Source organism: Zeus faber, assembly GCF_960531495.2.
Source record: "Zeus faber genome assembly, chromosome: 11".
Classification (NCBI taxonomy): domain Eukaryota; kingdom Metazoa; phylum Chordata; class Actinopteri; order Zeiformes; family Zeidae; genus Zeus; species Zeus faber.
In genome coordinates this window covers 3,094,828-3,166,916 of record NC_137205.1, presented here as the reverse complement: position 1 = coordinate 3,166,916, position 72,089 = coordinate 3,094,828, and the positions used below count along the sequence as shown (strand labels likewise).

At 43.9% G+C, this 72,089-nt stretch overlaps 1 protein-coding gene across 1 annotated transcript; it reads right to left on the bottom strand.

The window, feature by feature from the left end:
* Positions 1-31,633: 31,633 nt before the first annotated feature.
* Positions 31,634-61,094, bottom strand: timm29 (translocase of inner mitochondrial membrane 29). The gene is made up of 2 exons (XM_080010239.1): positions 60,962-61,094; positions 31,634-34,700 (listed from the first exon to the last, which is right to left on the bottom strand). Exons 1-2 carry the CDS (start codon positions 61,053-61,055, stop codon positions 34,105-34,107), a joined length of 690 nt encoding a protein of 229 aa, XP_079866365.1. The 5' UTR covers positions 61,056-61,094; the 3' UTR covers positions 31,634-34,104.
* Positions 61,095-72,089: the final 10,995 nt, after the last annotated feature.

The following is a 72,089-nucleotide window of genomic DNA, read 5'->3' as shown; positions in this document are numbered from 1 at the left end:
AGACATCAGGTGGCACATCCACCAGACAGCCGTCCGGTGTACACCGTATTGTACAATTTAGTTTGCACATAGCATCTCTTCCCAAGAGTGCAATGGGTTCTGATACCAATATGGGTAATGTGATTTTTTCGATTTTTATAGGAGCTCAATTGGTTTTGTGAGAGGAATCTGCTGTCTTACACCCTCAAACCCGATTGTCAGTACCAATTGGTCAGACATGGGGAGATGTATAGCATCTTCAGGCCGACCAAGGGTGAAATCTGCTCCACAGTCTGCCATTACTTCCAATGGTTTATCATTTATTTTCACCTTTATTTTTGGATCTTTTTCTGGCCCTGATACTACCAGCTGACACCTCCCTTTCGAGTCTTCCTGGCACCCCTAGTATCCAGGTTCCTGACCCCTGTAAGGCTTCCCCGGTCCCTTGGGTGGCTGTGGTTGTCCTCTGAAGCCTCCTCTGAAGCCCCTCTGAAGCCTCCTCTGAAGCCTCCTCTGGACCTGTAACAGTCACGCGCAAAGTGGCCTAGTTGTCCACAGTTATAACATGTTCCTGGAGACTGTTGGAAATTTCCTCCTCTACCTCTTCCTAAATTTCCTTGACCTCTTCCTCTCCATATTTGTGGTTGATAAAAAAGCTGGCTGTGGAAGGGAGACAGTGGGGACCACAGGTGGTTGAACCTGACTCTGTCCCTGCTGTGGTTGTGATGGTAATTGATTTGGTTGTGACTGGCTCTGCATCACCACAGCTTGTTTCTTTTCCTTCTTATTATCCACCAACTGTATTTGGTTGAGTTTTCTGAGAGTCTCCTGGCCCTGTTCCTTCTGGTCATGCTCCTTTTTCCAATATAGCTCCACTTGATGTGCTATGTGATCCGTATAAACACCTTTGGTCATGCTTCCAAGACCAACCACTTCTGCCAATTTGCTCCTCACTTGAAGAGGCAGCCCCTTCTGTATTTTGGCTCGGAGGATTGATTTCTCCATTTGATTCAAATCTGGATCATTTCCTGCGATATTTCTCCACACTTGATGAACCCTTGACATATAAGCTCTTGGGTTTTCATGTGGGCGCAATGACTCAACAAGGATGTTGTCCGGGTGTACGTTTGTTGGAAATGCATCGCTCAGTGCTCTCCACATCCGACCTCTGCTTTCAGCAAACACTTCTGGGTCATATACTGCAGTTGCCACATATCTGTTAAGGCCTGCCACCTGCAGGATCTCCTCCATCGCTGGGACTCCAATAAGGCTAGCCAGAAGTCTCTTAATATCTCCCATGGCAGGCTGTGTTCCCACCAAAACCTCTTCCAGCTTTGAGATCTAAGGATGTGCTCCATCTTGAAGAGTGGGTAACTTTTCAGGTATGTTAGACATGTCTGTATTTTGGCAAGGCTTGTACTCTAAATTTGGTCCTCGAATTATCACTGGACATATTTTGTTGGGTCTCTTTCCTTTTCTTAGCCGTAGTCCATACCGCAAAGTGTCCGGCTTTTGAGACTTTTTCTTCTGTAATTTCTTCTCCGTTATTTGCAATTTGTGTAATTTGTTTTTACAATTGTTTTTCCAATTTTTTGTTGATCTTCTGGACAGGTGGTGTCACTTATGTCCTTGAGGCATCTGTCTATACTCCTCTCAATCTCTCTTAAAACCATGCGTCTGTCATCTCCTACCCCTGTTCTGGCTGCTAACGGTTGAAATCAGGAAGGACCTTCTCTCTCCGATTCTTCATCACTTTCAGCCTGTTCACTCTCATCCGTGTCGTCTATTCCCGGAGCCATTTTCCTCACTGGTCGATCTCCTTTTTTCTCCGCTTTAGCCAACATCCGTCTGACTGCGGGGTCGTATCCTCCAATAGCTTCGTCCGAATTACTCACACTCTCTTCTCCTATCTCCAGGCTTCTGACTTGTTGTCTGCTTCCCAAACGGTTCCTTCTCTTAGTATTGTTGGAGCTTGGATACATCTTTATGGCTTTTGTAGCCTTGTCCGTTTCTATTATTTGCTCATCCTCATCTTTGAAATGATAGTTGCCCTCCGTTGTCATCACTGGGAGCTGGGGATAAACATCAGTGAACTTCACCTCCTTCTCATAAGGCAGGGGCTTCTTTACAGATGCTGTATGTGAGAAGGGTGCGGTATTCTTCTCCATCAATTTTTCTGCTTCCTTTTAATTTTTCTTTATTTCTTGTCTACTTTGTTCTCTTTTTTCTTTTACAGCTTCGAACCATGTCTGTCCCTCCTTTACGAAAAGCTGCAGAATACCAAGCCATGGTTGTTCAATGTCAGGCCACCGCTTGCACCATTTTCCTGATATTTCTGCAATATATAATAAGAGGATTATTCTTTCGCAGTACATCAATATTACTTATGTAATTACTTTTGTAATTTTTGTATCCATTTATTTTATTGTAAATCAAATTAATTTATTTAAAAAATATTTATAAAGCACCGTGTAATCACACAACTGAATTTACCAACCCCAAAGGAGACCAATTGCTTTCCACTTATGAAATCAACTTCACTTGTTCATGATCTGATACATCTGATCATACTCATTTATCTTCAATTATCAAAATGTCCATCAATATTCACTCTCAAAACAGCCTCAATCAAGGTAAACCATACTCAGATAATGAAACCAATATTCACAGCACTCACCCTTATTTAAATCAAATCAGTTTTTCCGCATGTGATCAATCAAATCAATAATGCTCCATTAATTAGGTGAATGCCTTGATTAGTCAGTCCATTGCCAAGTCTCTTACTAACTAATTGCAAAAGTAATGTAAGAAAAATAACTACAGTAATCCTATATGTGAGAACAAGCTATCATGTAGGTTATAACTAGATGTACTCACATATAGGTAAATACAGCTGTCTATTGAAAAGAGTTTGTGGATAATCCGAAATGGCCTGATTAAACTGGATTCAGACTTCTTATGCGCTGCCATCCGCAAGCTCCTGGTGTCTGTGAAGAACTGCCAGATGTCTTGTCATCTGCCCCTTGGATGATTCAATTCAGACTCATTCCATCTTCTCTGTCTTTCCCCCAGCTTTCACTCAGCAAAGTAAAAGAGAGGAAGAAAGAAAAACGAAAAAGAACAACAGAAGAGTTCAGTGTCTTAGGCTCACTCTAAATTCTTATACACACTGTAATACAATTCAATGAGACATACATAATCAGCTTTTTTATTTCTTGCGCATTTGAAATAAAGCAATGTTTACTTTTATTCATACAACACATTTAAATCTAAAGAGTATATAATATAATATCACCTCTAATTCATTATTTTTATTCTATATTCCTATTTAATTGTATTTCTATTTATATTTATTTATTTCCTTCTATCATACTAAGAGAGGAGAGAAAGAGAAGGGAGCTTCTTTTTAACCCCCTCTTGTCAGGGGGAGTCGACTAAGTTCCACTCTGTATGAAGCACCACCCCTTGCTCCACCTCTTAAATTTAGTCACACCTTCCAGTTGGCACTGGTCGTCAGCGAACGAACATCCTGTTTCAGCTCCCCGTCGGAACAGCCCAGCCTAATGCAGTTACGCACAGTCATAAATCAAAGCTGATTCCTTGCACTCAGCTGCCGAAACAGAAAACCTCTTCTCTTGCTTCAAAAACCCAACTGTTCCTTCTATTTCACCAAGACTATCTGTTCCTTTAACCAACAGAACTCACAGCAAGCACTGTCACACACTCCAACCACAAAGAGAAAAAACTCACACATCAACCAAACAATCCACAAATCCTTCCCATAATTCAGATCAGGAGATTCTCTTTTCTTTTCTGAATGTGTATATGCATGTGTAGGCACACTGTTTCTGGTGATCCTAGTCCTTCTCTCAAGAAGGCTCATTTTGTATCAAATATATAAAGTCCTGTGAAGGTTCATATCCTTTATCTTAAACTGTATAAAACGCTCTTGAAAGAAAAAGGCTCATATATATTTATCAAACGTCCTTTAAGAAAGGCTCATAATCTTAATTATCAGCTTTACAAAGTCCATAAACAGGCTCATATATATTTATCACTAAGGGGGCAAGAAATGTTTCTTTTTGTGTTTATTGTTTGTATTTAACTGCTCACCACATATGTATACCTATTTAATAACCCATGTATTCTATATATCATTTACACATATACACATATACACGAACAATACACAAATCTCTTCACACCTCTTTAGCCGCGGCACACTCACACACACACACAGACACACCAAAAGGAAAAAGATATGTCTGACCGGCAGCACATCAGATTCTTCAAAAACTTCAACAGCGCTTGACTTTATACTTTAACATCGACTCATGTATACTTTTTAATTTCATTAAGATTTTCACTTTGGCCAGACTTTACATTTTCACTTTGGCCAAACTTTTAACAAATTATCCTTTTAATCAGATTCTTTCAGCATGCACTCATTCTGCTTTTCCCCATTTTTTCTCAAACTTAATTTTTCATCTTTTAAGCCTTTAACTTGTAACTCTTTTTACTTAATTTTTCATCTTTTCATCTTACTTTATGCTTTTAACTTTTATCTCTTTTTCACTTTTCATCCTTTTTCATCTTCATTCATATAATTTTATTTTGAGTCAATTCCCCTGGCCAGGGTTATTTCCTCTTTGTTTTTCCTACCTAGATTTGACTATGTTATATTTTCATTCAGCCAACTTTCACGCAGCATTTAATGTACACGTCTTACTTTTTAAGAAGATACGGGCCCCGTCTCCATCACTCTTGCATGGTTATTTAAATAACTTTTGACTACTAGTTCTGCCATTCTACAATTACTTTTTACTTCTACTTTTTCCACATCTTTTAAGCCTTTATCTTTTACTTTTAACTTCATCTTTTATTTCTCTCGTCTCTATTCTCTATTTCAACTTAATTCTCTTTTTCTTTGTTTATTATTCTCTTTTTCCCCTTATTTACGTCTTTTACAACTTAATAAACCCCAATTTAGACGGAAACTCACTTCACACATCAACACATCATCTCCATCTCCGCATAATCTTGTCCGTGCAGCCTCAAAACACTACCGCTTCAAGAACCACACACAGCTCAATTAGTGAGAAAACACTCACCCTGAGAGTGGTTATTCGCTGGAGCAGGCAGCATCGGCAGATGAGTCCCAGCAGATCCTAGTTTGTGACGCCACTTTGTAGTTTCTTGACGAATTTGATGTGTTTATGAAGAAGGAGAGACGGCTGACGCTGACTTGATTAAAATAATAGATTTATTACAAAAGAACAGCATCAGACCAGACTTGCCGAGAATGTCCAGGAGAGAACTGAGCCAGGTGGATTCTCTGTCGAATGTCACTTGGGCATGTTCTCTTATGCCTGACCGGACCCCTGGTGATGTGCTCTCTCTCTCGGGACCCCTGGCACCGTCTCTTAGTAATTATCTTATACGATGGGACTGTCTTGGGACGCCACACATTCCAAGACACCTCAGACATCATCATCCAATATACTTTAAATGTTAAGGTTATGATTCTGAATGTCCATTCACATAGTGTGTGGTGAAGACTCCCATCGCTCTATAGTGGTTAAAGATTACAAACTACACATGTGCGTGTGTGTTTATGTACCTTCTTACCTGGTTGATATCTGCAGGGATGTTCGATTAATATTTAATCCCTTTGGTCTTTTTTAAAATTAAGACATTGTATTCCGACACAACCAGTGTTCCCCAAACGCTGTGTTCCACCATCTTTGTTCACGTGCAGAACCGTACACCAATATTTTATGACGCGTTGCTTTACGTTATTTGCGCATGCATGGGAGCAAGTGTAAACAAACAAGGAGCAACATGGCGCTTCGGGAAATTACTCATTGAATGGATTATTATCACATTTGCCCAATTCGCCAATATTAGGTGAGGTGAATAAAAGTTTACATCTTACATTGGATTTGGGATATATATGTCGCCTATTTTGCCTCCCCTGTGAATTTGAGAGCTGCCACAAGTGCCTTCCCATGCTGTGGCGCAGAGGCTTCACCATGTATTTTTCTTTTTTAATATAAAATATTTACTAATTGGATATACAGAAAACAAAGGGGGGAAACATTAATACTATTATTATTGTTAATGCATTGATATTGAAGTGCATTTTTCAAGTATCTGTACTTAAGTATTCACTTTCTGACTGTGACCTTGAGTCCTGTTGCTTTGGTGAAAAAAATTATATAAGCGAAATGTATGTTTTTTAATATGAATTTTATGTATTCTATTATTTATTACATTTATACCTATATAATTTCATAAAATTATTACACCACGTTCCAAATGATTATGCAAATTGTATTTTCTCTGATTTTCGTATATAGTCGATGCAAATGACAGTCAGTATAATTTTCAAGTCATCAATCGTTAGGCAAAAACTTTTATGTTATTGAACAAACCTCCCAATGATAACAGTATTTCTTTCAAAAATAAAAACTCAAAATGCACTGTTCCAAATTATTATGCACAACAGAGTTTCAAAACATTTTATAGGTTGTAAAGAACTGAAAATGGTCATTTGTTGGATTAGCAGCATTTGGAGGTCATATTTACTGAAATCAAAAGATATTTCAATCAAAAACATCTTAACAGGCCAAGTTACATGTTAACATAGGACCCCTTCTTTGATATCACCTTCACAATTCTTGCATCCATTGAACGTGTGAGTTTTTGGAGAGTTTCTGCTTGAATTTCTTTGCAGGATGTCAGAATAGCCTCCCAGAGCTGCTGTTTTGATGCAAACTGCCTCCCACCCTCATAGATATTTTGCTTGAGGATGCTCCAAAGTTCTCAAAAGGGTTGAGGACAGGGGAGGATTGGGGCCACACCATGAGTTTCTCTCCAATTATGCCCATAGCAGCCGACACAGAGGTATTCTTTGCAGCATGAGATGGTGCATTGTCATGCATGAAGATGATTTTGCTACGGAAGGCACGGTTCTTCGTTTTGTACCATGGAAGAAAGTGGTCAGTCAGAAACTCTATATACTTTGCCGAGGTCATTTTCACACCTTCAGGGACCCTAAAGTGGCCTACCAGCTTTCTCATGATGATTCCGGCCCAAAACATGACTCCGCCACCTCCTCATTGACGTCGCAGCCTTGTTGGGACATGATGGCCATCAACCAACCATCCACTACTCCGTCCATCTGGACCATCCAGGGTTGCACGGCACTCATCAGTAAACAAGACTGTTTGAAAATTAGTCTTCATGTATTTCTGGGCCCACTGCAACCATTTCTGCTTGTGAGCATTGGTTAGGGGTGGCCGAATAGTAGGTTTATGCACAACTGCAAGCCTCTGGAGGATCCTACACCTTGAGGTTCGCGGGACTCCAGAGGCACCAGCAGTTTCAAATACCTTTTTGCTGCTTTGTAATGACATTTTAGCAGCTGCTCTCTTAATCCGATGAATTTGTCTGGCAGAAACCTTCCTCATTATGCCTTTATCTGCACAAACCCGTCTGTGCTCTGAATCAGCCAAAAATCTCTTCACAGTACCATGATCACGCTTAAGTTTTCGTGAAATATCTAATATTTTCATACCTTGTCCAAGGCATTGCAACATTTGATGCTTTTTCGGCAGCAGAGAGATCCTTTTTCTTTCCCATATTGTTTGAAACCTGTGGCCTGCTTAATAATGTGGAACGTCCTTCTTAAGTAGTTAATTGGGCTCACCTGGTAAACTAATTATCACAGGTGTCTGAGATTGATTTCAGTGATCCAAAGAGCCCTGAGACAGAATACCATCCATAGTATGGCATCCAGAGTATAATTGAAAAACAAAAAATTAAATGTTTACGAAACTTAAATCCTATTTGCATAATAATTTGGAATGCAGTGTATATTAACAATATTCAACCAGCCGAATCCGAGCACAGTATTCACCAAACCAGGCCACCCAAGTGTGGCTTAATTCTGCTCCTTTACAGCCTTCAATATGCATTAGGGGCCTGACCTGGGGGTGAAGACTTGATTTATTCCTTCACCCTGGTCATAGGGGCAGGGCCTAATTCTGTTCCTTTACAACCTTCAATATTCTATTGGTGGCGTGGCCTGGTTTTCTTCCTCACTATGATAATTGGAGGCATGGCTTAATTATCCTTCTTATTCTGGGTGTGGCCATGATTTATTCTTTGTTTTGAACGCAGGCGTGGCTTAATTCTGCTTCTTTACGACCTTCAATATTCTATTGGGGGCGTGGCCTGGTATTCCTCACGATGGTAGTGAGGTGTGGCCTAATTGTGTTCCTTTACAACATCCAAAATCCTATTGGAGGTGTGGCCATGTTTTATTCTTTCCTTTTAATGGAGGTGTGGCCTAATTCTGCTCCTTTATCCCATTCGGTATTCTAATGGCCTTGTTTAATTCCTCCCTATGGTAAAGGGGGTGTGGCTTGAATACAGACATTTTCTTTTATTTTAATTTTTCTCACCTGAGCTGCCAGCAGGCCTGGATCCAAGACAAGAGTTAATCTGCAAATGGAGTTCAAATTCTCAACCTGAAATGCCGCTCTTTATTAATTATCAAGAACTGCTTGCAATAACTCTGTCCTGTGGACAACTTGTGCGATGACAAGATCACAGCTTTTTTTATTTTACAAGACTGCCAATCCCCCTCTTTGGAGATCGATCATACAGTGGGAAGGAGAAGGGGGAAGGAGAATCACCATGGGTGAAACAGATAAACACTAGAGACAACTTGTGCTTGACAAAACATGAACATAGAAACATCAGACGACAACATGTATTTGACAAAACATGATTAAGTCGACGAACATTGTAACAGCAATTACGGCATGTGGCCTCTTCCTTTGATAGGTATGGCAGTAAAGGAAGGGGCGTGTTCTAGGGAGAAGCTAGTGGTGTGTGTGTGCCTGTGATGAGTCCACCTGTGTGTGTGTGTGTGGGGGGGGTTTGTTGATTCCAGGCTTGGTATTTTCAGACATGCAGCACGGCTAAAGTCCAAGGTCAACCGATCTTGTTTCCTGTAGAAGAGCCTGTGTGTGTGTGTGTGTGTGTGTGTGTGTGATATGTCCACTGGTGAAGGCATGGGACTTGTCCTACCATATCATAGCGCCTCCAAACAGCGATAATGGTCTCTTAGACACCCCACGACTTCAAGAAAGCTACAAGCACAATGCACTGCAGCCACAGAAAACCCCCCAACCTACATAGAAGCCGGGAGCCCACGGTGCAACACCCACACATGACCCTGAGGTGTACAAACCAGTCGCAGAGATCTGTATTGGTAAGACATTTCAATGCTGTTAGAAATGTAAGAGTCTTTAATGAATAAAATTTAAGAATTCTAATGCCACAGTTCAACAAATGTCAATGATTCAGTCCTGTGCCACAATGGAAGATGAAACTGCTGTTTAAAGTCATACACAGGGGAAAGACACTCTTTGTGACTCAGTCGCAGAGCCATGAAGTCGCGAAAATTTGTATCGACTTGCAACCGACTGCTCCAAGATACCACCGTGGAAATTTTCAGTTGGCGCGTCGGCAGCCGGTCAGCAGTCAGTCAGCGGGCGACCTACATCGTGTGTGCACGTAATTCGTGGCTTATCCATATTTTTTTCATATTTACTAGGTTTGTGCTGTGTATTTTGTTTATTTTCACCCTTTTCTGACCTGATATCATAATTCATATGGGAAAAATTGCTTCAACTGTTTTAACATACGACCGTTCTTATAGAGTGAATTACAGTCGTAAGTCGAAGAACCACTGTACTATACAAATTTAATTTTAGATGAGACTATAGGAGGAAAGTATAAGGCGTAGATACAGCCAAACTGGTAGTGGTTTTACATCGATTTAAGGGAGTTAATCAGGTCTGCACTTCAGCAGGCAGAGTTGAGTCTGCATTTGGTTGAAAGAATTATGTGGGGAGAGCTGTGGCTTTAGGTCTGTGGCAGAAAAGGTAGATGCAGCGCTATGACTGCTAACAATTTCCACCCTTACAACAGGTGATGTTTGTCTGCAAGCTTTAATCATACGCACAGTTCACTTGTCAGGATCTTTGGTGTTAGCTCCTGTTGCTAGCTGGCCATGGAGTTTGAGTGGGCGGAGAAGTTGTGGAATCCTGACATGGCTGGAATGAACCATTCCTTACTTTCGTACTACTGTATTTGAGGAATATTGCTGTTCTGTCATCATTTACTACCAATGGCTGCCAGATTGTGGTTCAAAGTACCATGTAGCAAATAAAGGCTAAATGCTCATCCACCACATCTAAGCTGGTCAAAGAGAAGATGTGAAATCAAGGCAGGTTTCATAAATGCAGCAGTAAAGATGACATTTGATGAAGCAGCAGTATAACACTAGCAAGCAGTAACAGTGTACTTTGTATTTATGTGTTTAGTCACTTTAATTTCATTTCTAATCTGTGTAAAGTAGATAGAAAGTCAGTAGATATAATTAGTTGGAAATTATAAAGTTATTTTAAGCCTGTGCTGTCAGCAGGATGGGCATGCAACATAGTGTTTAAATGTATTCATTTATTAGACACTTTTGTCCAAAGTGACTTGCATGAGAGGCTAGAAACAGTGCAAGAGTGTAAGATAGCTGTAAGGAATCATTGCATCCAAGAGTTAAAATTCTCAACCTGCAAAACCAATATTTAATAATCAAGAACCCTTGGATGGCTTGTGGAAGGACAAGAGCACAGCATTTCTGTTATACATTTATGGTTGTCACCAATCCCCCTCTTCAGAGGACAGTCTTACCATATTTTGATCAACTAAACAACTAACCATCATTGCTTCTCCAAGTGGGGATAATCACCACAAGTAAAACATACAACATGTATTTACAAAACATAATGAACTAGACAAAAAGGAGAAGGATAGAGAAAAGATGTAATGAGAAGGATGTTCAAGGGATTGTGTGAGGCAAATGTTGGCATTGATTGTGTGTGCGTGTGTGATGAGTCCAATTAGTGCTGGTGTATGAGGTCATAGAGATATCCTAGTGCCTCCATGCAGAAGAAAGTCCCACGAGCCCCGCAGCCATTAAAGTTGTGATTCACTTTAATTTACAGGTGTAATCTGTGTTTTAGTTTGCAGGCCGGATTGTTCAAAATGCAACTTCATGGATTGCTTTGCATTAAACTGTGATTGAATTCTGTGTGTGTGGCTGTCTGAAGACGCCCTGGAGCCACCAGTGGGTAAACGGGCGGCAGCACCAACACTCTCCCGATTGGCAGCAGCAGCGCCCAGGGTGCCCCGCAGAGGACTGGGGGAGAAGCCGCTGCAGCAATCACCACAGGTAACCTCTTGCAGCTAGCTGCTCTGCCCAGTAGCCACCGCCAGGACCATCCAGCAACCCAGCAGCCAGGCCATTCCTCGAAGCAGCCCCCGCAGCAGTCAAGGCCAGCTACCAGGAACCAGTTCTGTTTTGTTGGTCATTTTTGTTTGTTGGAGGTATGGGAACCCTGTTTCAGAGTCCAGTGTTTTTTTTTTAAATTATTTTAAGGTATAGGAACCCTGCATCAGAGTGAAGTGTCTGGAATGTGTGGCATCCTAAGAAAGTCACGATTGTATAATATAATTACTAACAGACGGTGCCAGGGGTCTTAAGAGAGAGAGCCCATTGCCAGGGGCCCCGGTGATAAGGGAAGGGTGGAATGTGAACTATGACCCATAGATTGGAACCAGATGGGTGACGTTGTCTCTGGACAAGCATAAAGAGACACTCTGAGTTCCATTCGGCAGAGAATATTTCCGGCTTTGTTCTCTCACAGACGAATCATGGCACGTCTGGTCTGATTCTGTTATTTTGTAATAAACCTATTATTTTAATCAAGTCAGCGTCAGTGGTCTCTCCTTCTTCATCAACACATCAAAATCATCATGAAACTTCAAGAGTCTGTTATTTTTAGGTATGGGAACCTTGTGTCAGAGTTTGTAGTTTCAGGTATGGGAACCCTGTTTCAGAGTCCATGCATTATTATTATTTTTTCTCGGCTTGTTGGGGGGGGGGGGGGGGGGGCTGCTCAGTTAGGTGCCGGGGCTATGTGGTGTGGGGGTGGTGTGGTTTCAGCAGCCTTACCTGTCTTATGTCTAGGTAATTGGGTCCAGGATCAGTGTGGCTGTTAGAGTCATCAACGAGCAACAGGTAGAACCTTCATCCCCCCACACATACAGAAAAGGAACGCTTGTAATGACATTTATTCCATCTGCTCTGGGCTTGTGCCAGCTTGCCGACCCTCTATAATAGAACCAGTGTGATTTCAACCCCATTGACTTTGTCTCTGTGTCGGAGGGCCCTGAAAATGAGTGTGGCAGGAGGATCTCCCACAGTTCTTCATATTAGCCACATAGTTGCATCAAGTGGAAAAAGGAGCCGATGTCAATATTCCGTAAAAGTCATTCCATAAATTTACCCAATCTTGACCGAATATAATTTATGAGAAAATGCTAGTACAGCTGTGAATGGAAGCATGGTGGAATGGAAGCATCAGATTTCCGTAAATTAGGGGCGGAGCTGAATCCAAATGAAGCACAAATAGTGTTTTGATATGATAGATTGTTATAGCTTTTATGTGTTGTGATTATGTTATGATTGTTGCACCAGGAGTAAGAGTGTGTGTGCCGTTAGTGACCTGCCTACTGTGATAACAGTGTGGTGGTTAGATGCTGAGCACTCCGATGAATAAAAATCACGTTTGGGTGAGACATCAAATTGCCGCCTGGCTATGTTGACACGGTCAGTTGCAAGATGCAGATGCTAATGCTAATAATACATTTTGGTGTCCACGGACACATTCCACACACGCGCACTACAATTCAAAATAGCGACCTCCTCACAGCAACACGAAGATGTACTTACCTTAGGAAAGAAAGTCCTGAAGTTTGATCTATCTTGCGTCAATTTTTTCTGTCACTTATTTTCTCTTCTTTTCCCACTATCATGAGTAATAATACATTTATTCAAAAAGACAAAAAGGTTTTTTTTTAATTGTTACCTGCATGACAAACCTGCCAAAGAACATCACTCTAAGTGTAGGGGGGATGGTAGCTCAGGAGGTAGAGCTGGTAGAGGTAGAGGGAGAGCTGGTCGTCTAGTAATCTAAGGGTTGCTGGTTGATCCCAGGCTCCTCCTGCTAGCATGCTGTAGTGTCCTTGAGCAAGACACTTAACCCCTAATTGCTCATGATGGCTGCGTCTGTCAGTGTTTGAATAATTGTAAGTCGCTTTGGATAAAAGTGTCAAAATGTAAAAATATAACTCTTTTAGAGACAAGTTGTAAAGGTGTGGTTGAGAGCATCTATTTGAGTTTTCTAGTACATGCGCAACGGTGTGGTTGTAGGTGCTGACAGCCCGCAAAACGTGGTCACAATTTTGTGGTCATGTGCGCGGTGTGCGGAGAGGAGTAGATGACTGTCATGTGGACCACTGCAGATGCGGAAAGTATATTTTGGCCTTAAGATGGCACACCCATACAGAACTCAAGATGACTTGGCTTGAGCAGGTTAATCTAGTCTGTACTATAAAGTATATTATAAGAAATGGTTCTTGTATAAGGACTAAAGAGAGACGTACCTTATTCTCACTTTCGGCATATACTTTAGATTACAGCCTTTATTGCACATTGTATATGAGTACATTTCATTAGTTCAAGCACGCAAATTGAATCTAATCTATGTGCAGATCTAAATCGAATGCAGCAATTATTTTCTGGCAGATGAGATGCATTGGTTGGCCAAGTAAATTGCATTTCAACATGCACGTTGAGAACTAGTGATGCAAGCCTCACAAACGATTAGTTCATAGCAAAATATTTTAAACAATTCAGGCGTCAGGAGTCACTCTGCCAAAAGAGTGAACCTTCAACTCATCTGATCTATCTATAATTCAAGGAATCTCTGTCTGCAGTCTGTCCCTCTGTCTGTATGTATGTATGTATGTATGTATGTATGTCCTTTGATTGACTCGACAACCGTTTATCTGATGTACTTCACATTTGGCTGGTGTACTGCGGGACCCAAGGACATGCAGTGTTGAATTTGGTGCAATCTGGACATGGGACGCGTAATAGTTTCATGGCTAGAGGAAGCACAAAATAGGGTGACATAGCAGAGAACTCATCAAATGGCTAATGTTCTGACTCCACACGAAATAGATCCACATCTGGATCACCCGCCACCTTATTTACAACCACAGCCCCTAAATGCTATTACAGCCCCAACTTTACAACATGCCCAAGAAGTAGGTCCTCGAAATTCAGTGGCCCCCAAGTATTTTGAAGGAAAGGAATGTCTCTATCCAGCGCACCAACATCTTGTATCGCTGACGCCTGTACATCCAGTTCATCTAAACCTTCTCCCAGTGCTTGCTCAGTTTCTCCAGATACCCCAAAGAAAAGAACAAATAAAAACTGGAGAAAGCTCACCTGTCTCCCACAACTCCAGAAGCTAATTAGGACCAGTATTCCAGCACCCGATGCCTTCCTCCAACCTGATGGACAAGACAGAGAATGTTTTCCCTATGTTAGAATGCCCTTATCCCCAGCCTGGGGGCGTTCCAGTCCTTGTCTACTGACCGTGGAAGGTACAAGAAATGAACCTGGTAATTGGAGATCTTCCTCCAATTGCTGGAAATAGTATACACAATGGATACACCACCGCCATTTGATGGTTTGTACAACAACATCGTCCCACATTATATGAATTACAACAAATATTTCTTAGAGGGTTAGGATTATTATAGCAAGATGTAAATGGTGGGTGGGAAGACACTATAGCTTATGATCCAGCTGTTGGGTCTCCATACATGCTTCAACTTTAGCTAGTATTAGGACAAATTATTACAGCACACCCAACTTTCATGATGTGGGAAAAGATTAGAACTTGTAAACAAAAAAACAATGAAGGCCTAGATGATTACCTTGAGTGCCCTGTGGGTCTCTTCAACCATATGAACAACAGCTAAAAAATGCTCTTATTGAAGGTTTACAGCCAGAAATAAGAAAGATGGCCTGTACCACCTGTATAGAATATGAAGGCATATATAAGACATGCCATACATTAACGAGATAAACAAAATGCAATAGAAAATGCGCGTTGTACCATGGCAATTGACAACTTGCAAATGGCTCAACTGTTCTTTTATGAGAGGGATCAATGGGATTGTGGAAGAAGACGAGAAGAACCAAGAAAAAGAGAACATGTGCCAGACCAAAGAGGACCAGGAAACGGCAACAACCGTACGTTTTTATGCTATTATTGCAACAAACATGGACATTATGTTCGCTTCTGTCCTAACAAACCTGACAGAAAGAAGGAGGAAGGGAACGATGTCTGGAATAAAGATCAGGTAACTGTTCACTCCCCACAAGGAAAAGGAAGAGGCGGCCGTGACAGATACCAAGATCGCCATCAGCAGTGACGGTGTCCAGAGGCAGAAATTGGGAAAAACAGCAGCCAGACTAACACCATTAATGATGGTTCACAAAACCATAACTTAGATGACACATTCATCCTCCATGTTCTGTCTCAACTTCTGTCTCCAGCCAACAAACTCCCAACCATCATCCTCCAGATTAATGGTGAATAGTCTCATTTCTCGTTGACTCCGGTGCAAGATAATCTGTGCTGAACATTAATAAACTCAAATCAAGGCCACCATTATAGGGATCCTCAACCATCGTTGTGGGAGCAGCAGGACGAAGAATGATTGAAAACTTCACGGTGCCCTTAGAAGTAGTGGACAATGAAGATGAAGCTAACACTATGATAGTATGCCACAGTTTTATCCTCTCCAACTGTTGCCCCATTCACCTGTGTGATCGAGAACTGATGTGTTTATTAGGTATTGTCATTGAGTGTACAGAGGAAGGACTTAAAATCTTGCGTGTTAGGAAAGATGAAGAATATTCCATGGTCCAGTGCAGCCTAAATACACCAGGTTATCAGTATGCATGGGATTTACAACAAAGTGGTTCACGTTTTATCAGTAATGAATTAGCAACAAAAGCTAGAGAGCTGTGGATGCAGAGCAGAGATTTCATGGATCCCTCACAATTGCAGTGTACTGTAAAAAAAATGTAATGAAGGACAGAACAAAAGATTTGAAGAAAAATGGTTGAGAGAAAGTCATAAATGCGAATTAATATCAGGAGAAGGAATTCTCTGTTCACCACAGACGGTCCGGTTGACCCTGACACAGGAGGCCTGCCATGATGTTTATGATTCCCTCCCACATGTGCCATTAGCAAAATTATCACATTTACCACGGCAAATGATTGGCCATTGTGTTGCCAAATGTGCTAGCATAACAAATTAGCAGGTACATTCTGATGGGAGTCAATTTAGCCCAAAAGAGAATGTTTGGTGGTTTCCATATCAACCCATTTTTACTAGCTTGCGAACTATCCACCTCCTCCCTGTTACAACAAAAAAAAAACGCAAGAGGGATTTCTGTTAACTCCAAGCTTGAAGAACACCCCATGTTAAAGGGGTGCCGGAAACGCTCTGGGCCACAGATAAATATGATGCACACAAAACTCCTCTTATCAACCAAATAAATGGCTCATGGGACGAGCTTATCATTGTCAGACAGGGTTGATTGGACCCCTGAAGCGGAGGAAGGTTTTGTTGCTCTCAAACAAGCTCTTGCTTCTGCTCCGTGTTTGGGTTTGCCGGATATGATGCAACCTTTTACTTTAACTGTGGATGAGAAAGATGGGTTCATGTCAGCTGTGTTGTTACAGTCTCATGGAGATAAATTGCGCCCTGTTGCATATTATTCTCAGAAACTTGATGGCAAGGCCAGTTTGCTTGTATGCGTGCGGTGAGGGCTGCATCATGGCTGTGGCTGCATCTGCCTCTCTTGTGGCTTATCATCCACTCACTGTTTTAGTACCACATGCTGTGGCCACCATATTGTTATAAAGTAAATGGCTCATTTCTCTCCAGCAACAACTCATTACCATCAACACATGCTACTTTCACTTCGTCATGTCACCTTGAAGAGAGGCACTGTTCTTAATCCAGCAACTCTTCTCCCAGCCGCTGACAATGGAGATCCACATGACTGTTTGGTAGTGATAGCAGTTGTAGCTTCGCCCTGCCCACATCTTGCTTCTGAAGCTCCTGTAAATAATGATATGGAACTTTTTGTGGATGGGTCAGCAGCTGGTGAGCCGTTTGTAGCATACTCAGTTGTGACTTCTTTTGAGACTCTGAATCTGCCAGACTCCCTGGGCATCTTTCCACCCAAGCTGCAGAATTGTTTGCATTAACCCGTGCCTGCGTTTTGGCAGAACAATAAAATGTAAATATTTAGACAGAGTCGTTATGCATTTGGTGTTGTTCATGGTTTTGGCCTTCTCTGGCGCAACCAAGGTTTTCTAACCTAGAAAATTAATTGCAAATGCTGACCTTGTGAAGAACCTTTTAGATGCCGTCACCCTTCCAACTCAAATTGCTATTTGTAAATGCGCTGCTCATACAAATGCCTCTGACCATGTTTCCAAAGGGAACACCCGAGCCAATGCGGCCGCTGTATCTGGCACTGCACAGGTTCTGGACCATGTTGCCACTATTCAACATCCGAAAAGTCAGGCCGTACCGGACCCAATATGCCACTCAACTGCTGATACAAACCTTGGTGATGTCCCGTCTCGACTACTGCAACGCTCTCTTAACCGACTTGCCGGCCTGTGCAGTGCGACTGGTGTTCAACCAGCCAAAGAGGGCACATGTCACTCTGCTGCTCATCGAGCTCCACTGGTTACCTGTAGCCACTCGCATCAAGTTCAAGTCTCTTATGCTGGCCTACAGAGTGATTGCTGGGAATGCTCCCACCTACTTAAATGCTCTTGTAAGAGCACATGTTGCCCCCCGGGTGCTGCGCTCGTCAAATGAGCGTCGCCTGGCTCTGCCGGCCATACAGCCACGGCAATGCAGGCTATTCTCATTTGTAGTTCCACGTTGGTGGAACGAGCTGCCAAAAATGACCAGAGCAGGGACCTCCCTCTCTGTCTTTAAGAAGCACTTGAAGATCCAGCTCTTCAGTGAGTACCTCCTCTCCTAACCTACAATTACTTTGCAGTATTTATTGTTACACTAATGTCTCTGTCGCAATGTAGCTTGAATGTTATTCTCCCTTGTAAGTCGCTTTGGATAAAAGCCTCGCCTAAATGACTAAATGTAAATGTAAATGTTCTGACAATGGTTGTTTCTTCCACAGAAGAAGAGGGCACACATTTTCTTAATGACCTTGTTTCACTCTAAAAACAGGCATCCCGCACTGAACTGTCATTGTGGGAAACCAAAAGTTATTGTGACAAAAACATTTGGCATAGTCCGCATATCTCCCCGGGTGACTTTTTCATTATTTTCCTCATTTGACTCACGGTAAGGACCATAAGTCAAAAGGGAAAATGGTTGAAGTATTGAGTTAACATTATGAAATCCCAGTATTTGCTGAAGGTTTTTGTAAAAAATGTGTAATTTGTGCTCAGAACAATGCAAGGAAAGGTATAAATACCACCAGCTCCCCCCACCCTACTCCAAGTGCTCCCTTTGAGAACCTCATGATGGACATTATTGAACTGATGCCTTGTCGTGGTCAGAAGTATTGTCTAGTGATAATTGACACATTTTCCAAACAGATTGAAGCGTTCCTGTGTAAAATCAATGACACCTGAACAGTGATAAAAGCACTACTGATGGAAATCATTCTACGGTGGGGGATCCCAGTGAAGGTATGCTCTGATAATGGTCCTCATTTTTCTAACCAGGTAATGAAGAAACTCTCTGTTTATCTGGGGATCCAGGTATGGTTTCATTTCTCTTATCACCCAGAAAGTGGAGGTGTGGTGGAATGAGCAAATGGAACGATAAAAAATAAGCTACCAAAAGCTATGTCTGAAACCAAACTAGATCGAGTCTCATGCCTGCAACTAGGGATGATGGGAATGCAAGGACGTTCACATGGGACGACTGGACTGTATCCGCATTAAGTGCTCACTGGAAGACCAGGTTGAACACGACCACCCAAAGAGAGGTTGAGGTGTTCACAAGTGTTCTTGGAGTCCTTGATCATGTAGTTGTAGACCTCCCTTTCTGAGAATATTTCTTTGTTCTGTAGAAATCGCTTCTTGTAGAAACTTTTCCATTGTTACAACAACGAGTGTATTGTCGGTCTCCTCCGGTGATTCTTGAAAATATTCAGTTTCATCATCACATTCAGGTGGAAATCCGCTGTTTGAAATGTTCTCCATCTCCGGGATAACGGCGATAACAGATTTAGCATCGATGTTGTTCTCGGCATCGCTGAAGAACGGAGAACTGACTATCATCGCGGAAAATGTAGTCCAGTACATGCTGATTACACTGACATGGATCTATCGCACTGGTCAGAATAAGGTCCGCGATATGATTTTGAGCTTCTGGCACCTGCTTCTCGTAACCCATAACAACATGGAGATGAAAGCTTTCACAGACAAGTGAAACTGAAGGCTTCTCTGAAAGGCTTCTTCTTCTCTGAAACTGAAACTGTCAGCTTTTCTTCTTCGGATTAGGGCACCTACACAACAATGTGTCCAGGTGTGTGTAAAACTAGTACGATTTAAAGGTTGTACTCTATCAAAACGGTTTCGCTTGTGACTTCACATCACATGGAATATGGAGGAATGATTTTCACCTTGACGGTCGCTTCAAAGGAAACAATCGCTCTGCGTTCGCGCTGTTCAGTGTCTCGCTACGTGAACTGTGTTTCCCTGTCATGATCTCCGCCTTCATCTACCTTCCCCTCCCCCTCCTTACCTATCTCATTAATCCAACTCCATTCACCTGCGCACACAGCTGTTCCCGATCTGTAATCTAACCAATATATATGCCTCTCTCACCAGTCACCCATTGCCAGATTGTCTTCGATGCTTGCACCAGACTCTCCAGCGTTCTCCGGACTGATTCCCCGCTATTGACTCTGCCTCGCTCCGACCACGTATCCTGCCTGCCCCTCCGCCTGTCTTCTGTCTGCACTCCTGGTTAATCGAACCTGCCTGTCCCCGACGACGTATCCTGCCTGCCCCCTGCCTGTCTTCCGTCTGCTCAAAAAAATAAAAGACAACACCAAATATCCCTGCCTGTCTTTGTGCTGCAATTGGGTCCTAACCACACCGTTACATTTCCCCATGTAATCTAACAGGAATATCTAACTTGATGGTTTAACATGTATCTACTAATTATAAATCAAACTTGGATTTGAAAATAAGTTGAGAGATAAAAAAAAAAACACAAAAAGGAACACAAATCTGGAAAAATCTAATTTTCCTTCTAGAAAGGTTTTTTCAACTTATTTGCCGGCTTGTGGCGATTTTAGAAATGCCAGACATAGCGGGTTCTGCTGCGGTGGGTCACATATAACCCCTCAAACAACTGCAATCGGGGGAGATACCGTCTATTTTTCTGTGTGACTTGTGAAGGGCTCCCCGCTGATCGATCTTCTATGCAATAAACTTAGACTAAGTGACATTTGTTGGATTCTCTGTTCACCTGAACTATCTCACCCCACGCATCAACCACCACCTGAGTGGTTGGAGTTTTCATGACGATTCTTGGCGTCACGAATAGGATCTCTTACTCCAGATATCTGACCTGATCTCCTTTACAGTTTGAACCATACGGCCGTGGTCTGGGACCAGGGAAGCTTAAACTCGCCCATGACATAATCGAAACGGGAGGAGAAGCAGGCGCCTGAGTCAAGCTGATCGGACAGAATCAAGGACATGAGATCCAACAACAAACTACGCATGTAAAGGTGAGATTACAATTGAATATACGTCTGGGACGTATTTAAGATCTTGGTGTCTCGTGGAAAACTGTAAGTGTTAAACGATATGCGGACAATATGGGAAAGTCAGGGTCGAAATTAAAGGGCCCCTTTGAATGGACGGGTCGAGCAAAAATTATGGTTGATAAACATTGTGGGACAGTGGTATTACAATTGGGCTTCTGGGAGAAACTTAGTTTTCCTGCAAATGGTAGTTTTAGCACAAGACAAATACATCAGTTGAGAACAAAGTTAGAGGAATATGATAAAGTTAAAGCATGCAAGAAATAACGCCCTGATTGGAGGATTTTTGGTGTGTGGGTGAAAGAAGCGATAATAAGAGAGAAGAAATGTGTAAATAAATCTGCATAGCAAAATAACCCTAACTCCGGCCATTTTCCCAAAGTTGACCCAAGTTTAGATGGGCCGGGGTCCTTTCCCCCTCCGGCTACAGTGCTGATCCCGCTGGCCCCTATGCGCAACGCTCCAGCGATGTGCCATTGATGACCACACAACCGTCCCCGTCACACCTATGTCCGCCAACCCATCCTGAATAGAAGCCATACAGCCCGGGGACACCAGATGACTGATCTGAATGACCCGGGTGCCCCAATCACTGTCCAGATGCCCATGGTTTCGTGTTCTGATCCCGCCAGCCCAGCCAGGGCCGTCATGGACGTCTTCCACCCATACAAAACTTTCACACCCTGATCTGTATGCATTGACCCAACATCACAGAAGTGAATGTGGTTCTGCGCCGCAAACTTGGCGCAGCTTAGAACCATTGCTGGGGGGATTTCCCGGAGGACAGTCCGTCGTCAATGAGGAAGGACAGGGTGCAGACAACCAAGCCCGACACCACCAGTATCAAGACCTGGAAGACTGTATCAATGGGCTGTTCTGTCGGCCCATGAATTGGTCTACCTTACGGGCCTTTACACAGAAATACAATGAACTGACAGGGACAGAGTGAGAAACGTCACCTGCTATGTTACAACTGCAGAAAGCCTAGGCATTTTGCCTGGGACTGCAAGGAACCAAAGAAGAAGCGTGACGGAGGCGATGGTGAGTGGGGAAGGCAGGACAGAGAGCACAGCAGCGAGGACTAAAAGAAGAAAGAAGAAGAAGAAACAGTCTTTAATTGTCACACGACACTCCACAACACATGCTTGCACACACACGATGGTGGCCGGTGAAATGGCTCCTCTGCTTTTGACCCATCCTGGCTTGTCCTTCCTCCGGGGGCACAGCCAGGAGCAGTGGGCAGCATACGTGGACGCGCCCGGGGACCAGGTGATAAGTGTCCATCGCTGGTCAGACGATGATGGGTGCATGTTTTTGGTGGGGGTCCTTACTGACGTGAGGTGGAGGAAACCCCATGTGAACACGGGGAGAACATGCAAACTCCACACAGAAAGGCTCCTGTTTTTTGGAAGATAACCCGCCGGAGCACGGTGCCAACAGGGCCCCAGGCGGGAATCGAACCCAGGACCTTCTTGCTGTGAGGCAGCAGTGCAATGCACTGCGCCACCGTGCCACCAGGACTAATGTTGACGGGGCGACCGGCATGACCACTCAATGGACAATCCAGGTTGAGATACACCAACCACACTACTAGCACCACACAGACCTCACAAAATGAAAACGAAAATGATAATGGCTCATGTGTGTATTTTTTCTATGATAAGTGCAACCACCAAGATGCCCATAATTACACTCTTGGTAATGGAACAAAAGTTAGTTGTTGGTAGATTCCAGAGCAGGGCATTCTGTCATACAGCTGTCTGAACTGACACCTGTCCCAAAACCTGAAGAGACAAACAATTTGTACCATCATGGCCGGAGGGAGCAAGACGGTGGAGCCTTTCACCGTCCCCGTTCTCGTGGAGGGCGGGGAGGGAGAGGGCCTCGCCGGCGAGTGAAACTCTCGTTAATACAGTTAGTGGTTTGCCCAATAAATCTGTGTGGTCAAGATTTAATGTTTGCATTAGGTATTTCTGTTGTATGTAACGGGGCAGGGGTACATGTAGTGAGAGACGTGAACGCCTCTTATCAGATGGCCAAGTTGGGCTCAGGGTCCCTCTTGTTGTATTATTCCTGGGATTTACAAATGGATGGCCCAATGTCAGTTACGACGTGCTCATAGAGTGTGTCCGGGAGGAGATAAAATGCCCGCAGAAGATTTACATGCATTTTTAGCTGCCAAAGCAGACCTGGAGATTGAGTGTAAATTGTTTGAGAAGGGAAAGAGACAACCCTGGCTAGGGCTAAATATCTCAATTGGGAAGAGACACGGGTGACGGAAAGTGTGGGATTGGATGAGAAACAGTTTACAATTTTCGATGTTCCAGGAAACATGCCCCACGTGTGGTCACAAAAAGAACCTGCCCAGGACTTGAAGGATCTGGGGAGGTGGACGGACCTGCTGAACGGACTGGGGGATTGCGAGGCCACGACCCCGGGAGGACCCCCGTGGTCACCCAGGGGCCGGGCCTACCGAGAACCTATGAACTGGGTATTCCTAGCCCGCCGAGCTGTACACCTGGTGCCAAGCAAACAAGATTATGGCTCCGCCACAGGGCTCTTACAGTGCTGTTGACAGAAGCTCAAGAGGTGCTCCTGGCCTCGGTGCCAGAGCACCTGTGGGGTCAGGACAAACACGATGTGGGCCTAATGGTTGGAGCTACCCCACTACAGGTACATACACAAAAATCTTCATACAGGCCATGCAAAATGCAACATCACTGTCCAGATGCCCATGGTTTCCTGTCCTGATCCCGCCAGCCCAGCCGGGGCCGTCATGGACGTCTTCCACCCATACAATACAGGCCATGCAAAACGCATTATCACTGTCCAGATGCCACCTTCAGCCAACCTCTAAAAAAGGTGGCTGAGATCAGCATTGCACCGCTTTTTGACTTGCTGTTAGAATTGTGTAACCATGCCCAACTTCCCCATGTAACACACCCATACTCCCTGTCTGCAAGGCGGATGGGGTGAACTGGCGGTTCGTATAGGACCTAAGGGGGGTAAATGATGCCGTTATTGCTGCGTCCAGGTGGTCCCTAACCCGACTACCATACTGGCCCAAGTACCCGGCAATGCAATGGTATTCACTGTGATTGATTTGGCAAACAAGTTCTTTAGTATAGCAGTGGAAGAAATGTCACAGCAGTGGTTTGCGTTCACATTTAAATGTTAACCTTACACCTGGACCTGCATGCCCCAGGGGTACGCAGAGTATTACACCGCAGTATTCAGTGCAGCATTAGGCAAAAAACCTAGATGGTTTCACGTTCACACATGGCAGCACACTAATCCAATATGTGGACTGGATTTATTAATATGCTCCCCTAACCGTGATAGACACAGTATTATTACTTAAATATCTGGCAAAAAATGGCCACAAAGTAAGCAAATCAAAACTACAAATAGCCCATTCAAGGGACATATCTAGGGCACATCCTCTCAGAAAATGAAAGGAAATAGGCCCTGAGAGAGTGGTGTCACCGGTCCATATGCAACCCCATGGAGATAAATTAAGGCCGGTGGCTAATTATTCTCAATGAATGGATGCAGTAGCACAAGCTCTGCCTGTCTGTATGCGCTCTGTTGCCGCTGCAGAAGCAGCGGTCACAGCATCCGCTAGCCTTGGGGCTTACAGCCCTCTGTGGCTATTAGTTCCACATGCAGTAGCAACTGTACAACTTCAACAAAAAACAGCCCATCGGCATCCGGCAAGACAGCTCCACTATTTTTACATACTTTCACTTCCTCATTTATCCCTTGAACGGTGTACTGTGTGAAATCCAGCCACACTCCTGCCTACAGAGGAGGAGGATGGAACCAGATGACTGTGCAGCAATGATATCAGAACAGACAACATCCCGGCCGGACTTACTGGAAACACCCTGTGAGATAAAAATGCATACGATCAAAACACAAACTATTTGAATGAGGACAATAGCTTGTAACTGTAGATCGAGGGTTTAAAACATCGCCTCTGTGTTTCCAGGAGCCCCCCCAGAGTTTATGTAAAGAAAAATGTTCTTTCTCTTTACAATGTCAATTCTAACATTGAAGAACCAGATCACATTTCGTCCTGTTTACCTCGTATGGAGATGAAGAATAACCCCAAGGGAGCTTGGAGGTGCATTGTAAGGGATTGTATCCGTGTCTGCCAGGTGAAGTTTGCAATTACCTGTGAATTCACTGTTTGAGGGTAACACCCAGGGAGACAGTTGAGGGGCACAGTCTCATAAATATCCTCATTACCCCAACAACGGACTGTTTCAGCTGCTGCGGTCAGGCAAGCGCCTCCGCAGTCACACAGCGAGAACAGAGAGACTGAGACTGAGTTTTTTCCAGCAAGCCATTAGAACTGTCAATGCTGACCTCACCAGGGGTCCTAACTGAGCCATGCACTAGGCTCCACTACCTACTGTACTGTATGTAGCATACTGTACCGCACACTGTGTCACTGTTCAGGGTTGTTCGTGATGCCGTATTGCTGCGCCGTACTGTTGTATACTGTGCTGTATTATCCCAAACACTACCTCACTCTATTCACATTCACATGCCACTTTAATTCACATGCCACTTTAATGCACATATCTGTATATACATAGGCATATTCCTTCTATCTATTCCATTTTATTTCAATTTATTTTTATTGTATTTTATTCTATATATTTTTATCTTATTATCTTATTAGTATTCAACTTACTGTATTACGTTTTAGGAGTCAGTTAGTTGGTCGATTAGAAAGGAATTTTCTACTTTTATTTTTTTTCCTCGGACACATTGTGTGCTATCACCGGGTGCGTTGCATTACATTTCACTGCATATATGTATGAAAGTATGTATATGTATGTGACAAATAAAAATCTTGAATCTTGAATCTTAAATGGAGGACACAGGCATGGACTGGGTAACGTCTCTACCATTAGTGCTTACCGCTATGCGCAGCCGCACTAACTCCTCCACAGGATTATCTGTCAGAATCCTGCCCTGCCTTGATTCCCTGTCTCTCTGTCTCTGACTCCATTTGTCCCTCTCTGGCTCCTCTATCTGCTCTAGGTCTATCTGTCTCTGTCTCCCTCTAGCTCCTTCTAGCTCCCTCTGTCTGTCTATAGGTCCCTATGGCCCTCTCTAGCTGCCTTTGTCTGTCTGTCTGGCGTCACATCCTTGTCACTGCACACCTGTCCCCAGTTAGTAATATCACAATCTGTCTCCACCTTCCTCGTCACTCCTTTTGTATTTAACCTGGTGCCATTCAATCTGTTGGCATCAGATCGTTGCATGTGTTCTAGCATGTTTCCCTGGGGGTGGGGGTTTGTGTGTTTGTGTGTGTGTGTGATTGTGTGTGTGTGTGTGTGTGTGTGTGTGTGTGTGTGTGTGTGTGTGTGTGTGTGTGTATGTGTGTGTGTCCTTCCGTCCGTCCATCCGCCAGTCTGGTGAATCAAATTGTCCGCCAAGATCAATTCACTGCCATACCACTCGAGTGGGTCCCTCCCTTTGCCGCCGACAACGCGGACAAGGACGGGTCCATGCCGGAATGAGTAGTGGCAGTTGTTTGAATACTAATTTCACTTGTGTGTTGATTAATATATTAATCAAAGTGGGGAAATGTCATGGAAATTACTGAAATTATGACCCCATATCTGCTTCACTAACAAGGAGAACATCTTGTACTGCTGATTACAGTGAAATTGTTGAAACTACTTTGTGACCGAAAGGAGAAGTCGCCTTTCACTCCTGACTTATCGCACTGTACCAGACGGTCTAGACAGGAACACAATTTAACTGCCGACGTGACCCAGGCAACGTTCCCACTGAAGTAACGACCAATGTGACGTAGTTAATATACGGTAACTCCTCAAACAACTGAGTATGGGGGAGATGTTCTCATACTTGGTAAATGTTCTTCCTTGACGTCACTTGTGTGGTTGTGTGCTTTATAGTTACCCTCCTTTTGTGACGTCTGGTCGTTAAGCCAGGATGTCCATGTTTATGCTGGTGAGGTCACAGTTTCTGGCGCCTTCTGGTTCTCCAGAGCTGCACCTTGAGCCGATGGAATCCGAAATGCTCCGCAATATCTCAGCAGCATTTTGACCAAAACTATATTCTGGGGAGAGGTTTGGTTCCCCTGCCTCTCCCACTGGATCTCCGGCCTCTGAACCCTCCTCATGGTCTGGTCCGATCTCTTGCTGTGATACCCTAGTGCAGTGGTAAAGATGATACCAAGTGGTGCGAACTTCTACCTGAACTGCAGTTGGTGTTGCTCTGATCACTTTGTAGGGGCCTTCCCTCCGTGGTTTATTCCACCGTCTCCTAAAGACTGTCCTAAAGACAGATGGATGAGATCTCCGGGTTCCACCCCCCTTGGTGGCTCCTCATGGTGTTCTGGAACTCTATTCTTTTCCTGTTGGTATATCAATTTATGTATAGCAGCTAATTGTCTGATATACTTTTTTATTTCAATTTCCAATTGGTCCACAAAGCACAGGCACAGGCATGGGTCGACCGTAAGCATTTCATGCGGGGTTAGGTGCGATACTTGGTTAGCTTGCATGCGTTAAGGCCGGTGGCTAATTATTCTCAATGAATGGATGCAGTAGCACAAGCTCTGCCTGTCTGTATGCGGTAGTGCATCTACCCAGTTTAATTTTGTGCTTGCACAGGTTTGGTTTATTTTTGATTTGAGCATCACATTCACTCTCTCAACCACCTCTTTGATTGTGGATGATACACACATCCGAGTCTCTTCTTTATTCTCAGCTGTTGAAACACCTGTTTTACTGTCTTCTGCACAAATGATGATCCATTATTTGAACCTATTTCAATGGAATGCCAAAACTGGGCATTACTTCCCTAGTTAGGAATTTTATTACTGTCCCTGCTCCTAGATCTGCTGTTGGGACTGTGTCTACTCATCTGCTGAATCTGTCAATTACCACTAACATGTATCTTTTGCAATTAACTTCTTTGATCATATCGACACCGCGTTGCAAATTATTATGCTAATTGTTTTTTTCTCAGATTTTCCTAAATTGTGCAAATGACAGTATAATTTTCAAGTCAACAACCATTATGGTATAATTTGAATGTTATTGAACAAACCTCCCAATGATAGCAGTATTTTTTTCAAAAATAAAAAACTCAAAATGCACTGCACACCAAATTCTTATGCACAATGCACACCAAATTATTATGCACAACAGAGTTTCAAAACATTTTATAGGTTGTAAAGAACTGAAAATGGTCATTTGTCGAATTTGCAGCATTAGGAGGTCATATTTACTGAAATCAAAAGCTATTTCAATCAAAAACATCTTAACAGGTGAGGTGTCTGGGAATGTTTGGCTTCCCAAGAAAGCCCCCATTGTATAATTTAATTACTAACAGATGTTGCAAGGGGTCTCAAGAGAGAGTGCCCATTGCCACGGGCCCCAGTGATAAGGGAGGTGGAATGTGCTTAGATGTATATCAGTCAGATGACCCATAGACTGGAATCAGATGGGTGACGTTGTCTCTGGACAAGTATAAAAGACACTCCCAAGTTCCATTCAGGAGGGAACACATTTGACTTTGGTTCTCTCCCAGACATTCCATGGCAAGTCTGGTTTGATGCTGTTCTTACTTGTAATTAACGTAATATTATAATCAAGTCAGCGTCAGCGGAGAGTCCTTCTTCATCAACACATCATCGACAACAAAGAAACTACACAGGCCAAATTACATGTTGACATAGGACCCCTTCTTTGATATCACCTTCACACTTCTTGCATCCACTGAACTTGTGGGTTTTTGGAGAGTTTCTGCTTGAATTTCTTAACAGGATGTCGGAATAGCCGCCCAGAGCTGCTGTTTTGATGCAAACTGCCTCCCACCCTCAAAGATCTTTTGCTAGAGGATTCTCCAAAGGTCCTAAGAGGGTTGAGGTCAGGGGAGGATGGGGGCCACACCATGAGTTTCTCTCCGTTTATGCCCATAGCAGCCAATGACACAGAGGTATTCTTTACAGCATGAGATGGTGCATTGTCATGCATGAAGATGATTTTGCTACGCAAGGCACGGTTCTTCGTTTTGTACCATGGAAGAAAGTGGTCAGTCAGAAACTCTATATACTTTGCCGAGGTAATTTTTGCGTGATCATCGTTCTGTGAAGAGATTTGTAGCTGATTCAGAGCACAGATGGGTTCGTGCAGATAAAGGCATAATGAGGAAGGTTTCTGCCAGACAAATTCATCAGATTAAGAGAGCAGCTGCTAAAATGCCATTACAAAGAAGCAAAACGGTATTTGAAGCTGCTGGTGCCTCTGGAGTCCCGCAAACCTCAAGGTGTAGGATCCTCCAGAGGCTTGCAGTTGCATAAACCTACTATTCGGCCACCCCTAACCAATGCTCACAAGCAGAAACGGTTGCAGCGGGCCCAAAAATACATGAAGACTAATTTTCAAAGAGTCTTGTTTACTGATGAGTGCTGTGCAACCTCTGGATGGTCCAGATGGATGGAGTAGTGGATGGTTGGTGGATGGCCACCATGTCCCAACAAGGCTGCAACTTCAGCAAGGAGGTGGCGGAGTCATGTTTTGGAGCTGGAATCATGGGGAGAAAGCTGCTAGGCCCCTTTAGGGTCCCTGAAGATGTGAAAATTACCTCGGCAAAGTATATAGAGTTTCTGACTGACAACTTTCTTCCATGGTACAAAAATGGTGCCTTCCATAGCAAAATCATCTTCATGCATGACAATGCACCATCTCATGCTGCAAAGAATACCTCTGTCTCATTGGCTGCTATGGGCATAAAAGGAGAGAAACTCATGGTGTGGCCCCCATCCTTCCCTGACCTCAACCCTATTGTGAACATCCTTGGAGCATCCTTAAGCAAAAGATCTTTGAGGTGGGAGGCAGTTTGCATCAAAACAGCAGCTCTGGGAGGATAATCTGACATCCTGCAAAGAAATTCAAGCAGAAACTCTCCAAATACTCACAAGTTCAATGGATGTAAAATTGTGAAGGTGATATCTCAAAAGGGGTCCTATGTTTACATGTAACTTGGCCTGTTAAGATGTTTTTGATTGAAATAGCTTTTGATTTCAGTAAATATGGCCTCCTTATCATTGGGAGGTTTGTTCAATAACATTCGAATTATGCCCTAACGGTTGATGACTTGAAAATTATACTCACTGTCATTTGCATCGACACTTTAGGAAAATCCGAACATTACACTACACTACTCACAAAAAGTTAGGGATATTGGGCTTTCGGGTGAAATTTCAGGATGAACCTAAAATGCACTATAACCTTTACAGGTGAACTTAATTTGACCTTCTCTAAACTTTTGAATGCACATGTCCAACTGTTCAATGTTTCAGTACTTTTTGCACAACTTGCTGTTCTCAACACACGGAGCAGAACGGCAAAATTCACAACAGGAGTTTGATCCATTAATCGACCAATACATTACCTGGTTCAATTAGAATTGGTATTTAAACAGTCCTCTTAATCATGCTGTTCACATTTTGACATAATGAGACCAAGACGACACCTAACAAATGATCAACAGTACCTCGCCATTGCGAGGCTTCAAACAGGACATTCTCAGAGGGAAGTGGCCATTGAGCTTAGAGTGTCACAGAGTGTCATCAGCAGGTTGCAACAGAGATACATAGAGACTGGAAGAGTCACAGAAAGGCATAGAAGTGGACGTCCTTTGGCCACATCCCACACTGATGACCACTTCATTGTGAACAGTGCCCTGCGGAACCGGATGATGAATGCCACTCAACTCCAGGCACATTTAAGGGAGGTGAGAGGCACCCAAGTGTCACGTCAGACCATTCAAAACCGTTTCCATCAGAGTGGTCTACGTGCTAGACGACCTGCAAGGGTACCTGACCACACCACCAGGCACAGGCATCATCGTCTTGCATGGGCCAGGGAGAATTTACGCTGGACGAGGGACCAGTGGGCCTCAGTGTTGTTCTCTGATGAAAGTCAATTCACGTTGAGCAGAAATGATGGCCACCAACGATGTTGGAGATTTCAAGGAGGGCACTATGCATCAGCCACTGTTATCACCAGACGAGCCTTTGGTGGTGGTGGTGTTACAGTGTGGGCAGGTGTCTCTAGTCAATACAGAACTGCCCTACACTTTGTGAATGGTACAGTGATTAATCCAGTCATTGTGCCCCTGCATGAACAACACAGTTGTAATTTCATCTTCATGGACAACAATGCTCAAGCTTATCGAGGTCGCATCATTAGGGAACGGCTACTGGAGACTGGGGTACCTCAAATGGAGTGGCCTGCACTTACTCCCGACCTGAATCTCATTCAAGAAGAGTGGGGTGCCATGCCTCAGCATGTGAACAGCATGAGACGTCGTTGTCAAGCTGTAATTGATGCTCAAGGCCACATGACAAGTTATTGAGACATTGACATTTTTTGTTGTGGTATACCCACCACTGTTGTTGCCTTTTGTTTCAATAAATTGTTGAGATGAGGAAATCACCATTGCATGCTTCTACTTAAATGCTCTACTTGCATGATATAATATCACTGTAGCGTGAACTTTTTACATTTTCCATAGATTTCAACCGAAAGTCAAATATCCCTAACTTTTTGTGAGTAATGTATGTATACATATTTGTATGTGTATATATTTACATACTGTATGTGTGTGTCTATATATATATATATACAGTATATATATAAACCCCAATTCCAATGAAGTTGGGACGATGGTAAATGTAAATAAAAACATAATACAATGATTTGCAAATCCTTTTCAAACAATATTCAATTGAATACACTACAAAGACAAGACATTTAATGTTCAAACTGATAAACTTTATTGTTTTTTTGCAAATATTCACTCATTTAGAATTTGATGCCTGCAACTTGTTCCAAAAAAAGCTGGGACAGGGGCATGTTTACCACTTACATCACCTTTCCTTTTAACAACACTCAATAAGCGTTTGGGAACTTAGGACACTAATTGTTGAAGCTTTTTAGGTGGAATTCTTTCCCTTTCTTGCTTGATCTACGACTTCAGTTGCTCAACAGTCCGGGGTCTCTGTTGTCATTTTTGCGCTTCATAATGCTGCACACATTTTCAATGGGAGACAGATCCGGACTGCAGGCAGGCCAGTCTAGTACCCGGACTCTTTTACTACGAAGCCGCAGTGTTGTAACACATGCAGAATGTGGCTTGGCATTGTCTCGCTGAAATAAGCAGGGACGTCCCTGAAAAAGACATTGCTTGGATGGCAGCATATGTTGCTCCAAAACCTGTATGTACCTTTCAGCATTAATGGTGCCTTCACAGATGTTCAAGTTACCCATGCCATGGGCACTAACACACTCCCATACCATCACAGATGCTGGCTTTTGAACTTTGCGCTGATAATCTGGATGGTCCTTTTCCTCTTTGGCCTAGAGGACACGGCGTCCATCATTTCCAAAAACAATTTGAAATGTGGACTTGCCAGACCACAGCACAATTTTCCACTTTGCGTCAGTCCATCTCAGATGAGCTCGGGTCCAGAGAAGCTGGCGACGTTTCTGGGTGTTGTTGATATATGGCTTTCGCTTTGCATGGTAGAGTTTTAACTTGCACTTGTAGCGAAGAACTGTGTTAACTGACAATTGTTTTCCGAAGAATTCCTGAGCCCAAGTGGTAATATCCTTTACAGAATGATGTTGATTTTCAATGCAGTGCCACCTGAGGGATCGAAGGGCACGGGCATTCAATGTTGGTTCTCGGCCTTGCCGCTTACGTGCAGAGATTTCTCCAGATTCTCTGAATCTTTTTATGATATTATAGACTGTAGATGATGAAATCCCTAAATTCCTTGCAATTGTACATTGAGAAACATTGTTCTTAAACTGTTGGGACTATTTGCTCACGCAGTTGTTCACAAAGTGGTGAACCTTGCCCCATCCTTGCTTGTGAACGACTGAGCCTTTCGGGGATGCTCCTTTCTTACCCAATCATGACACTCACCTGTTTCCAATTAACCTGTTCACCTGTGGAATGTTCCAAACAGGTGTTTTTTGCAGGCATCAAATTCATTAAATTAAATATCTTGTAGCGTATTCAATTGGATTTGCAAATCATTGTATTGTTTTTATTTACCTTTTACACAATGTCCCAACTTCATTGGAATTGGGGTTTGTATATACAGTATACACAGTATATGTTCATATACTGTATGTGTGTATATGCATGTGTGTGTATATGCATATATATTTTTTTATTTCACGGGCATTGATGGGCAAAGTCGGTCCACCTAAGAAGTCTCAAATGAATAAACACAAAGAAAACAAATAGATGTGTTCTCCCCTCGTCTGCAACAAGCATAAATTGTTAAGACACACGCAAATTATTTTATTAATTTGACAGTTATTTATGACATTTAATCCTACAAAAGGACCAGAAGAAAATTTAAGACCTTTCTTACCGACATTCAATACTTTTAAGGCCTTATTGAGGATATTCAATTCATTGCTTTTTTAATACTTTCAAGACCTGCGGGTACCCTGTTAAGTAAAGTGAGAGGGCAATAATGTTTTTTGCCGTTTCACTTTCTTCAAAGGGAGATACATCTAAATGCCAAAGATTTAAAGGTATCAGAGTAGTTGATACAAATGCAACTCTTTAAAATTGAATGGCTCTCATATTGAGTATTACTTTGATCAAATAATGTTAAGATTTCTATACAAAAACATTACACTAATCACAGCAATGGCCGTGATTAGACTTGGCTCCTTTAAAGTTGTCCGGTTTAAATAGGGGACTACTGCTCATATGAAAGAAAAATCCATAACCTCTTCATCAATGTTTTCTTTAACAAATCAGTATTTATTTATCCTTCCCTGTACACAGAATGAGAAAAGGCATAAACATGCTTTTAAGGCTTATACCATTATAAACATCCAATAAACACATTTTCTTTTCCCCAAAGATTTAAATATGTGGGATTGTACACTAAGGCAGTCTTCAAACACATCCAAATCAGCGCAGTAATACTTTGTTCATGTAGTTACGCAAGATAAATTCCTAATCCCTGCATTCCCAAGAGGTTCCCCAGAGCCTGAATATAGATATTTGGTAGAACATTTTACAGTATAAAATCCATATCTCACTATAAGTCCATGTACCGCCATTCACTTTAAACCAGTAGCTTCTATGGTCACTGTGTGTGGAGCAGAAACAGTTTATTTCCTGCCCAATATTCACTTGCCTTTCCATGTGGTTTCAAAAACATAGTAATACTAAATTATATCACTAATTATATCACTGCTTCTCTTCAATCTCTATTTTGAGTGTCACCCACGAATCCCTGTGCAGCTTCTCATTCCGATCCACCTCTCCAACAGTGGGTGAGCTTGAAGTTTGCATGTGCACTGGTAGATGCGTGAACTCTTCCACATTGACATCATAGTCTTTCATCTTAGAGTCCAGAATCCACCAGCGTCCTGCAAAGCCAACATCCAACACATGCCGAGGAAGTAATGACCAGGGAACCGACAGGTTGGAACACTGGGCCTCATAGAGGTTGGCATATGGATTGTAGTCATTGCAGAAAGTCAGAGAAAGAAGCCCCAAGCCAATGTGGCATAATCGGCCTTCATTGTGAAGCTTAACAAGATTCTGCACATGCCCGTCTGAGGTTCCACTGCGTATCCATGGTGACAGTAGCGCAAGCCGGTTGGAGCACTCCAGCAGGTGTGTCTCAAAGGATGTTTTGTCTGGTGCGGTGTAGGCACAAGCCCAGGTGCTGCCCAGGAGACCGAAATAGAAAGAAGCTTTCACCGGCTTCTCCCAGATGCTGACCACCACCTCCCAGACTGCCTCCTTGTAGTCAGAACACAGGCTGCGGCACCAAACCCCTAGGACAGAAATATATCATAATATTAAACCTTGCACTTGCATAGAGTATACTTACATTTCGGCACGTTTTGTGGTGTGATGAAACCATTGCATGGATGTATTCATATTTTAAATGCATGGGTTTAAATTTATTAGGACTAGCACAAAATAAAAGCGGGATACTAGTTTCACTTTCTGATTCAAGATTAGGCAAGAATCGGGATATACAGTCATACCCTTATACATACATTTTAATTGGATATAAATTCGGCTTGGGCAAATTTATGATGAAATATTCTATTGGCGATTTGACATTCATGAGAGACGTTATTTGGGTTTGTTTTATCTGCCAGAAATCCATGCCATTGCACTGCTGCCTCACAGCAAGAAGGTCCTGGGTTCAATTCCCGCCTGGGGCGCTGTTGGCACCGTGCTCCGGCGGGTTATCTCCCAAATAGGAGCCTTTCTGTGTGGAGTTTGCATGTTCTCCCCGTGCTCACATGGGGTTTCCTCCACCTCACGTCAGTAAGGACCCCCCTCAAAAACATGCACTCATCGTCTAGCGATGAACATTCATCACCTGGTTCCCGGGCGCGTCCACGTATGCTGCCCACTGCTCCTGGCTGTGCCCCCGGAGGAAGGACAAGCCAGGATGGGTCAGAGGAGCACAGGATCCATTTCACCGGCCACCATCAAAGTGTGTGTGTGTGTGCGCAAGCATGTGTTGCGGTGTGTTGGGTGACCAATAAAGACTGTTTCTTCTGTTTAACAACCGCTCCGACTTACGGTCAGCTCTCTGACCAGTCTGTATTGTACGCTGCACAATGTACAATACCATGGCGTGTGCCGCTTCTCATCGTGCATCACCGTTCTCAGTCCGGCAGTCTGTCAGTATTCACTACATTAGTGTTCGCTTACCCCTACCATGAAATAACACAGGTCCTCGCTTATCGACCAATTTGCCTAATGAACTCGTCCTAGGAACGGAACTTGGTCATTGAGTGAGGAGTACCTGCACAGGGGAGCCGCTGTGTGCACATCAGAGCGGAAGTTCATGAGCTGTTCCTTATGAATATATCTTGCCCAGACAATCCGCTACCTCGATATCCATTAACGCTGAAAACTTTTTTTTTTTTTTTTTTTTTTTTTTTTTTTTTTAATCGAGCCTGATAAGAAGGGCACTGTGGGGTCCATAGTGCAGGTGCTCGGGCACCAAAAGCCTAAATCAATGTTAGTGTTTGTGCGCCTGGCTGAAAATTTGAATATACCTATCAGCCAGTAGACATTTCCATGGTAACAGCGAGCTCCACCAATCGGCAACATTGCTTTTACACTTAGGACTATGGGTAGTGTAGTCTCCATGACCAACAAAACACGTTTTTCTTAAAACAAGGTTGGTATCATAAAGACTTTCGGTTTCTACAGGAGCAAAACATTAACCCTAATAATATAAACTACAAAAACTACAATTCCGCACCAATTTGTTATGCATCTTGATGCAATTACCTCATGGGTAAAGTAGTTGTATTATTAAAAACGAGTTTATGGGTGAAAAACATCATGCATGTGTTATTAGGGGTTAATTTGGTTGGGGATATACAGTGGGGCAAAAAAGTATTTAGTCAGCCACCAATTGTGCAAGTTCTCCCACTTAAAAAGATGAGGGGCCTGTAATTTTCATCATAGGTATACCTCAACTATGGGAGACAGAATGGGGGGAAAGAATCCAGGAAATCACATTGCAGGATTTTTAATGAATTAATTGGTAAATTCCTCGGTAAAATAAGTATTTGGTCACCTACAAACAAGCAAGATTTCTGGCTTTCACAGACCTGCAACTTTTTCTTTAAGAGGCTCCTCTGTCCTCCACTCGTTACCTATATTAATGGCACCTGTTTGAACTCGTTATCAGTATAAAAGACACCTGTCCACAACCTCAAACAGTCACACTCCAAACTCCACTATGACCAAGACCAAAGAACTGTCAAAGGACACTAGAAACAAAATTATAGACCTGCACCAGGCTGGGAAGACTGAATCTGCATATGTAAGCAGCTTGTTGTGAAGAAATCAACTGTGGGAGCAATTATTAGAAAATGGAAGACATACAAGACCACTGATAATCTCCCTCAATCTGGGGCTCCACGCAAGATCTCACCCCCTGGGGTCAAAATGATCACAAGAACGGTGAGCAAACATCCCAGAACCACACGGGGGGACCTAGTGAATGACCTGCAGAGAGCTGGGACCAAAGTAACAAAGGCTACCATCAGTAACACACTACGCCGCCAGGGACTCAAATCCTGCAGTGCCAGACGTGTCCCCCTGCTTAAGCCAGTACATGTCCAGGCCCGTCTGAAGTTTGCTAGAGAGCATTTGGATGATCCAGAAGAGGATTGGGAGAATGTCATATGGTCAGATGAAACCAAAATAGAACTTTTTGGTAAAAACTCAACTTGTCGTGTTTGGAGGAGAAAGAAAGCTGAGTTGCATCCAAAGAACACCATACCTACTGTGAAGCATGGGGGTGGAAACATCATGCTTTGGGGCTGTTTTTCTGCAAAGGGACCAGGACGACTGATCCGTGTAAAGGAAAGAATGAATGGAGCCATGTATCGTGAGATTTTGAGTGAAAACCTCCTTCCATCAGCTAGGGCATTGAAGATGAAACGTGGCTGGGTCTTTCAGCATGACAATGATCCCAAACACACCACCCGGCAACGAAGGAGTGGCTTCGTAAGAAGCATTTCAAGGTCCTGGAGTGGCCTAGCCAGTCTCCAGATCTCAACCCCATAGAAAATCTTTGGAGGGAGTTGAAAGTCTGTGTTGCCCAGCGACAGCCCCAAAACATCACTGCTCTAGAGGAGATCTGCATGGAGGAATGGGCCAAAATACCAGCAACAGTGTGTGAAAACCTTGTGAAGACTTACAGAAAACCTTAAACCTCTGTCATTGCAAACAAAGGGTATATAACAAAGTATTGAGATGAACTTTTGTTATTGACCAAATACTTATTTTCCACCATAATTTGCAAATAAATCCTTTAAAAATCAGACAATGTGATTTTCTGGATTTTTTTTTTTCCTCATTTTGTCTCTCATAGTTGAGGTATACCTATGATGAAAATAACAGGCCTCTCTCGTCTTTTTAAGTGGGAGAACTTGCACAATTGGTGGCTGACTAAATACTTTTTTGCCCCACTGTACCTGCGTTGTCAGAATTTACATGTGTAATTTGTAAAGCCCTGAATTAGATGTTAGGCCATTTTAAGTGGTGCCCCCTATGGACACTACAATCCCTCTAAAAGTACATGTTCAGAGCTGTCCAAAACAGTTGACCTTATTTTGGAAGCTCTTCTAAGAGATACAGGGCTAAAGGTCAAACGTGACCTCTGGTCGGGGTTCAAAGGTCAACATCTTAGTTCAGGGTCCACTGAAATCTCTTAAACTTACATATATTAACCTACAAGCTGAGACCTTTCCAAAAAATAGTTTGTTTTTGTTCTAGGACAAAGTAAAATATAGATATTTTTAATTTACTTTGTCAAATTGTATTCAATTTAGAATGTGAAAGGCCTTGCAATGCACACTTGGAAACCCACAGCAGTGGCAGGGTTGGATTTTTTTTACTTTGAAAAAGCTGGACAATCGTGCTCATGGACACTATTAAATAGATTTGTTTTCGTGACTATAAGCACGAAAGAGCGACGCTCTTCTTATGGTCATCCACTTTGGAGGGGCGGCCTGATCGAGGTGGTGCCAAATGATATGCCTTCCACTTCTTAATGATGTTCCCGACTGTGTTCCAAGAGATATGTCTTTCAAGATATTTTTATACCCAGCTCCAACTTTATCTCTAAAGCTCCTTGTTGCTCATAAGTTTGTTCTTAACTATATGATGAATTACCTAGTAGAGGAAGCCTACAGAAACATATGGCTTTATTATAAGCTAATCAGAATCACTACAATTAGACAGAGTTGGGGTACCAGCTAGCTTGGTGAGTGATTTAGGAGTTTGGTTATACTTGAGGAAATTTAAAATTATAATGGGTGTATACACGCACAACAAAGTTATTTTATGTTTATTTTCTAATTCATTAATAACAAAGAAACGTGACAATTTGTTCTTTCACTTCTCACCACTCATATTGTGGGATACCATATGTAGAAGAAAGAAGAGGGTGTGTCTTTATTCGTCACGCAACACACCACACTACAACACATGCTTGCACACACACACATGCACATGCACATGCTTTGATGGTGGCCGGTGAAATGGATCCTCTGCATTTGACCCATTCTGGCTTGTCCTTCCTCCGGGGTCACAGCCAGGAGCAGTGGGCAGCATACGTGGACGCGCCCGGGGACCAGGTGATAAGGGTCCATCGCTGGTCAGACGATGATGGGTGCATGTTTTTGGTGGGGGTCCTTACTGACGTGAGGTGGAGGAAACCCCTTGTGAGCACGGGGAGAACATGCAAACTCCACACAGAAAGGCTCCTATTTGGGAGATAACCCGCCAGAGCATGGTGCCAACAGCGCCCCAGACGGGAATCGAACCCAGGACCTTCTTGCTGTGAGGCAGCAGTGCAATGCACTGCCTTGCGCAGGGGCCATGCTAATCTTCTCTGTATCGTTTTAATTTTAGTATATGTCCCACCGAAGTGGGACATATACTGTAAATAAAGTTTGAAACATAAATAGTATTGTATGTATTCTAATTTCTGGCTGTGATGAAATAAAAGATGAACATTTGAAAGGGTGTACTTTCTATAGGCTGTAACCCATACACCAGGAGCATTCGTGACCGCTGAACGCTCAATCCCTCTCAAGTGGATGATGTCCACAGACATCAGCATAATGATCTTCCAGTGATTTTTTTTCCAGAAATGTATTATAGTTCTTGTGGTATACATCCTATTTATATGTTCGTGAATAAACAGACCTCAAACTTGAACATTGGTATCGCTGGTTTCCAGTTGCCTCTTTTTATAATAATATTTTAATACAATTTGGAATGGATTTCAGAAAGTTCTGCACTACTCACGACTGGGTTGACCAACTGAACATAACTTGCATTCTAAATTAGGGGGAAAGTCCCGAATAGAAGCACAGTAGATAGTAGTTAGTTTATAACTAGCGAGTTATATTTAGTTGCACCATGACTATTCATGGCATAACTGAGCTGTAGTGCATAGATTGTTGGTAAAGTAATGTACAGTCGCAAAATATCATGTTAGAGTCATCCGATCCAATGGGTGCTGGTTTCACCTGTAAACACAGGTGTAAACGGAGAGGGATACAGGGCAGGTGATCTATGACAGTGGACCTAAGATGATATTCCAGGGTTTCCTGTCATTTACCAAACTATAGATGCTTTGACGGAGGAACTTATTTGTCATTTTGATAGACCAGAAAATGAATAAAAACATTCCATCGAGAATTCAAAAATGTGTCTTCTAATAGCCTATAATGTGAGCAGCACTACTGGAGAAAACATTTTTCTGATTCAGAAAACATGTCCTAAAACAAGCCATTCAGCTTTGCTGCCCTGATCAACGTCACATAGTTATTTAAGTGGAGTTTAATGGGAAAAGGGGGAAAGAAGAATTTAATGGGTATGTCAATGCATTACATTAACGCACATTCCTCATCCTTCTGGACTATTATCCGTGAACATTTGCACATTCCTGCACAAATTGTACACAAAGCGTACTTTATTTACAAAACAAAAACTGCCTTATTTTACATATTCTTATATATTTTACTTATTGTTTTCCTGTTGCTCTACTTTACATTTGTATCATGTAAGACAAATTCCTTGTACACACAAATTCCTTCTAAGTGTAAACTTACTTGGCAATAAAGACGATTCTGATTTTCTGTAGCCTCAAAGCGTGCTCTCTGCCTGCTCTGTAGCCTAAGACCACGCTCTTTCCGCGTATGCACCGATTTCTCCATTTTGGCACGTGCCTTCTCTAATTCCATATCCATTTGATACTTTGCGTATGCGGCCTCTGTACTTGCAAATGCGACTTTTGCACGGGCCGCTGCGGCCGCAATGACATTGGACCCGCTGGAGTTGATGGACCAGCTGGCTGACTTGAAGGACTTGATGGATGACTTGCTGAGCCCGTTTTCCGCAGTCAATGTTATATTGCCACTGCTGTCCAGGCCATATGCCTGTTCCTCCAAGCCAGACTGTGCGCTTGGACCCAGGGGTTTCCGAGGGGGCTGAGGGTTCTGTGGGGCCTGGGTGTTCTGTAATCCTTGCTCTCAGCAGTGACTCAGTGGTTTTCAGGTTGCGCGATGCCTTAAGGTGAAGTTAATTTTTACTCTTCTGCCCTCACCCATGCAGACATACATGGCTATGCAGCAAGCTAAACACTCTCCCAATAGGTACCCGGAGACAGGATCTCACTTTTGGTATCTTAATTATAAGCAGTACAAAACTGGAACAGTACAGAAATATGCAGATGTTAATTACCTGTTAATACTTCGTCATAGCTCCTACACTGTATGCATACACTAATAAAATGAATGAACTACAAGATTGGCTTTTCTCAAGGGCAATGACGAGGCTGATGTTGAGAGAGATGTTCGTCAGAGTCTGAAACAGACTATGCGGGACAACCTCATCTTTTCTGGGATACCAGAGAAGAACACAGAGTCCCCAGAAAACATGGTTAAAGACTTCCTCCACACTGCCCTGAAACGTCCCACAGACACTGAAGCAGATCTCCTCCCAACAGGTTCACTGACTGGGAGACCATGTGGGGAACCGTCCCCACTCCATCATTCCTAAGTTTAAACACTTTAAGAACAAGGTGCTGGTTAAAAGCAAAGAACGGGAGATCAACAACCGATGGAAGGTGCTGTACCTCATACTGAAGGAGAACCGGCAAAAGGGTAAACAGGTATCACAGGTTGTTAATAAAAACTATATACAGACTGTCTGTTACTCCGAGACTGCTCCACCACATCCTGGTTATTCTAATAATTATGATATGCGGAATGTAGAAATTAGCACCCCATCTATGTCAGGATTGAAAATATTGCTCACTCCATCATCTCACCTTCCTAATCCCTCCTTCTCATAATTTCACCTTCCTAATCTCTCCCTCCCTACTTTTTTCATCACTCACCCTCTATGCACTCTCTCACTATATCCATGTCTGACTATGCACTGTTCTATGTTTATCTATGTCTATTTGTCAGTGTAGATATGTATCCCTATAAACGTTCTGCAATACTAGGAGAGTGAAAAGCAATGTAAAGGAAAACTCAGACTTATCTATGGAAAAACATGGGCACGGTAGTATAGCTATTTCCTTGGATGCACTGTGCTGCTGCATGGGAAAACTATAGAACAAATCCTCATCACCCCCTGACTAACCTCAATGACACCCATTAAGTTTGTTAGTTGGAATGTGAGAGGTTTAGGCTCACCAGCTAAACATAGCAAAATCCTAATTCACCTCACCAGGATGAACCCCAGCTAATGTCTACTGCAAGAAACTCATCTCACTGCATCTGAGCACCTCAAACTCAAAGCTGAATGGGTTAAACAGATGTTTTCTGCATCATACTCCAAAAAAAATAAAAAATAAGGTGTTTCTATATTGATCAATAAAAGTATCCCATATCTGAATAAATCCACAAAATCAGACACAGCAAATACATCAAATAAAACATTAATAACCATATTAAGTAATATCATATCAAGCTAATATTTATGGCCCCAATGAGGATGACCCAAATTTCTTTCACAGTATACTTTCAAAACTCTTAGAATACTCTGACTCAATTACTATACTAGGAGGGGAAAACACCGTTCTTGATCCTCATTTAGACCGTTCACAAACCAGAAGGGGGGGCTGAAACATCGAGGTGCCCCTCGCTGGGCACACACTGCTACGTGTATCGGAACTTGGCACTCACAACCTAATCAGCTAATTAACCTGCAAAGGTTTCCTGAGCCTTTAAATTGTCTCTCAGTCTGGGTCAGTAGGCTACACCATCATGGGGAAGGCTGCTGACTTGACAGATGTTCAGAAGACAGTCATTGACACTCCACAAGGAGGGTAAGCCACAAAAGGTCATTGCTAAAGAAGCTGGTTGTTCACAGAGTGCTGTATCCAAGCATATTCATAGAAAGTTGAGTGGAAGGAAAAAGTGTGGTCGGAAAGGTGCACCAGCAAAAGCCTTGAGAGGATTGTCAAGCAAAATCCATTCAAGAATTTGGGGGAGCTTCACAAGGAGTGGACTGAAGCTGGAGTCAGTGCATCAAGAGCCAGTACGCACAGACAAATCCTAGAAAAATCCTAGGAGTCTGGAGGAAAAGTGGAGAGGCACAGAATCCACATTGCTTGAAGTCCAGTGTGAAGTTTCCACAGTCAGTGATGATTTGGGCTGCCATGTCATCTGCTGGTGTTGGTCCACTGTGTTTTCTACAGTCCACAGTCCACACGGCCATCTACCAGGAATTTTTTGAGCACTTCATGCTTCCTTCTGCTTTATGGAGATGCTGATTTTATTTTCCAGCAGGACTTGGCACCTGCCCACAGAGGTACCAAAAGCTGGTTCAATGACCATGGTGTTACTGTGCTTTATTGGCCAGCAAACTTGCCTGATCTGAGGAAGATGAGACACCAGACCCAACAATGCAGATGAACTGAAGGCTGCTATCAAAGCAACCTTGGCTTCCATTACACCTGAGCAATGCCACAGGCTGATCGCCTCCATGCCACGCCACATTGATGCAATAATTCATGCAAAAGGAGGCCCAACCAAGTATTGAGTGCATAGAAATAAACACACTTTTCAGAAGCCTGACATTTCTGTTTAAAATATCCTTTTTTTATTGTTCTTATGTAATATACTAATTTTCTGAGACACAGAATTTTGGGTTTTCATTATCTATAGCCACAATCATCAAAATTTCAAGAAATAAAGGCTTGAAATATTTCACTCTATGTGTAATGAATCCATACAATATATGGGTTTCACTTTCTGAAATGAGTGACAAAATATTGAACTTTTTCCTGATATTCTAATTTTGTATATCAAACAGTAACTCATTCCTCGAATATATCAACTTCCCTAAATTATCCACAGAGCAGGTTACCACATAGACACTGACATAGGCCCCACTGCCTTACTGTACTGTATGGAGCATACTCTACTGCAAATTACTGTATCACTGTTCTGGGTTACTGCATTCTGCGCTGTATTGTTCTGTTCGGTGTTACTGTATTCCTGTATCGTACTATCGTACTGTCCTTCCACACTTTATTCATATGCACTTTACTGCACACATCTGTATATACAAATAGCCTATCCAATATACATAACTCTACTCCATTTACTTCTATTTTGTACCCCCACTCTGTATTACCTTTCAAGTCTCAGTTAGTTAGCTAGTTAGAAATTAGGTTAGCTATTATGTTCAGTTTAGTAACTATTGTGCATAATCTCCGGGTGCGTTGCAAAGACAATTCACTGCATATACTGTATGTATGAACGTATGTGACAAATAAACCTCTAGAATCTCTTCTTTCCCCCCCCCCCCCCCCCCCCCACCTGTGCTGTCAGCATGCTGGGCATACAACAAAGAGTATTTGTATGCTATTGCATCTAGGTTAGTCAGTTAGTCTGCAAGTGGAGTTCAAGTTCTCAACCTGCAATCCAACTCTTTTTTAGTTCTTAAATCATCAAGAACTGCTGCAATAACTTTGTCCTGTGGACGACCTGTAGAATGACAAGAGCACAGTTTTTTGGTTGTAGAGAACCACCACCAACGCCGCTCTTTGGAGAACTATTTATCATGTTTGGGTCTATAAAAACAACTGATCACGACTCCAAGAGGGCAAGAATCACCACGGGTGAGACAAATAAACATAGAACCAAACAACATTTACACAAAAACCAACATTGGACGACAATATGTATTGAAAAACAGGAAATAGGTCTAGGAAAACTAGAACTACAACTGGTTACCTGGCCTCTTCCTGTCATAGTTATGGCAGTAAATGAGGCAGGAAAGGAGAAGAATGCAACCAGGAGGGTGCTGGGGTGCACTTGAAGCAGGTGTGGTGTGATGGGACAGCCTGTATGTGTGTGTGTGTGTGTGTATGTGTGTGTGTGTGTGTGTGTGTGTGTGTGTGTGTGTGTGTGTGTGTGTGTGTGTGTGTGTGTGTGTGTGTGTGTGTGTGTAAGACGTCCACCAGTGAGTGTACATGACTTATCCCCATTGGTACCGGTATAGAAGGTCGGTATTATGTTGTGGCGCCTCCAAGCAGTGGAAAGGGCCCCGAATATCACCGATCTCTGCAGCCTTGTAGACACCCTACAGCTGCAGGAAAGCCCCAAGCACCCTGCCCTGCGGCCACGAAGACCCCTGGGCACCCAGAGAAGATAGAGGGCCATAGAGCAACCCCAATGCACAGCCCCGAGTAGCATTGCCCAATTCCAGGGAACACGAGGAGACCCCGCACCCCAGGGGCGCACACATACAACCAACCCTCTGGTGCAGGCACAAGATACAGGCACAGAACCCGGGCCGCGGGTGCCAGGTACGGACCGCAGGCCCGGATCCCGGCCCCACGGTGACAGACTGACACCCCGGCCCGAACCGCCCGCCCTGCAGGCGAGCCGGCGGGAATACCATGCCCACCCAAGCCCCGCGTAAGGGCAACGACATTGCACCAACTTAGGAAGACCGAGTTTTAAATGATGGAGTTATGTCAGTGATAAAAGTAGCCCATATTTCATTAAATGAATCAACATTGTTTTGGGATATTGCCAATAGTTTTTCCATTGGCCACATTTCACTGGCCACCACCCAAAAAGCGTGTGTGCGTGTGCTTGTATATATATATATGCATGTGTTATAGTGCGGTGTGTCATGTGATGAATAAAGATTCTTCTTCTTCTACCTGGGTATTTTGACAAAGAATTGCATAGTTGGTACACAAAATGCATGCAGGTTAGAAGGTCTGCAAGCTGTTAAGCTGAATCTTTATTTTATTTGAAAGATATATACAAATGCTACATAAAAGACGGTGTGAGAGATAAATATAAAGTAAAAAGCAGGTAATTTTAGTTACTCATTTACCACTTTATGTATAAAAAAAACAGAAAATAGCATTCTTAAAATGTTCCAGAGGATATATGCCTCATTGAGGACATTTTACTGTAACATTTTCACACATTGTCACTTAATTCCGCACCATAGGCTCCACATTTTTCTTAAAAATGGTTAGGGTTTGCTGTCCTCATCCCCTTTTAAGTACACTCTTCGTGACCGTAAGGTTTTGTATTTTGGTGTATTACCATTTTCTATTCTTATTACTAATTTTCATTCATTATGACTGTCTATTATTTCATTAAACATGAGCGGGCTAAGAAACCACGCTAAATGTAAAGCTACATGTGATTAGTTGTTTAAAGAACGAAACATGGTGAGATCAATCTCCAAAGAGGGGGACTGGTGGTGGTTCTGTGAAACCAAAAGCTGTGCTCTTGGCACAGGTCGTCCACAAGTCAGAATTGTTGTAAACAGTTCTTGATGATTAAAGATTGAATAAAAAAAAAATGGCACTGCAGGTTGAGAAGTTGAACTCCACTTGCAGACTAAGTCTGTCCTAGATGAATGACATACAAATACTCTTCGTTGTATGCCAATTTCTATATTGCAAACAATATAAAACAGACTTTTGCTTCATACAAAAATCTCACTCAGCTGAATAAAATGTTAATTTCTGGAGATCACAGTGGGGATGTGATTTATGGCAGACTCATGGGTCAGCGCTCGGCTGGTATTTGCATATTAAATAACCATTTTAATGGAAAGTTGTTTTAATTTCTGACTGTGACAAGATGGCCATATACAGTATATTTTGCGTACTTGAAATTGCAAACTTTAACTAAATCATAGTTAATGTTAATGGTTTTAACTCAAACAGAGAATAATGCTTATATTGACAGATTAGACAGGCGACTACTTTACTGGTTATGTAAATTTCCAAATTCTTCCATAATTTTCAGTGGAGAATTTGATACTGTGCTGGATCACATTGACAGGTGGCCTTCAATGAGCTCAGATACCTCTAATTCTCAAGTAAAAATTCAAGAGGTTATTTTGTCACATACATATATATACGGTTATGCATATATGCAGTGAAATGTCATGGCACACGGTGATTTACGCACACTAAGCTCTAAAAATACTAAAAACACTAAAATGTCCGTAACTGACACGAGGCGCTCGCACAGGCGGCGCCACAAGATGTTCACACTCGGGATGCAATAGTACACGGTATGTTATCGAACCTTACGGTACGTCCCCTACGGTTCAATACGCATAAGCGAACAGCAGTATTACAGTATGCCTTAAGTGCTGCTTCCTATTGAATCCACTGTTGGAGCCCCACTGGCCACGTCAGCTGTGCGGGCTCTGCACAGAGCAGCGCATCTGCATGCGCATTTATTTATATATGTCGTCCGTCCCCCCCCCCCCCCCCCCCAAACTGAGCAGCCTTTTCAATAGAAACATGAGATAAGACTTCATAGAAATGTTTTTGTAAAGAGTATAATCCATCATGGTGTCCAGTCAGAAAATGACCCCCTGGGATGGCTGTGTTCCTAAGATAGTCTAGAAGAAAGTGTCCCCATACACACTTGTTTTGTTCCATAAGGAGAACGATATAACAAATAAAATGAAAACACGCGGTTTTGGCACGCCGAGTGCGCGCGTCTTCGGTGCCATGGAAAAGGGAGACAGGTGCTTAAATTGCGCCCCGATCGCTCCCTCTACACACTCCTCCGCCTTACCATCGCGCCCTAGGCGGCCGCCTCTATCACCTAGAGAGGGAGCCGGCCTTGCTTATGGCAGACTACTATACACACTTTTTACATCTTTAAACTTTTTTTATTGATTCTTAAATATAACAAAACAGTACCATTACCGTGGCCCAAAAACAGTGATACATACCCAACCGTAGACCCACTGAACCATTGCATCCCTAGTTCACACATAGATTTCATTTAAATAATACATGGAGGGATACCCATCTTCTACAGAAATCATATGCCTGGTGCAACAAGTCACTATCAAGCCAGTATTGATTATTGGCTCGTCTCCAAAGATCTGAAAAATGTTTTAACAGACAGACTATCTATATTTATATTCCTTTATCGTCTTTCTCGGCACCAGGCATCAATTGAAGCCTAGTCAACCTGAAAGGGGGATTGCCCCTTCTGTGTTACCTTCTAAAGGTTTCTTCCTTTTTTCCTTTCCGAGATAAGGATTCAGACCAGGTAATGCCATTGATTTCAATGTGAAATGTGGGTTTGTGAAGCCCTTTGAGACTGTATTGTGATTAAGAGCTATATAAATAAACTTGACTTTCTCCACTACCCCAAAATGCTCATATTTGAAACTCAATAGTATTATTCTTAAACATAGTGATGTGACTGCTGAAATTGAAAGTATGATGAGGCATTACTGGAAAAAAGCTCTAAACAAAAGTGTATAGTGGTAATTGGGAGTTATTAAAACATGAGATTGCAAAATAGGAAATACAGAACTGATTTATAGGGATGCACAAATTGTGAAATTCTGGGCTGATACAGATTTTTAAAATGAGAATTTGGCCGATGGCTGGTGCCGAAGTTTTCTGAGTTCCCCTGAACACGGGCATCACTTACAATTTCCAAATCCATTGTACGCTGCATCTATCCCTGTGTCCGTGTCTTCTAAAATCTTCTAAAATTCTCTCAAACCAATAAAAAATAAAAATAAATAAATGCTAAAATGGGTCGCCAAATATACTTTGGCAGCTGTTCATATAGCTAGGCGGCCCGCTCAAGTTAAGTCTATGTATGGTTTAGGAGCAAAAGCACCTTAGACAGGTGTGTTAATTATGCATTCAAGTGTTGTTTACATTGACATTATAAGTAGAAATTATATTTACAAAAGGTAAAAAACAGTATTGGCAATGATGTTTACAATAGACAAGCGTAGGAAGTTTTAGTCCTTCCTTTGGTTCCATTATAATGATACAGTACTTAAGATTGCATCTTTAGCGTCCAAGCCAGTAGATGTCCTCACTAAGTCGGAAAATATTGAGCTTATTGAACAGTAGCATAGTTTGGATAAGAGTAAAGCTGAAGGAGCATTTGCGTCATGTAGAAGATGGCTCAAAGAGGGAGAGCAGAACTTTGTATACTTTAACCTTGAAGGACAACAATCTAAAAACAACACTATACAGCAATTAGGAATTGATGGGTCGATCACCGGTGACCCAAAGAAAGTAGTAAAATATTTTTAGTTTGCTAGTTTTACAGTTACCTTTACACGTCGAGTACTGCCATCAAACGGCCTGTCATTTTTTTGATTCTATTCCTAATATAAATGAGTTGAATGAGGCAGAAAGTGATTTGTCTATTTCATTGAATGAAATCACTGATGCTATAAACCTGGGGTGTCAAACTCATTTTAGCTCAGGGGCCACATGGAGGAAAATCTGTTCTCAAGTGGGCCAGACCAGTAAAATCATGGCATAAAAACTTAAAAATAATGAAAACTTCAGATTGTTTTCTTTGTTTTACTCCAAAAAGAACTTAGACTTCGTCTCAGTGTATCTACAAAGCCATTCAACTTTAAGTCACAGCCTATCTGGGATTGAACAAAATAAATAATAAATAAATCAAACAACTCTTTTATGTATCAAATACCTCATTTGTCATTTCCACATATTAATCCTGTGCTAACTCAACACACCATACAAACCGAGGTAGAAACTATTCAAGAGGGTTGATTTACTCCCTGCCTTGTAGGCTACACTATTTCTTGATAGAAAAATAAAAGCTGTGCAATGCATGAACAATTTCAACAAACCAAACTTATGAACTGAAGTGACTGACATTATTACAGTAAATCACACACTGTTCATTTTCTTAAAATTTCCACAGAAGACAATCATTTTCACAGAACTACTGTATATCAGGGTGCAGCATCTCATGCAGCATTTTAAGCGGGGTTACCCATTATTTCATTCCTGAAACCTGGCATCTTTTAGCTTTCACAAGTGCATCAATATCAGGCATCACATCCTGAATGGTAGCCAATTTCAGGATGTTATTCAAGTGCTTGTTTGTGAGCCTTGAGCGCAGCTTTGTTTTATTGATGCATATTACAGAGAAAACTTGCTCACAAAGATATGTGGTTCCAAACATGCACAACACTTTTACAGCAAGGGCTGTCAAGTTGGGGTAACGTGGCAAGAGATACTGATAAAATGTGCCCAAGCCAGCTGCGGCAAACTTGCCCTTCAAATCTGAGTCACATTGCAAGTCTATTATTTCAAGTTGGATGTTGACGGGCAGATCAGAAGCATTTGCGGTGAATGGCGAGCAAAAAGCTTTGAAGTCTTTCTCCAGTTCACCAAAAATCTGAAAGCGTGTCTCAAACTCCCGCAATAGTCCTGTTATTTTATCTTTACACTGCTTCATGTCTGTGTCATGCCTCCATTTGCAGTCTGCACTCTCTCTCTGAACTTTGTCACAACACCTGCTTTTTTCCCGACCATTGAGGGCGCACCATCTGTAGCCAGCGCGGGACCAGTCCACTTCGAGCCTGTCCAGTGCACCGACGAGTGCGGTGAAAATATCAGCTGCTGTTGTGGTGTCCGTCAGTGGCACCAACTCCACGAACTCCTCTGTGACAGTCAAAGTGTCATCAACTCCGCGGATATATATTGCCAGTTGCGCAACATCAGTAATGTCCCTGCTTTCGTCAATTGCAACTGAAAAAGAAATAAATGACTTTACTCTGCGCTTCAATTGGCTGTCCGAATCCGCCGAAAGATCAGAAATCCTGTCTGTAACTGTATTTCTTGTCAGGCTGATATTTGCAAAAGCCTGGCGCTTTTCAGGGCACACAATCTCCGCAGCCTTCAGCATGCAGGTTTTTACGAATTCCCCCTCAATAAATGGCTTTGAAGCCACTGCAATTTCATTAGCTATAATGTAGCTGGCTTTCACTGCAACATCACTGATTTCTCGGCTACGAGTAAACACAGACTGCCGTTTCTTCAGAACCGCCAATAATTCATTCACCTCTGTTGTCCTTGAAAGTTGTTGTATTTGTCGGCATGAAGTCTCATAGTGGCAACGAAGGTTATATTCTTTCAGCACTGAAACATGCTGTGAACACACCAAACACACAGCTTTCCCATTCACTTCCGTGAATAAATAGGAGGATGACCATTTTTCTTGGAAAACTCTGCAATCTGTGTCCACTTTTCTCTTTTTTGACAGAGACATTTTGGGGCAATGAGGGTGCCAAAGCACGTAATGTTCAAATTGGTCAGGCAGAATGACAAGCTAGCTCTGGACTGGCTGTAGCCTACTTGTTCAGCCCCAGTATAAACAGTTTGCTTGCTTAACAGAATTGCTATTGCAACACCCACTGGACACATTTAGAACAGCAGTTTCATTCATTGAAAAATTGCAGTTCAATTGAATGCTTTGCAAAATCATCTCGCCGGCTATAAACCATTTAAAGATAAATGAACAGAACAGATGGCTTCACTGCTGAATTTTATAAACAATTAAGCTTTAAAAACAGTAAGCTTAGACCTCTTTTCAAAATAAGTATTAACAGATGTGCTGAAAGAGGTTAATGCCCTCCTACATTAGCCGTTTTCACACCGAAAACGGTGTTTTCTAGTTCCCTGAGGGGAACTAGGAAGGTCACCCGAGAACAAGGTACCGTCAAGAGCTTTTTTTGTGGCTGCGTTCCCACCGCACTGGAACCCTGAAGTGACATCAGCAAAATGGGATTTCAGTGTGAGTTCTGTGTTGTATTTACTCCATAACTTCCACTTATTTCACCTTATCAGTCCACTAAAATCTGTTTCTGAACAAATTTGAGGCATGAAATAAGCAATCCAGCTGCTGAATCTTCACTGACATTAGCTCTACAAGGGCATGGGGCTTTTTTGTTTCATTCATTTACAAACAATTTCTAAAAGTAAGTTCTGACTTCCGTAAGGCAAGGGCTTGCATCGGGACACTGCAAACGGATTACGAGGCGCACATTAATATATTCAATTAACATCAGTAAATAATAACAAATTAAATATATCTACAATCTAGCCACTGGGGTGCACAAGCCAGTGTATCATCAGTGCCGGTCCCAAGCCCGGATGAAGAGAGGGTTGCGTCAGGAAGGGCATCCAGTGTAAAAACCATGCCAAATCAAACATGATTTCCATACCGGATCGGTCGTGGCCCAGGTTAACAAAGACCGCCACTGGTGCCGTAAGCCAACAGGGTGTCAGTGGAAATTGTGCTACTGTTGGCCGAACAAGAAGAAGAGGGGGAAGGCGAGTCCGGAGACAGCAGGAGAGGAAGAAGGGTAGAAGAAAAGAGTTGAGAGTAGGAACGTTGAACGTTGGCACTATGAAGGGTAAAGAGAGAGAGCTGGCTGACATGATGGAGAGAAGGAAGGTAGATGTACTATGTGTACAAGAGACCAGGTGGAAGGGGAGTAAGGCCAGGAGTATCGGTGCCGGGTACAAACTGTTCTTCCATGGAGTGGATGGCAGGAGAAATGGGGTCGAGATAGTCTTGAAGGAAGAATATGTCAAGAGTGTTTTGGAGGATGAAGCATGAAGCTGGAAATCGATGGGATGATATGAATGTGGTCAGTGCATATGCTCCCCAAGTTGGGTGTGAGATGGAAGAGAAAGAAGAATTCTTTAGTGAGTTGGATGTAGTGGTGGAGAGCGTCCCCAAGGGAGAGAGTGGTCGTTGGAGCAGATCTCAATGGGTATGTTGGCAAAGGGATCAGAGACATGGTGATGAGAAGGTGATGGGTAGGTATGGTGTCAAGGGGAGGAATATGGAAGGACAGATGGTGCTGGATTTCGCCAAAAGGATGGAATTGGCTGTTGTGAATATGTATTTCAAGGAGAGGGAGGAACACAGGGTGACATACAGTAGTGGAGGAAGGTGCACACAGGTGGACTACATCTTATGCAGAAGGTGCAATCTGAAAGAGATTAGTGACTGCAAAGTGGTGGGAGGGGAATGTGTTGCTAGGCACCATCAGATGGTGGTCTGTAGAATGACTCTGGAGGCCAAGAAGAGGAAGAGAGTGAAAGAAGAGCCAAACATAAAATGGTGGAAGTTGAAAAAGGAGGAGTGCTGCATGCAATTTAGGGAAGCGGTAATAGGTGGGAATGAACGGTTACCAGATGACCGGGAAACAGCTGCAGAAGTGGTGAGGGAGACGGCCAAGAGAGGAAGGAAGACAAGGACTCTTGGTGGTGGAATGAGGAAGTACAGGAGAGCAGAGAGCACAAGAGGTTGGCAAAGAAGAAATGGGATAGTCAGAGATGAAGAAAGTAGACAGGAGTACAAGCTGATGCGGCACAAGGCGAAAAGTGAAGTGGCAAAGGCAGAGGAAAAAGCATACGACGAGTTGTATGAGAGGTTGGACAGTAAGGAAGGAGAAAAGGACTTGTACCAATTGGCAAGACAAAGGAAACAAGCTAGGAAGAATGTACAGCAGGTTAGGGTGATGAAGGATAATGATGGGAATGTGCTGATTAGTGAGGAGAGTGTGTTGAGAGGGTGGAAGGAGTACTTTGAGGAGTTGATGAATGAGAGGGAGGTTAGAGAGGATGATGTGGGGATAGTGGATCAAGAAGTGCAGCAAATTAGTAAGGATGAGGTGAGAACAGCATTAAAGAAGATGAAGAGTGGAAAGGCAGTTGGCCCAGATGACATAACCGGGGAAGCATGGAAATGTTTAGGTGAGATGGCAGTGGCGTTCCTAACGAGACTGTTTCAACACCATCCTAGAAAGGGAGAGGATGCCAGACGAGTGAAGAAGTAGTGTACCAGTACCCATCTTCAAGAATAAGGGAGACGTACAGAGCTGTGGTAACTACAGGAGAATAAAGTTGATCAGCCACAGCATGAAGCTTTGGGAAAGGGTAGTGGAGGCTAGGTTAAGAGGAGAGGTGGAGATCAGCGAGCAGCAGTATGGTTTCATGCCAGGAAAGAGTACTACAGATGCAATGTTTGCTTTAAGAATGCTGATGGAAAAGTACAGGGAAGGCCAGAGGGAGTTGCAATGCGTCTTTGTGGATTTAGAGAAAGCCTATGATATGGTGCCGAGAGAGGAAGTGTGGTATTGCATGAGGAAGTCGGGGGTCGCAGAGAAGTACGAGAGAAGTAAGAGTGGTACAGGATATGTATGAGGGCAGTCAGACAGTAGTAAGGTGTGCAGTAGGCGTGACAAAGACATTCAAAGGGGAGGCGGGATTGCATCAAGGATCAGCTCTGAGCCCCTTCTTGTTTGCAATGGTGATGGACAGGTTAACAGATGAAATCAGGCAGGAGTCTCCGTGGACTATGATGTTCATCGATGACATTGTGATCTGTAGCGAGAGTGGGGAGCAGGTTGAGGAGAGCCTGCAAAAGTGGAGGCAGGAGTAAGACACAATACATGTGCCCGAATGGGAGGGAGGGCAGCGAAAAGCTGAGAATGCAAGGAGTGGAGGCAGAGAAGGCAGATGAGTTCAAGTACTTGGGGTCGACCATCCAAAGTAGCCGAGAGTGCGGGAGAGAGGTGAAGAAGAGAGTACAGGCAGGGTAAAGAGGGTGGAGAAGAGTGTCCGGAGTGATCTGTGACAGAAGGGTTCCAGCAAGAGTGAAGGGGAAGGTCTACAGGACGGTAGTGAGAGCAGCCATGTTGTACGGTTTAGAGGCGGTGGCACTGACAAAAAGGCAGGTGGCTGAACTGGAGGCGGCAGAGTTGAGGATGTTGAGATTTTCATTGGGGGTGACAAGGATGGACAGGATTAAGAATGAGTACATTAGAGGGACAGCTCAGGTTGGACAGTTTGGTGGAAAAGTGAGAGAGGCCAGACTGAGATGGTTTGGACACGTGTGTAGGAGAGATGAGAGTTACATTGGGAGAAGGATGCTGAGGATGGAGCTGCCAGGCAAGAGGAAAAGAGGAAGGCCAAAGAGAAGGTTTATGGATGCGCTGAGGGAGGACATGCAGGCGGTTGGTGTAAGGGAGGAAGAGGCGCAGAACAGAAGGTATTGGAGGCAGATGATCTGCTGTGGCGACCACTAACAGGAGCAGCCGAAAGAAAGAAAAGAAGAAGAAACAAATACATCTACAATAAAAATACTATACATATTGGTTTTTATATTTATTGGTTATTTTTTTGTTACCGCTCACCGTACATGGGCTGGTCCCCACCCAGAGGGATGTGACTCGAGCGGCGAGGGACCATGGACTTAGGTATGGATAAATCACCGTGCACGTCACTGATGGTTCCTCTTGTGCTGGTTAGTCCCTGCTCTGGAGCAGGAGCTAAAAAAGTTCCTCAAAACTGAGTTCTTAGAACTACGAGTGTGGACACAAAAAAAAAGGGAGGGTTCCTCCAAAAAGTTCTGAGAACTACAAAAAACGTCCTGTTGTACGAAAACGCCTATTATGTAAGAGTCTAATCACATTGATTTCTAAACCTAAAAAAAGATGCCCTCAACAGGTACTCCTCACTTAACGACCTACCTTTTAACGACTGTTCGGACTTACGACCAGCTATCTGACCAGTCTGTATTGTGTTCTGCGTACAATACCGCGGCATGCACGCTGCATCCTGCATCTCATTGCGCATCACTGTTTTCAGTCTTAGTCTCGTTCCCGCAGTCAGTTTTTACTACACTAGTATTCGCAATCGCCACGCCCTCTTACCGTTAAATAACACGGGTCCACGTTTATTGACCAATTCGCTTAACGACCTGGTCCTAAGAACGGAACTCAGTCGTTAAGTGAGGAGTATCCGTATTAGATAACTGGTGCCCAAAAGGGTTCGATTCAACGACGAGGGTTCGTAACGATTCACCGATACGAATGAGAAACCGGTTTTAACGTTAAAGATGCGACTACATAAATACGGGGACCCCTAGATCGATCTAAATGTACTATGAACCGGTCGATGGCCCGATTTTGAAGTGACGAATCAGTTGACTGAAGCTTCGCTGCTAATTCTACTTTAGAATAAACTAACCTGCCTCAGAAGGCTTACTGATCTAACGTTACAGGTCATGTTACTTTCATGCCATTGAACAGACAATCGAACACTTTTCCCTCACTTCTCCCCGACTTTGTGTTTCCGCGCACACACACGCACGCACGCACGCACACACGGCTTGTTAACCGCCCACAGTAACCAACACATGGAGGTGGAAGCGACCGGGCTGGGCCAGCTCGGCTCTTCCTATTGGCAAGACAGGCGCAGCCGCCAAGGGTGTCATCCCGAGGCAGGGCGCGGAGAGGGAGCAACTGGGGCACATTGTGCACACCTGGCTCACTCTCTGACGGTACAGATGATGCACGCTCCAGCGATGGGGTGTGTGCTTTTATTTTATTTTACTCCTACGGAGTTACTCCTTATTTTATCTCCTTATGGAACCAACCATGTAGGTATGTAACAGTATGGAACTAAACTATGCATAATGGGGACACTTTCTCAGTGACTCTCTCCCTCTCTCCGATCACCCCCTCTCCACGCGATACACGCAGAAAATAATCTTAACAAGTCTACAAGTCGTGCCCCTTCCCCACACTTTTTTTTTTTTTTTTTTTTTGGCGAAACGGGGCTCTGCTCCCCGTGTTGCCCTCCGCCATCGGGGCGCATGGAGCCGTGTTTGTGTCCAAACAATTCACACATAAAATACATTTATGATTCCCCTTATTTATAATTCCTCACTGAAATTTTATTCCTCTGCATTCTGTAAGCTTCTATCTGTATTATCCTCTTATTGTGGTGGATACTGACTGCAAAAAATTATGATAAAAAAAAAAGATCTTGGGTGTGCTAAAACTCCGCAGCATCATTGCGTCACATCCTGCCTCCTGCACGCTCTTCCTAGACGCCGCCTCTCGCCTAGACCAAACTGAGTATTTCCAGGTAAGGTAGTGTCTGACATTAATCTCAGCAAGTGTGCTTCATGTGTGAAAGGGCAACTCCTGACAATGTCTGGAGTGCATGTGTAAAAGCAGCTTCAGTCGACTGACGGGTTTCCGACGGATGATTTGACTCATCGACTCTCAGGTGGAAGCCCTATTAAGAAATGTATCAGATCGCATCGCACTGAATCGTTCTGTATTAAAATGTATCGTAGCCCATGTATCTGGATATCGGATCGTCTTATAAGGGAGAGATCCACACCCCTAGTGCCCAATTTCCTTATTAAATGATTAATAATTACAATGTCTTTGCTTTAATTCTGGCTTATAGACTCAATTCTGTACTAGATACCATCATTGACAAAAGTCAACAAGGTTTATGCAAAATAGCCATATTTCTAACAATGTAAGATACGTTTCTGATATATTAGGTTACTCAGATTTTGTTCAAGATGACTTATTTCCGAACATGATTTTATGATGTTTACTCGACACAAGTTCGGCTTTGGTAATTTGCTTTGCAAATCAGTCAAAACATTATATACTTATAGAAACAGCTCTATGAAACTCAACAGTGGCACATCACCAAGACATCCCTTAAAATGCGGGATCCGGCAAGGGTGTCCATTATCAGTATACCTCTTCTTAAATTTACAGATTTAACAACATTTTAATTATTAGATTAAAGCCAGCTCTTTAAAAGCATTGTGATTGCCAACAGCGAAATAATTATCAGCCAGTCGGCAGATGATATGGCCCTGTTTCTTGGGAAGGATTCTTCCCAAGTATCGGTGGCAGTCAGTATTATCCAGTTCTTCTCCAAGGCATCTGAGCTGTCCCTTAATCTTAATATATGTGATTTATTAACAGTGAATTATTGTCGAGGGATTTCAGTTTCTATTTTTCCTGTAAGAAAAGCTGTTACATATCTTGGGCTCCAAATTACTTAAGATAGGAAATTCAGAGGCACTTAAAGCTTTACTCCAATTATTGAAATGACCCAAAAAGGATCTCAACCACTTGTTATAAAGAGACTTGTCTCTGAAGGGAAGAGTTCTGCTCACTAAGACAGAAGGTATGTCTTGTCTACCCTATGCTGCCCAGTCAATATATGTTGACAATTCAATATGTAAATCAATTAATAGGACGCTAAGCAATTTCTTATGAAAAAACAGAACCCACTATAGGCAAAAATCTGTAGTTATGAATACATAAAACAATGATGGGCATACGTTTATAGACTTCTGCTCTCTTAACAATATATTCAAAATAAACTGGATCAAACAATATCAAAGAAAACATACTTCTATATAGAATTTCATCTCTCATCACAGCTTTTCGCATTTAGGTTGCCTATAATTCATTCTGTTTTTTAACTCTAATATTCAAAAATATTCCCAGTTAAACTTTCTAATTTTCATCAACAGATTATTTTGGCATGGGTGCTGATTTACAAGCACAATTTCTCGCCGCAAATATGTTATATTTGGAACAACTGTTACCGGTATTGTATATAAGAACAAGTAATTATTTTATGACACATGGTTTAACAATGGTATTATGCTAGTGAGCCAGTTTAATAAAAAATGGCTACTGTACAGATACTCAGACTTTCTTGACAGATGGAGGGGCACAATATTCCTATAACTCCAAAATAATTTATATGTTTTTTACGCTATTCCATCTGGGACAGTACATACATTCATGTTTTTCTTTTAATAGCAGGTATGAACTCCAGAACAAGGGCTTTGTTTGAGGACAACATGGTTTATATTCCTGTAGTAACATTTTATTGGATGAATTTTGTTAGCAATATTGACTGGACAAAAGTTCTTTCTAACAAATAAGATAAAATCAATTTCATTGAAGTTGATCCATAGATTCTATACTGTGAAACATTTCTTATAAACGTTAAAGAGCCAAAAACATCATTGGCCCAGAATCTTCAGATCCCATCACCAACAACAACGGTGACCGCCTCCAGCATCTATGCAGTGCTGGGGCCCTATCTATTGTAGACACGTGGTTCCCCAGGAAGAACATACACAAATGGACATGGTATAGCAATGATGGCAAAACCCGCAAGGCTTTAGATCACATCATCATCTCCAGTCGCTGGAAATCCAGTGTTACCAACTCCCGTGTGTATCGTGGAGCCCAGCTAGGCAACACGGACCACCGATTATTGGTTGCCCAGTTGAGACTGAAGTTAAAGGATGTTCCATCATTACGGGCACCACCTCGACTGAGATCCTCTCATCTCCAGGATCCAACCATCACCTAAGTGTTTACCAACTCCATCTCCAACCGGTATAATGCCCTGGCTAAAGAAGAACTCACCAACTGGAACCTGACTCCATCCGACGCCCTCACCATACACCTAGGCGCCCCTGGATAACACCAACATCGCTAGAAATCATAGAGCTCCGTAGAGCAGCACGTCTAAGGGGCGACATGACTGAATACCGTCGCCTAAATCGCATATGCAACACCGCGATACAAGAAGACAGGGAGAGATTATGGCAAGGAGAAGCAGAATGCCTGGAGTCTGCCGCAGAAAATAACAACTTCACCCAAGTATATCGAACCCTGAGGCGAGTGAAATCAGGCCCCCAACAGAAGGCAGTCCAGGTAAAGGACGCACAGGGTATCATACTGAACTCCGAGGAGGAATGCATCAGCCGCTGGAAGGAGCACGTCAGTGACCTTCTGCATCACCCCGCACCCCAAACTGATCCCACTCTCACCATTTCATCTGAAAATGCCAGCGCAAATGACAACTGCAGCATAGACCCCGTCACCAAAGTAGAGGTCGCGCAAGCTATGACCAAAGTGAGAAATGACAGAGCCCCTGGTATTTGCAATATCACAGCTGAAACGATGAAATTGGGCGGTGACAACACCATTGACTGGCTCACCGAAATCATCAATCATGTCGGGATAACTGAGCACCCCCCGGAAGACTGGACCAGGGGTATCATCCTCCCCTTCTGGAAACACAAGAGTGATAAAATGGTCTGCAGCAACCACAGAGGCATCACACTCCTGTCTATCCCAGGCAAAATCTTCACCCGCATACTTCTCACCCGGGCCATTTCACCTGAAATAAACCGGAGACGTGCCCTGGCAGCCAGTGCCATGAAAACACTTTGGAAGCCGCTGTGGAGACACCACTCCATATCAAGAGCGACCAAACTAAGGATTTATAACACCTCAGTCCTCTCCATCCTCCTCTACGGAGCAGAAACCTGGCCTCTCAACAAGACCCTGGATGCCAGAATCGATGGCTTTGACACCAGAGCACTGTGCTCAATAGAGGGGATAAAATGGCAAGATAGGGTTTCCAACATCATGCTGCGGGAACGCACCCAACAGCCCCCTGTGTCCCACCTGGCAGCACAGCGTCGGATGTGCTGGTATGGTCATGTCACAAGGCTCCCCTCGGAACACCCTACTCACACTATCCTCAACCGCCAACCTAAAGCTGCCGGCTAGAAACTCCCCTGCGGTGCCCCCCGCACCCGTTGGATTGATGCCGTCACCAGGGACCTACACCAAATGGACCTGTCGCTTGCTGAACCCGAGTCCCTAGCACTGGACCGACCCAAATGGAGAAGATTGGTGAAACTGATTAGCTCTACGCATGGCGTCGCCCCCGCCGCCAAGCAAGAGACCTGATGGTGATGTTAAAGAGAGACGTAGATGTAAATTGCTCGTTCTGTGAATTACATCCTTAAACTTGCTCCCATCTATTTTGGTCTTGTAAATGTACATATAAACTGGAAAGATGTTACAAATTTTATAGTTGACAACATTTTTTGACATAAGGACTATTGAAAAAATAAACTGTTTAAAAAATAAAAGTCTGGCGTATGCACGTCAGACTTTGATACTGTTATCGAATCGGTACCAGTTTCAATCAATTCAACTACAATTGCAGCACATGAATGTACACATGGTACATACACGTCTCATATTGTGAAGCCTTAGCTAAACTGTTGACTAACTACTGGCATGTGATACAGCATCTATATAAAAACGCGACAGTACGTTACGTTACGTAAGTTATGGAACACGCTTTAAATTATTTCGAGTATTTAAATTCCAGCATACAACTTTAATCCAACTTGAACACCTCCCTGTGATAAATAGTGTTATTTTATCTCAAGACAGACACGAAAAAAACATGGGTTTTCTTGTGACTCGTCACCGTCACAAAACACATCCACGCACAAATGTGCAGACAACGGAACAAAACGCCAGGTTCATTTCTTACCTGCTTTACTATTTTTTAACTTCTCCCATCGGGTGACATTGATCGCCGCAGCCGCGGAAGAAAGCTTTCTTATCACCACGGACGCAGCCATCATTTCCCCAACAATGACCCTCCGTCCAAGGTCGCGCGCCAGATCGCTTCTGCGCACGTGCAATTTGTCACTTTACGGCAGTGGTACGACAATGGCGCTTGCGTGGTACGAGTCACCGGTAACGCGCATGCGTCTCCAACCTAACATAAAATACTGACCGCCTAACATAGTTAGTTGACAACAACCTTTAACTCCGAAGTTTTATGTTTAAGCTACGATTGTCAATTTAATTGCTGGCGTAAATGTAATTACGTTTCGTCGTGTGTGTGTGTGTGTGTGTGTGTGTGTATATATATATATATATTAAAAACACACACACAGATACACTCACACACATTTTCAAGATTCAAGATTTTTTATTCGTCACTTACATATACATGCTTTCATACATTTATGCAGTGAAATGTAATGCAACACACCCGGTGATAGCACACAATATGTCCTAGGAAAAATGTATTTCTGATAGACCAACTAACTGACTCCTAAAACGTAATGCAGTAAGTTGATTACTTATAGAATAAAATAAAAATATATAGAATAAAATAAAATACAATAAAAATAAAATGGAATAGATAGAGGGAATATGCGTATGTATATGGAATAGGCAATTATGTATATACAGATATGTGCATTAAAGTGGCATGTGAATAAAGTGAGGTAGTGTTTGGGATAATACAGCACAGTATACAACAGTACGGCGCAGCAATACGGCATCACGAACAACCCAGAACAGTGACACAATATGCGGTACAGTATGCTACATATAGTACAGTAGGTAGTGGAGCCTATGTGTATGGCTCAGTGAGGACCCCTGTCTTGTGGATGACCTGTGGGATGACAAGAGCACAGCTTTTTTGTTACACAAGACGGCCACCAATCCCTCTTTGGAGAACATCTTCCCATTTTTTTGGTCAAACAAAACAACTAATCCTCATTACTACTCCAAGTGGGAGAGAATCACCATGGCTGAGACAAATAAACATAGTAACAAACAGCAACATGTACATGGAAAAACATAAACATACTGTAGATACACCAGATGACATGTGTAGACAAAGATAATTAAGTTCAGGAAAATCGGGACAGCAATTCGGCACATGGCCTCTTCCTGTGATAGCCCGCGGAGCAACACCCATGCATGGCCCTGGGGAGCGTAAACCAGTCCCAGAGGGCGTGAGGACACTCTGCCCCCCCAAAGTGCACACATACAACACCTGCACACACCATGATACCCACAGACAGCCAGATATATGGCCCCACACCGTAGTCCACACCCAAGACGGATCCTGAGCGACCACACATATTGTTGAGGTGGGTGGGTCAGGGAAAAAGGCTGATCAGAATTGCCAGGGTGTCCTCTCAAGGGCAACCTATTTGGCACAAGTGTGATTGAGCTCTCTGTCCCATCCTCGGAGTCAAGAGTGACCTCTGACTTTCTGCCAGTGGGCCTGCCCTTCTCTGTGTTGTTGATTCAAAGGCCCATCTCTTGGCCATGACATTGTGGCGTCATTGTGGAGTATGTTACGGAAAAGAGAGAGTGGACCTGTGCCCAAAGCTCTAAATGTTTGAAATCAATTAGGGGCTTGAATCGGTCAGGAGATCTTTGCCGATGAGCGAGGGAATGTTATTCAGAGGAGACACATACACAGGGTGTACGAGATCCATCGAGCCCATCGTAAAATGTATCAATGTCATCGACGTCAAGGTGGTACATGTGGGAGAATATGTTGGAATTCAGCGCCGATCCTTTCATATCAGGTTCCCTGTTTGAATGGCGTGTCACCGGCCGTAGCTCATTGAAGAGTGCCAACGACATCAAGGTGATGTCCGCGGCCATGTCAAAAAGCGCTTCATGTACACCCATGTGTCCAAGTTTCGTAAACAGGTATAATTGTTGTGTTAGTTGACTCAGTATCGGCTGAGACAACAAACAGAGTCAAATGGTTATTCTTGCTGTCTCTGTTGTGTCAGAAATGGGCATCCTTATTGTCTGAGAGACTGATGGTGTGGGGGAGGCATCTACCCCCCCTTGCCCCCTGTCAGTCTCTGGGGGAGAAAGTCTATAAGAGGCAATCCTGCTGTGTGGCACTACACTGAATATTACAGACGGAGTGAATTGATCCTCACGCAGCGCAGGAATCAATTACTCATCAAAATTAGGCCTTTAGTTTGTGCTCGGCAAAGGTCTGAATACAATTTATCAGTCGCCTGGCGTCACCATATGGGGTCGCCAATGGCTCTGTGCATCATACAGCAACACAAATCATCTGCTGAGTCACACTAAGCTTAGTTGACAGTTTCAAAAACAAATGCTATTATTCCTTTGGTTAAAAATGCGAAACATAGTATAGCAGGTTAAGGGCTGTCTTATTTATTGCTCCGTTTATATGAATAATTTTTTAGAAATTGGTCTCCTGTGCTGAGCACACCTTGCTACGTGGATGGGCACGCGGCGGGGCATCTGGTCAGATGCGATGGGGCGGGCCTTTGCCCAAAACCCTCGTTTGGAGGACTGTCCTTCGGTGGGACTTCGGGGCGCCACCTCGATCTACTTTCCTTTCTTATAAACCTCTTTTCAAAGGTTTAGAAGAAACCTGGAAATATAGTGACGACTATGGAATTTTGTTTCCACAGTTCTATTGAGACCATAAAGAACGTGAAATAGAATTTGATTTATCTATTGAGACTGGAATAAGTACATGAAATCGATAAAATTGGGAGGATAAGGAATCACTAATTGACACAAAGTAAATCCCCAGGTTAAAAGGCAATCATGAAATAAAAAAAATTCAAACATTTAAAAAAAAAAAGTAGCTTTGAAAGTTGTGGGAGTGCAGTCGGGCAGTGTGAAAAGTAGCTTTGGAAGCCAAAGGAATTGTGAAATTGTGAGTGCAGTCTGGGACTGTTAACTGAATTTCACAATGGGTACCGGGAATAGTAAAGCACTAGAAGAAGGATTCTGGGAAGTCTAAAAAGAACAGTGGCAAGTCAACTAAATGGGAGAATCTGGCATTCCCCACGGTTGGTAATTTTAGTCTAAATCAACTACAACAGTTCAAAGTCAGAAAAGAAAACGAAAAAGAAGCAGGGAGAGGAAAAGGGACAGATAGATGAAGATCAGGGAAAGAGACAGGGCCAGAAAAAGGGACAGGGAATGCTGAAACCATTAGTACCACCACTGTATGCTAATAAAAAAATCTTGAATCTTGAATCTAATCAGCGTAGTTCTCTGTATCCTATGTTACCGGCCGGAACTCCCCTGGATCTGGACCTGGACTCCCCTCCTCCACACACACACACACACACACACACACACACACACACACACACACACACTTGTGTGTGTGTGTGTGTGTGTGTGTGTGTTGTATGATTCATTGTTGTGTTCGTGTGTAAACGGAATCTGTGAGAGTATGAAGGTTTGTTGTACAGTCTAAACCGCAGATCATCATCTGCCCCACCACTCGACCAGTCAACAGGGCCCATAGGAACTAAGGTGAGCAGAGCCATTTTGAAAATCTGTATTAGTGTTGAGTGTCTGGGACGTGGTAAGACTTATTCAGCATTATTGCTGAAATGAATGTTGTTTGAGTGCTGTTTGAGTGCTGTTAGGATAGAGACTATGGAAATATTATTGTATTGTGAGGGAAATAAAACTACATGGAAAAGTGGTTGAGAAAAGGATGGACAGAGATATGAGGAAGTGAGCAGCTAGAAGGTTGGTGCATACTGAGAGAAGTTTCTAGAAGAGATTCCAACTGCATGCGCTTTCCTGATGATGTAAGAATGTTTGTGTGTGACTAATCCTGCCCAGGATCCACAGCTTAGCCACCACACAGCAAGATTATAATTAAAACACTGAGTTCCACCCTCTCCAAGCCACACACAGCATAGACAATAGAATAATTATTGAACGATACCCATATATAACCACGACTGAACCCAACTGACCCAACGGAACCAACTGAACAACCAGGACTGTCTCACCCGCTCAAACCAACATCCCTGCCAAATGTGGACAAAACAACACCAACACCATCAGTGCTGCATCCAGCGAGGAAGCCAACGTCACTGCCAAAAGCTAAGTACTCGCACCCAATGATTACACCTAGCAGAAACCATGAGCCGGCAAAGCACATGGCACCCATTTAACCCATTTAAACGACTATGCAGACTCAGAGGGACCCTAGCATTCATAATAATCACAATATTATTAATAGCACTCCCGATTCTGTGGCATCATGCTCATCCTCTAAAAAATAATGGGGTCGTCAAACTCACGACCCCACAACCAATGGAGTACACATGGCCACATCACCATACGTCTGGGACTTTATGATACACTGCACCCATTTCAACTGAAAAATAACACAATCTGTAAATGCCCCCAGTGTCTACATCGATGCCTTCGGAGTTCCGAGGGGGCTACCCTCACAAATTTAAGGCACAAAATCAAATTTCAGGTGGATTTGCGGCTATACTTTGTCCCTGGTGAACAATTGACAAATGTGAACTACATCTATTATAATCAACACTTTGCCAATTACAAGTTTTAATTGTGCTTTAATTTGTTAATGTGTGAGGCCCTTGTGAGCAGTTAGACACAACTTCCAGAGTGGCCTGGCAAAATAATTTGGCCTTAGACATGATTCTAGCTGAATAGCAAGGCGGATGTGCTATGTTTGGTGCGAAATGTTGTATGTGCTCCCTAACAACATGGCCCGAGATGGAAAATTCACTGTTGAATTGACCAAACTTAAAACCCTTAGGAAAGAGTTTATGTCGGATGTTGTGTTGTTTTGGGATGTGTTTTTCATTTTGTTATGCATTTCTGCATTTTTCGTTGTTATTCATTTTATTCCGCATTTCTTTGAAGCCTCTTTTATTCAGTACCTTATGTGGAGATGTTCGATCTCTAAGGGGGGGTGTGATGGTGAGTCTCAGAATGGTTGAACAAAGAGCTCTTTCACAGAGCTTGTTAGGAGTTTCGAACATCTGGACTCAGCAGAGATAAAGATGAGCCCTTCAGAATATACAGTATGACCGGCTTGCCCTCACCCCTGGCCGAGCTGGAAATTCAAGATTCAAGATTCAAGATTTTTATTTGTCACATACATATACATACATTGTCACATACATAAATGTAGGTCTGGCTGTGGGCTGCGGTCCATGGTTCCTCTGTGAGACAGGTACACTATAAGCATGGAGCTCCTCAGAGTTAGATATAGAGGTGGTGAAGAACTCAACACTCCACCAGATGACTCTTGGACCCCACGCCCCTCCAGTCCGATCCCCCTCTAGCCTGGCCACTCCCCACCTTGTTATATGGTCATCTTTTTCCTTCGCCCCTCCATCAAAAGGACTTCCTGGGTTTCCCACTGGGTTTTACCGGATGTCAAGGGCTAGGTTTATTCTGATAACCATATACAACGTGTTTATTTGTTGACATACCATTTTTTTCTCGTGTAACAGTTGTTTGTTTTATTACATTTGTTGCCGCTTTATTCTTAGTATACATTTACATGTACCTATTGTTGTTGGTTTGGGTTGAGATTTCTCTCTGTCTTGCTTTTGTGTATTTTTTAGTTTTTGTGATGTTTCACAATTTATGTTTTAGTATTTACATTAGTATTTACTTTACATTACAGGCGTGTTCAGCATGGAGGATGGTATCAGCGAGGGTCGCCGTCTTCCAGGTGGGAACACCGGTCCGTTGATGAATGCGAGCCGTAGATGAGTCATGTTTTCAGGTTTCACCAGTCCAGTGTGGTTGTGGAAAACACCTTCCAGGCATCCGGTTTAGGCTTGTGGTGCCTGGTCGTCGTCGCTGTCAAGGTCAACCACAGGTATGTCTGTGTTGATGATGTTAGGCTCGTTGTTAAGGACAAGGTTGGGTGGATTTGGAGGTTGACGCTGTACAGGAGGATGGGAGTCCAGGTCCAGATCCAGGGGAGTGCCGGCCGGTAATATAGGATACAAAGAAATACATTCATTAGCATCATACGGTGGTGGTGCTGATGGTTTCAGCATTCCCTGTCCTTTTTCCTGGCCTGCTTCTTATTCATTTTCTTTTCTCTTTTATTAGCTTCTTCTACTTTGAGAGAAAAATGATGATCAATGTTAATGAATGATATAATTCTATCACCATGTGATGTCTAAATGCTGAGGCATATGTTCGTTTGGTGAGGCCTGACTCTTTCTCAGCAGAACTTACATTCCTGTATACGTGTGTGTGTTTTAGTCGTTATCTCGTAAAAGGACCATTTGTGTAAACACTCAATGTATGCTTTCTCTGCACCGAAAGTGTTCAATGGTTTTCCTTGTTAAAACATGTTCTCAGCTGTTACTGAAGACAACAGCGAATCACATGTCTAGTCTCAGAATGGGACACAACCTCTCATAGACTATAAAGGCTTCTTCAAGTAAAGTAGAGATAGACTGATCAGAACACTGCTTTGGAGCAGCTCTGGATCTTTCTCTTTATTCTGCAGAATAAATGTCTTTAATATTCTCAGTTTTTCTTCCTTTTAGCGGCAGATTAACCTCACCGACCATGCAGGAGAATTTCTCCAACAATCTGGCGACGATGATGAGATTCTCTGCTTGACTCTGTTGGACCTCTTCATGCCCAGGTTGTGTGTACAACGGCAGGCAGGGGCCGGCTCCAATAAGGAGTCGTCTGGACATGATGGCAGATCCAGCAGGGGCAACATGAGATACTGAACAAATTAAGGTGAGAACTTACTGAGATATTATACCGATTAGGAAAAGCTTTGAGTAAGCTTAGATATTGTATCGATCAATAGGAAAAGCTATTGTTCCGGTTCCGGTAACATCTTTTGTGTTTGCGCTACTTTTTTGAATCGCTTCCCAAATTACCTGATTTTGGATTACGGATCTCGGATTATTTGCACTGTGATATCCCTACTCTTTCCTGGCTTTGATCCTCGCCTGCACTGTCTTTTCGGATTTGGGAACGTGGACTCTGGCTTTGCTAGCGCTTGGCTAGCATTCGGCTAACGCTAGCTAGCCTTTTAGCCTAGCATATTGCTAGCTATGCCGGCATTGATGCCTACCTCCACGGATTGTGGTAACTGTTTGCGCCTGGTTGACAGACTCAGCACTCAAGAGAAGTCGGTCTTCAAAGACATCCACAGCCTGCGTGAGGATGTGAAGAAGAAGGATGAACTGTTTGCACATTTGATCTCCATCACTAGCACTCAGGCTAAGCACATCTCCTGCTCCATGTCCTCCGCTGTGATTGGACCGGACTTAGACTCCACTCTCCCATGGCCCGGATCCATTCTCACTGCGGGTGAGTCGGATATATCTGACACTCCGCCGGCTGTGATAGAGGAGCCATGGTCCAAGTCCCGGACCTGTGTCACCCCAGAGCCCTGGACCCGGGCGGCGAGCCGTGGCCGGCGTTGCGTGCACTCCTGGCTCGCTCTATGCCGTAGACTCTCCGGCTGGAGAACAGATTTCAAACCCTGGAGCCCACAGTCGATGCCAGAGATATGCAGGAATTCCCTCCTTTGGGGGGGGCTCACAGTCCACCATGGCATCGAGGGCACCAAGACGGTCTCTACCACCGCCAGCCTCGTTCCCACTGCCGGCAGACTACCAATCGCCTGCCCGGGCCTCTGCTCCCGAGCCAGTTGGTGGCTGCTCTGCCGGCACGGGCCCCACTGTTTTCAACACCTCAGAGCACCGCCTCGGCTCCCGCAGCGCGACCTCCACCCATCGGAGCCGCCCCGCGGCCACTGACTTGGACCGCCTGCCTGCGCCGCATCGGGGAGGACGATGATCTCCTGTTGGGCTGCTGCTGTTCCTCGGAACTTCTCTGCTGCCGGACCTCGATCCATGCGCATTGTCGGCTCCTTCATGGTTCGACACATCACCCTGCCTGCGGCTAAAACCTTCTGCTACCCGGGTGCTCTTGTCCAGTATATAGACTCCAGAATCCCACAGCTGCTGGATCAAAACCCGTCTGCCTCCACTGTTCTTATCCATGTCGGAACCAACGATCTCAGGAACAAACAATCGGAGACACTTAAAGAAGACTTTACAAACAGACGGCTTGTTCTACAGTCGGACCACCGGTTCATTGTCTCAGGCCCGCTGCCGTGTCCCAGCTTTGGACATTACGCCTCCTTGCCTTAAAAATGGAACTTACGCTAAAATCTTCTGTTCGCTGCTGATGTTTGGTGGGTCCGATCCACTCTGACATTAATGACTGTCACTCTGCTCCACAAATTCCTGTACTTATAAACCATAGACTGAAATTACGTAACTTCCCTGTAACATACAGGAATCTAAACAATTAACTACCGGTTCGGACTCAAACTCTCAGTACCCCGCAAAGCCATGCACCCAGAACGATTAAAATGTCTCTGTTAAACGTAAGGTCACAAACTAACAAGTCATTTTTAGTTTATGAGCTTATAAGTACTCATAACCTGGATTTCACTCTATTAACTGAGACCTGGCTGGATAGAAATGGCTCAGTTGTTCAGATCACTGTTGCATTTTCTTTGACATGTCTGTTCTTCCTGTACAACAGAGGGGTACCCGAACAATTAAAAAACGTATCATTAACAATAAAACCATTGAAACCTTTGTAATTGTTAATGAGTTACCGCTGTTCAAGGCATCATCAACTGAGGATCCTGTGAACAACTTCAACTCCAAAGTACAAAATATCATTGATAAAATTGCACCTTGTTAGGCCCACGGCCTCCCAGCGCCACTAGAGGCCGCCCTTGCCCCATCTGCAGCTCCCTACTCGGACCCAATTGCACACACCTGGGATCAATTACCCGCACTGTATTTAGCCCCAGCTTCCTAGCCATTCCTTGCCAGACCGTCAACTAGCTTTCCCCGAGTTGCATCGCGATTGGCTCCCTTCCTAGCTCCTAGTTCCTAGTTCCCATTTCCAAGTTCCTAGTTTATGTCTTGTTGTCTCGCCTTCCCTTTACCTGTCTGTCTCCGCTCGTCGCCCAGGACGCTCCATCCAGCCTGGTTCCCTGTCTCGCCACCCGGATCCTGGACCCCATCTCCTGGTCATCATCGTCCCTGCCCTGCCCTGCTCCATCCCCTCCCGACCAGGTCCCCCCGGCCAACTCCACCGTCCCAGTTAATAAACATCCCTTGCCTGCCTCCCGTCTCCCTGTGTCGTGCGTTTGGGTTCCTCCCTGTTCTGGTCGTGACAGTACGGTCTGGCCAGGAAAACATGGACCCAGCCGACACAGAAGGGCTCCGCCGCGCACTCCGGGACCAAGGAGTGTTGCTTGGGCAACATGACCAGGCCCTCCGGGACATCGCAGAACACCTCCGGACCATCTCGGCGGCCGTCAGCAGCCTGCAGGGCCCTCCGGCCCCCGTGGCCCCCCCTGCTCCTCCGACCCGCCCTTCTTCCCCCACCAGGGCTCCCAGCGCCTCTCTCGTCCCCCCTGAGCCCCACGTTCCGGCTCCAGCGCCTTTTGACGGCGATTTTGGCACCTGCCGCGCCTTCCTTGTGCAGTGCGCGGTGGTTTTCCAACAGCGGCCGTCGTCGTACGCCTCCAATAGTGCCTGCACTGGTTCCTCATCTCCTGCCTCAGAGGGGCGGCTCTCGGCTGGGGTTCCGCGGTTTGGAGTCAGGGGGGTCCCGTGAGTCTCTCCTACGATCTGTTTACCCGCGAAATGAGGAGAGTCTTCGACCACCCATTTTGCAGCAAGGAGGCCGCCAGAAGACTCCTCTCCCTCCGCCAGGGTTCCCGTAGCGTAGCCTCCCTCGTCGTCGAGTTCCGGACTCTAGCCCAAAAAGCGGCTGGAATGACGGAGCCCTGCAGGACGTGTTTCAGCGCGCCCTGAACGACGAGTTGCGGGACGAGCTGGCACGGCGGGACTAGCCCACAGACCTGGACCAACTAGTGGAGACCGCAATCTGCCTGGACAACCGGCTACGGGAGCGCCAGCGCGAGAGGGAGGGGGCGAGCCTCCAGTCCGTGCCTCCCGCCTGGGCGGCCACGCCCCGGTCTCCAGCGCCCTCTTGGGCTACTCTTGGGCTACTCTTGGGCGCCTCACAAGTCCCCCGACTCTCTCCGATGCCGAGCCAATGCAGCTTGGTAGCTCCCGGATCTCCCCCGAGGAGCGAGCACGCCGCCTACAGACCGGCACCTGTCTGTATTGCGGCCGGCTGGGACACCTCCGAGCCACCTGCCCAGTTCGGCCACGAGAGGGCGACTCCTTGGTAGGGTTAGGCTCCGGTCGCTCCAGCACCGACCCTCTCTCCCGTCCGCTGCTCCCAGCTACCCTCTCTTGGGGAGATATAACACGCTCTTCCTCTGCTCTCATAGATTCCGGGGCGGATGCGAGTTTCCTCGACCAGGGACTAGCACGCCAGCTTGGGCTGACACCCGTCCCTCTCCCCGCACCGCTCGAGGTCAAGGGGCTGAATGGGTCGCATCTGACCCGGATTACCCACCAGACAGCTCCCCTCAAGCTGCTTCTCTCCGGCAACCACTGTGAGTCTTTAAGGTTCTTCCTTATTGATTCCCCACTGAACCCCATGGTGCTGGGGTACCCCTGGCTCCAGACCGACAACCCTCAGATGGACTGGCGCTCGGGCAGCGTGAGCTCCTGGAGCACACACTGTCATGCCCACTGCCTCCGCTCGGCCCGCCGGGGGTCCCCAGGAGCCCTGACCTGCCCTCGGTTCCATCGCAATATCTGGACCTAGCCCTGGTCTTCAGCAAGCAGGAGGCGCTATCCTTACCACCTCATCGCCCCCTACGACTGCGCAATCAACCTCCTGCCCGCGCCCCCCTCCCCTGCAGTCGCCTGTATAACGTCTCCCGGCCCGAACAGGAGGCCATGGAGACTTACATCTGCGACTCTCTCGCTGCCGGGATTATTCGCCCCTCGTCTTCTCCGCTAGGCGCAGGGTTCTTCTTTGTTGCGAAGAAGGACAAGACCCTCCGTCCTTGCATTGATTTCAGGGGACTGAACGATATCACGATCAAAGACAAGTACCCCTTGCCCCTGATGGATTCA

Bases quoted from the DNA above. Each gene is read 5' to 3' on its own strand.
- timm29 (XM_080010239.1), bottom strand. From the start codon at position 61,055: ATGATGGCTGCGTCCGTGGTGATAAGAAAGCTTTCTTCCGCGGCTGCG. The intron at 34,701-60,961 runs GTAAGAAATGAA...TTTCTGTCCTAG, and splicing joins GTTAAAAAATAGTAAAGCAG to GGGTTTGGTGCCGCAGCCTG.